The sequence below is a fragment of the Diabrotica undecimpunctata genome, chromosome 5 (genome assembly GCF_040954645.1).
Source record: "Diabrotica undecimpunctata isolate CICGRU chromosome 5, icDiaUnde3, whole genome shotgun sequence".
Taxonomy (NCBI): Eukaryota; Metazoa; Arthropoda; class Insecta; order Coleoptera; family Chrysomelidae; genus Diabrotica; species Diabrotica undecimpunctata.
Window position 1 is genome coordinate 157,093,266 of NC_092807.1, and position 72,089 is coordinate 157,165,354.

Here is a 72,089-nt window from a genome sequence, read left to right on the forward strand (position 1 = left end):
TCATTTCACAATATTTTTAAGGTGCATTCGCAGAACATTTGTGTTTATGCATATCTTAACTGATGAGGTAATATGCTGCAACCTATTAGCGGCCTTTTTTAATGTTCTTCTTTATTTTCTAATAATAAATAAATAAACAAATTTATCGAATTCTTTATCAAAATATATAAACTTTGATATCGGTTAATTAAATTAAGAAAATAGTTTGTCTTGCAATTTAACCGCATATTAAGAACTTTAAGTCCAAGCCAAAATAAAAAAATTGTTTTATTAAAATAATGAAAAAAGTAGATATTGAAGAACCAAATATAATACATGAAAATGGCAGAACTTGGCCATGGATGTTCCACTTTTCATTGTTTACAGGTAACATAATTTTTTATTAATTTGTTCTATTCTTTAGAATACAAATTTATCATTATTGTTCTGAAGCTATTTTCTTGTGGCATTTTAAATTAATTTATATTTAAATGGGAATAAGCCACAATTAAAGGTTAAAATACGTTTATTGACGTTTCAATTTCCAATTTTGTTTTTTTTTTTTTAAACAAAAAATTTGTTTAATTTACTAATGTTTGTATTTTGAGAACGATTTCCGAAGTGGAAATTGAAACGTCAATAAACATATTTTAACCTTTAATTGTGGCTTATTCCCATTTAAATATAAACAAATTTATCATCTTTTGTGATCCATCGAAAAATTTAAAAAAGGTTATATTATTTCTTTAGGTTTATTTTTAGGCATTGTTTTATCAGGTGGTAGTCGATTGATTTAAAAAATGCAAACAAATGATCATGATTATAGGTCATGCTATTTAGGCTTTATTTGACTGCCCTGGTCTGTGTTGCCAGTTTCTTAAGTCCATTGCCATTCGTTTACAACTATCCGTGCAAACCTCTACAAGTTCTAGTCTAAACCAACTATTTTGCTCAAAATACCACTACTCTAATTTTATATTATCAGAGGTTGGCTATGATCTCAACTACTTAGCTATCCGTACCTTATTGGCGGCTACTCTGAAAAGATCTACTGAGCTGCAACTATAAAACTCTCTTAGGTTTCTTAGCCAGGAAATTCTTCGTCTTCCTATGGATCTTTTACTCTTGATTTTACCTGGCATTATGAGCCTTAATATATCATATTTTGAATCTCTGGTAATGTAGCCTAAATATTACAGCTTTCTTGTTTTGATGTGCTTGATGACCTCGCAGTCCTTTTGTAACCTTCTTAACACTAATGCATTCGTAACTCGTTAAGTCCATGGTATTTTCAAAATCCTTCTATAGCACCACATCTTAAACGATTCCAACTTCTTTATATTATCCACTTTTAGTGTCCAGCTTTCCATTGAATACAACAAACTCGAGAATACGTAGCATCTTAAGGCGCTTATCCTTAGCACCAGTGAAAGGTCTCGATTAACAAACATTGTTTTCATTTTTATAAATGTTTGTCTTGTAATGTCAATGCGTGTCCTTATTTCTCTATCTTGGTCATTGTTTTCATTTACCCAGGTTCCCAGATATTTGTATTTATTCACTCTTTCCACTTGTTTTTTCTCGATATCTAGCCTTCCTACTATATGTTGCTTAGAAATAATCATGCACTTGGTTTTCTTAACATTCAATTGTACTCCATATTTTATACTGACTTGATGTAATCTATTTAATAAGCGTTGTAGTGCTTCTAGACTGTCTGCAAAAACAGCGGTGTCGTCTGTGAATCTTATGTTGTTCAAGGTTTGCCGCTTATTGATATACCTTGTTGTTCCTCTGATATTGCTTCTTTAAAATTAGCTTTGCATTACAGATTAAATACAAATGGGGACAGCACGCAACCCTGTCTAACACCTCTTTTGATTTCTATAATTTCTGCATCGACATTTTCGACTCTAATCTTTACTTTTTGATTCCAGTAAAGATTGACATTAGCCCAAATATCTCGACTATCCACATTCTTTTCTTTTAACAGTTTTACGAGTTGCTAGGTCGTACTTTATCAAAGTCCTTTTAATAATCTATAAAGCAGACAGAGAGATCCTGGTTCATATCTAGTCGTCTTTGCGCGAGAACGTTAAAGCAAACATGGCCTCTCTCGTTCCTAGTCCTCCTCTGAATCCAAACTGGGTGTCATTTATAGCTTCTTCTTTTTTTGTATAGTCTTGCATGTATTATTTTGAGAAATATCTTAAGTGTGTGGCTTATTAAGGAAATTGTTCTGTACTGGGAGCATTCTGTCGCATGTATTGACTTTTGTAGTGTCACAAACGTGGACAGCAACCAATCTTCGGGTGTTACTCCTGTTGTACATACTTTGTTGAACAGATCCAAAAGTATATGCAGTGTTTTTTCGTCAATGCATTTAATTAGCTCTGGGCCTACTCATTTCGCGCTCCTTGCATTTTAAATTGCTTGTTGTAATTCGCACATATTATTTTCGGTTCTGTTTTATCCTGTGGTTCTTCTTGTATCATTCTATTATCGTCATTTTCGATAAGCAGCGGTAATAATGTTCATCTAAAAGGCTAGTTTTTATTAGTTTTATCTTCGGTCTGCACCCTGTTGTTCGTTTTAAGGAGTCGTCTTGTGAACTGATGGTAGAATATTCTGGTCCCTCTTTTCACGGTCAATTCACACAATAGTGTATAATACCATCTATTAAATTCTTGCATTTTAACCCTGTTCTGTCATTAAGATCGCTAAATAATAAGATAGCAGTACGCTTTTTCTGTTCTTATTAGTTTTTTAAAGTTAATCTTTGCTGTAAAATGCCATACTGCAATAGCATACAATATCACTCCTCTAACATAGGCCTAGTAAAATTGGATCTTCTTAAACTACGATAGAGGGCTGGTCCTCAATACATACAAGGTTTAACTTTAATTTTTGACACTGATGCCTTTATTTTGATTTAATGTATATTTCTTATAAATTAGGTAATTGACGACTTTCCTTTTCTTTCTTGGATTTTGTTCCTTTTTATCATGGCAGATTTTTCTTCTTTTTTTATTTTTTTTTTTAGTTGTTTAAACAGAATAAATTTAGTTCTTTTCTTGATCTTGAGATTCTATTTATCTGTGAATTCTACAAGTCCCTCTAGGTGATTTTCCATTCTCGCTACAAATCTCTTCGTTTCCTTATTTTCGCAGAAGATGTCTATTATAAACCGGTCATACTGAAGCCAATTAGATTATTGTAAATTTGTTCATTTACAATATCCAATATAGAATTCAAGGACTCTTTACCACTTGTACTGGTTTAGAGGAGGAGTACTATATATGGTTTGAGTCACTTGTTAGTTTCTCAAAAGTGTCTGCCAGCCTGCAATGTAATGCCTTGCAGTCAGTCAATATATGAATGACAGTTCTAGGTTCTCTGATTTAGAATTGGCAGCTTAGCTTAATATTTTTAATTAATTTTTGTTTGTATTTTGAGAACGCTTTCCGAAGAGAAAATTGAAGAATTTCAATAAACTTATTTTAACCTTTAATTATGGTTTATTGGCATATCTGATCTTGAAGCAGTGTATATCAAGTTTAACACTCTCAACAAACTATCCTTGAAACCCCAACGTTTAGGAAGGATTTTTTGCGCTCAGAACTTTCATAAATTTCAAAATGTGTGCTTGACTTCTGGGTGGCACTTTCCCTCTGTGGACGTGGACTATAATATCATTGATTTTTTAGATCGGCTTGTCTGTATTTTCAATAAGGCATTTCCTTTAATTACAATTAAGTCAAAAGATCACAAACTTTGGACTACTAAAGGTATCCGCATATCAGTTAAGAATGTGAGTTCACTACTGTACATCAAGAAATTTACTACCAACGTCTTTGTCACTGAATATATCTCCAAGTACAGAGGAACATATCTAAAACTTATCAAAACAGCTAAAAAAATATTGTTCTGAAGCTATTTTATTGTGGCATTTTAAATTAGTTACTATTTAAATGGGAATAAGCCACAATTAAAGCTTAACGTACGTTTATTGACGTTTCAATTTCCACTTCTAAAAAATGTACTCTCAAAATCATCTGGGAAGCTCCAGAAATGTTGCAAGATTCAATTGGTCCATAATAAACAATCTTTAAAATAAAACTAACACAGCTCAAACATTTTCTCTTTAAAAACCTTGAAAATCTAAATTATTACTTCGTTAATGTGTGTAAAAATATAACGTGAACTATTTAACCACAACAAAATCCTATGTCCTATCACACCGATTCAAAAAGGGTCTCAAATTCATTCTTTATAAGATCAATTGATAAATCTGAACTGTTCCAAAAAATTGGTAATATCAAAAGCAAATCTTCCTTTAGTACGGATGGATTACCCATAAAAAATTTTCTTAAATTTCCAAAAAATGTGTTGAAAGTACTAGTCTCACTAATTAAAGATTCCTTTGAAAAAGGTTTATTTCACGAGTGCCTAAAGATAGCCATTATTATTCCTTTTCATAAGGGTGGTGAAAAATCGAATGTCTGCAACTATAGACCTTATGCCTTACTACCGGTCCTATCCAAAATTATTGAAATTCTTATAAAATTTCCCGACTTATCTACTTTCTCGTTGAAAACAACATTTCATCACAGCGTCAGTTCGGCTTTTTATCTAATAAATGTACCAGTGATGCTGTTTTCTGTACTACATGAGATATATCAAGCACTAAACAATAATCTTGATACTGCCACTATTTTTTGTGACTGTGCCAAAGCCTTTGGTTGTGTAAATCATGACATTTTATTAAAAAAAAACTAAATTTCTACTGAGATTAAGGTATTTCTTTGAATTGGTTCCAATCTAACTTAAGGAATAGGAAACAAGTAGTTAGAGCAAATGTTAAAAAAAAGTTAAATTACAAAAATCTTTATTAGTACTAGAACAAATCTTTTTTAATTCACAAATGTGCATATGTAATTATATTTAATACTTTTAGCTAACTTAATAGGCATCATATCAGGAAGCGCCCTGGCCTGGTATTCATTTGCTTTTCCAATATTGACTTCAACTGATGCTGAAGTGAATCCATTAGGAAGACCAATTACTCCTTTTGAAACGTCTCTAGTATTTACAGCAGCTGCGGTTTCTGGAGCTATTAGTAATATATTTATAGGAAGAGTTTTAGATAAATTTGGAAGAAGAAATGGTATACGATTGTTTGGCGTTTTGTTTTTTGGATCTTATATGTCTCTTGCGTTTACACAAAATATTTATATGTTAGGTATATCTTTTGCAATAAAAGGATTAACAATATCTAGTGGATTAGTAACCGTAACAATATATGGGTGTGAAATTGCGGAAGATAAAAATAGAGGTTGGGTGGGTTGTTTAAGTTCTCTCATGATTCCAGTTGGTAATATGCTAACATTTATTTGTGGAGCAGTTTTCAGTAATTTCTGCTTATTTAATATTATTTTTGCGACTCTTGCTTTACTTCTAATAATATTTTCCTTTTTTATGGTAGAAACTCCTGTATATTTGGCATTGCAGGATAGAAAGAAAGATTGTATAAGTACTTTAAGAAAACTTAGATATTACAAAAAAGATAGTGACCCTGAAAGAGATTTTTACTTATTACAAACAAGTTCTGAAGCCACACCTAGTGAAGAAAAATTTTCATCTCTCCTTCAAGATAAATCTACAAAGAAAGCATTACTTTTGTGTTTTACAATTTTAACCACTCAACAGTTTTCAGGTTTGTTTTTTATTATGGGATTTATTGTGCCGAGGTTTACTGAAGACAACTCTTCGGTGTCAGGTACCACAATCTGCCTTATAGTAGGGGCTGTTCAAATAACAATAATTATTGTGATTCTTTTTATTGTCGATAAAATAGGAAGGCGACCATTCATACTTTTGGCTTCTGCTGGATGTTCGGCGATGTTGTTTCTACTAGCCTTCTATTTTTATGTAGAACATATGAACTTGCCTCTTTTAAACAGTATTAAATTATTACCTGTTATTTGTATAACTCTTTGGATTATATCATACACTTTGGGATTGTCACATCTCCCAATTACTCTTATAGGAGAACTATTTAATAATGAGGTAAGAGCTACGGCAATAGGTACAATTTTTACGGTGGAACGTATTATAGGAATTGTTTTGAGTTTTGAATACCCATTAATAACTGAAAAGTTTGGTGCTCATGTTAACATACTACTATGCAGTATTATAACACTCGGCGGTTTTATATTATTATTAATGTTTTTACCAGAAACTCGAGGTAAGAGTTTTAAGAAAATTCAAAGTATTCTTAGTAAGTAAGAATTTAAATAAGGTTACCAAATAATTTCGTTATATTATTTATAGTTAAATTATTATGCAACTGAATGGCAGTCCCGAATAAAGTTGTATTCCATGTTTTCACCCCAGTCACCAAATGTTTATAGACACTTTTTGTGTAGAATGAACCGTTCTCTGACAAACAACGATTGAAACGATTGTCGATTTTGAATGTCAGTTATGCGCGCGCGCAAAATCAATGATCAATAAAATTTGCATCAGCTCGACGGTAAAAATTTGATATCTTTTGATTTATTTGTCCTATCGACAAATATCAAAATGCATTTTAAAGGTAAAAAGTTCAGATTTCGTATGCAATCTTTGTATTTTGCCGCAAATAAACACCTTTTTAAATAAATTTATAAAGGTGTTAAATAAATGAAAGTGGCGGGATTTTTCCATTTTTTTAGAATTCTTATAGGACCAATACAATCAACCCCTTTCATTGACTGGCCACTAACACTTTCACAACTTTCACTTAACAAACGATCTTCTGTTTCTTCTTATAATGGTGCTACAACCCTTTGTGAGTTATGGCCTGCTTAACAATGTTTTTCCGTTCTGCCCTGTCGAATACCTTCCTTCGCCACTGCCTGATCTTCATGGTTTTAAGATCCCTCTCTACGTCGTCTATCCATCTTTTACGGGGCCTTCCTCTTGTTTTGTTTCCTTGGGGCTTTCATCTATGGACTACTTTTACAGCTCGATTATCTGGCATTCTTTCTAGGTGACCAAGCCAGTTTAGTCTTTGTGACTTTATAAATCTTACAATATCTGCTCTCTGCATTAGTTCATCCAGCTCGTGGTTCATTTTAATTCTCCACGAACCATTGCTGCATTGGGTTGGTCCAAATATTTCCATTAGTATTTTGCGCTCAAATATTCTTCAGTTGGTTTTCTTCAGTGGTTGAGAGGGTCCACATTTCACATCCATATGTGACCACTGGTCTAATTACTGTTTTGTAGATTCTAAGCTTAGACTAACGATTCAGTAACTTACTTTTCATTTGTATGCATAAAAGTACTTATTACCGCTAAGAATCCGTGCTTGTATTTTTTGACTGATGTTGTTGTCATTTATTATTGAGCCTAGGTAGGGCAAAGTGGAGACATATTTGAAGGTATGATTGTCTACCTTCAAATTCTGATATTGATTCGATTTTGTGCACTCCATATATTTTGTTTTGCTTTTTATATATAGACCAAACGTAGCAGCTTCTCGTTTTAGTTCTATAACTTTTTCGCTTAATACCCTTTTGTTGCGGCTTATTATGGCAACATAATCCGCATATGCGCATATTTGCATTGATCTTGTATTAATACAGCCGTTTATATCCAGTTTTCTAACAACAGCTTCTAAAGTTAGATTAAAAAGTGTTGTTGATAAGTTTATTCAACTTATTAGGTATCCCTAACATAGATAGTTGCTTTAACATCTTTTGTCGATCTACTCCATTAAACGCCTCTTTGAAATCGATATTCAAGTTGTAAATAGGTATGTTATATTCAACACATTTTTCAAGTTTACCTCTTAACATATGTATTTGGTCTATAGTTGACCTCTTTGGTCTGAAGCCACATTGGTATTCACCAATCATCTCGTCCGAAAACGATTCCAGGCGGCTGTATATAATTTCTGATAATATCTTGTAGACGACATTTAAAACTGTTATGCCCCTATAATTTTTGTAGAGTCATTGGTCTCCCCCTTTATACATAGGAAGTATGATTCCTACTTTCCAATCTTCTGGGATGACTTCTAGTGTCCATATGCGGTCGATTGGTTTATGGATACGCCTCCATGGCGCATATCCATTCTTTATCAGTTCTGAAGTTATTCCATCTGTGCCAGGTGCTTTGTTATTTTTAAGATGTTTTATGACGTTTATCGTTTCTTCCAATGTTGGTTGCTCAACTAGTTGTTCTGCTGTGTGGTGAATTATTTCTTCATCTTCGTTTTGTTTTTTTTTTCTGGGTTTAACAGCTCCTGAAAATGCTCCTTCCACCTTTTCATTATTTCGTCTTTCTTGCTGATAATGGTCCCGTTTTTGTTCTTGTACAATCTTGTATAATCTGTAATTTGTTGTATTTTTCTATTCAACATTTCTCTTTTTTTCCTTTTACATATTTTCTTTGCATCTTTTCTGAGTTCTTCATATGCCCTTCTATTTAATCGGGAATCCCTTTGCAAACATTTCTGTCTAGCTATATTTTTGCCATTTATTACTTCTTGGTAATTTTGGTCAAACCATTCCTCGTTTCTTTTGCTTGAGGTTTCACCTAAAGTTTCTTTTGCCATATTTGTAATTGTTGTTTGGATGACATTTTATTCTTCTTTTATGTTGTTTTGTTGTCCTCTTTCATTTATTATTACTTTTATTTTTTGCTGGACCTCATTCTTCTTTTTAGGATTTTAAAACATATATTATGTGTTCCGTTTTCTTTGTTTGGCCTCTTTCTCTTTTCTTACCATTGATATTCTTTGTTTTATCTTTGATTTAACCAAGAAATGGTCCGAATCGCAATTTGCACCTCTACAAGTTCTAACATCCGTTACGGAGGTTGCTCATCGCTTAGATAATAGTATGTGATTAATTTGATTAAATTTATTAGTACCAGGTATCATCCAGGTTCCTTTACGAATATTTTTATAAGGAAAACATGTACCAAAAACTCTTAGTTTGTTTGCCATTGCCAACTGTGTCACTCTTATAAAGTTGTTGCTGGTAATATCATGTAAACTATGCTTATCAAATGATTCTGCATATATTGGCTTTTTTCCCAACTTCGCGTTTATATTACCCAGGACTATAACTGCATCTCTCTTCTGTGCGTTTTCAGATTCTACTTGTAGTTGGTCATAGAATTGATGGGTTACTAGTTCATCTGCTGCTTCTGTTGGGGCATGGATATTAATAACTGTAATATTATGAAATTTTCCTCATAGACGTATTTTGCATATTCTTTCATTAACTGGAGTAAAACCCAATACTGACCTGCAGTATTTATGGTTTACCATAAAACTTACTCCAAAGTCTCCTTGTCTTTTGCTCCACAGTAGTACATACTGTTTTTTTTTTATTTATGCAACGATGACTTTTAAATCTGATTTCTTGGATTGATGCTATGTCTACTTCGTACTTCAATAGTTCCTGTGCAATACTTTGCATTTTGCCTGCCTGCAGCATGGTTTGGACATTTTAGGTTCCCAGTCGCAAATCAATCATTAAGTTCTTATTACGTAGCTTTGGTCGTTGTCCGTTGGTCCGTCCGGTTAGTTCATAGTTCGTAGCATTCGTGATAGTTGAATTTAAGGTGAACAGGTTATCGGACTATTGCTCCCGAGTCCAGTACCACGGCTGCTGGCTATAGCATCTGAATAAGCAATGCTTTCTCCCTTCCGAGTTCGCCCTGACAGTACCTTCCATTTGGATTGGTTACCCAATCTCCAATAGGGTTGCTCAGGTTTACCGAGATTCACCCGTGTAATCAAGATCACACTTCTTGAAGGTGAGAATAGGAATTGAGTATTAGAGGCTAGAGGTGTTATATGTTCTCTTACAGCTGGTTGTACTGCATAGGAGGTTACATGTGGTCTATTTTTATGTTTTTCTCTTTGAACAGACAGTGTTTCATTAAACTTAATTTTTTCTTATAATTTTTGGAAACGTTTGGGCAGGAGTCCGAACGGATGTGTAGTTTGCTTTTAAAAAATTTTAAACAAAGAGATGCCATTCTATTAGTATAATCTTTTTTGTAATATATAAATATAGCACATGCTGTATGTTTTTATTTTTAATGTTTATATGTGTTGTATATCACATGAAATGTAATGCTATATGTTAAAAAATATATTTTTATACTAAATGGAATTCCAGTATTTTATTTTATTACATGAGTATATCAACTACCTACAAAATTTACGTCAACGCTTCGAAAGGACAGTGGTTCCTCTTCTTCGCGTGCCATATCAGAATTATCCGACGTTGTCAGAAAAATCAGAAACCAAAGATCACAATTAATACCAGAAATAACTCCATACGAAATCAAAACGACCCTCTTAGAAATGAAAAATAACAAACCTGGCGATGACTAAGTAGTCATAGAGGCGATCGAACTAGGTGGAAATAAAATAATCCAGGTTTTGGTCAAACTTTTCACCGAATGCATCTACCAAGCAAAACCCCTTCCTAATGGAACAATGCAGGCATTGTTGTATTACACAAGTAAGGAAACATGACAGATCTTAAAAACTACCATCCTATCAGTTTGCTTTAACACATATATAAATTTTTCACAAAAATTATCAAAAAAAACACTGGACGCTAAATTTAACTTTTATCAGCCGAGAGAACCAACTGGATTTAGATCGGGATACAGCACTAACGACATCTTACAAGTAATAAAGAACCTGATAGATAAGTCTGCAGAATAGAACAAACCATTGTTGCTGATACTTGTCGACTACGAGAAAGCATTGACAGAATACCGAATAGCCTGGTGTCAACATAAATGGAGTTAAGCTCAGTTATTTGAGATTAGCAGATGACATCATCCATAATTTTCTTTATGCTTAAAATATTCTAAAACACTGAAATCAACTTGTTGATTTTCTCCAGAAATAATATTTCATTTATAATTGACCTCACTCTTACAGATTAACAGAATGAACGACAATATTAGACAAAAAGCAATATTGCTGCCTAATTTTAATAAATCCTTTAAAAACGACCAGTACATGAAGGCTATTAAGAATGTGACTTAAACGGAGACGTGTGAATGTACTGGCTATTTTCTATTTTTTGGTGAAACTATTTGCAGTTGCGTAAGTGCTAAATTAAAATCATATGTAACAATAAACCACTGAAAACATTGATTTCAAAATTTCCACAAAATTTATTATTATATCACTACAGCGGTTTCGGTAGAGTGTCTTTCTCAAGTGATCTCTTAGTATATTAAAGACTACCTTTATAGTCTTTAACTAAATAGATTGACGAATAGAAAACTGTCTCAAATTGGTCATTGAGAATTATTTCTGTTTTCTAATTTCTTAATATGCATAGACTCTAACAAAGATAGCTTAACGCCTTTATTTTGGATATGAAGAATTTGAAATTTGTCATTAAAAGGATGATTATGATCTAGATGGTGAAGTGAGTATGTAGAATCTGTTTTTCTATTATCGAAAACCCCTTTTATGTTTTGCTATACGCTTGTTAAAGTTTCTACCAGTTTGACCGATGTGTACACCACTGTGAAAGTGCTTTTTATTTTGGCTCTTGTTTTTTTTTAATATATTGGCCTAAGTTCTTGTTTGTTCTAAAAGCTGGTATTATTCCTTTCTATTTTATGTGTTTAATCATTTTTGTTGATATCTTGCCTGTATATGTAATCGAGCAGAAGGTACTAGGTTTTGCTCTGGTGGTGGAAATACTAATTTCATATGACGGCATTTAAAATTTTAACTTGCCTGTCTCTGAAAAATATAGATGTAAATCAAATATAAAAGATAATTTTATTTTGAACTCACCCTTTTGTTAAAATAAGTATATGTTTAGACGAGACTGATCTCAAGTTGACATATATTCAGTGCAAATGAAGCACTATTCTTATTTTAAATTCATTTTTATATAATACTTATTTAAGATTAAATAATCCAGTCGGGTTGGACGAAAAAAGGTTTAACCTTGCATAATTAGGGGGTCAATAGTAGTGTAAATTTTAAATCGCGACTGAATCCCGTCGCCGCCTTAGCCGCCATCTTCAATTTAAAGCAGAACCATTTTGGCTCAGTATCTACAACATTTTCAACTTATTTAACAAATCGCAATTGCTACATTTTAAGCTCATAACGGTTTGTCAAAAACGTAAAAATGGTCGAGATTTGGACAGAAAGATTTCCCAAAAACCAATCCCTGCAAGGTTTGGTACATACGTACTGACTTAAGCATAGATTTATAAAAAAAAATAAAAGATCAAAATTGTTTAAAACATAATTCTCTTAGAGACAAAAATGGACATATAGTCAATACCGCTGACGCAGTACAAAGCAGATGGGTTGAGCACTTTAAAGAACTACTTGATACCGAAGTGAAAAATGATGCGTCACCCCAAAAACCAAGAAATAACACTCACGTAGAACCTCCTTCAATATTTGAAGTGAAAGACGCAATCACACGACTCAAAAATAGCAAGTCCCCAGGAGTGGATTGTATCCCCGCAGAGCTCATCAAACATGGAGGTAACAGCATTATGCACCAAATTCACAACATAATAGTCAAAGTCTGGGAAGAAGAACAAATGCCAGAGGAATGGTGCACTGGAATCATATGTCCACTGCACAAAAAGGGAGATTTGTTGGAATGTAAAAATTATAGGGGTATAACTCTTCTGAATACAATGTACAAAATATTCTCCAACACCCTGTACAGCCGTTTAAGTACGTACGTGGAAGAAATCCTTGGTGAGTATCAAAGCGGTTTTAGGCCAGGTAGGTCAACAATTGACCAGATTTTTGTGCTACGTCAAATCTTAGAAAAAACCAATAAATATAATATTGACACGTTCCATCTCTTTGTGGACTTTAAGTCAGCGTATGATAGCGTCCTAAGAGGTAAATTATACGAAGCCATGAATGAACTTAACATTCCCCATAAATTAATAAGGCTCGTAAAAACAACTATGAGTAAAGTGATCTGCAGAGTGCAAATTCAAGGCGATATGTCACAAGCGTTTGAAACATATGCAGGGTTACGGCAGGGAGACGCGCTGGCGTGCCTTCTCTTTAATATAGCGTTAGAAAAGACTATAAGAGATGCCAAGTTACACAATAGGGGAACAATCTTTAATAAATCAACGCAGATTATGGCTTACGCTGACGATCTGGATTTGATCGCACGTACTACACGAGGACTTAAAGAGATGACTTCCACCTTCTTGACAGCCGCACAAAATATGGGCCTTAAAATAAACGAGGAAAAAACCAAAATGTTAGCATCTATTCCAAATAACAGAGATAGAGCTAGAAACGCCGAAGAAAACTTCAGTATAGACCAATATAATTTTGAGGTAGTAAATAAGTTTACATATTTGGGTTCTCTCATAACAAACGATAATGACACATCTGAAGACGTAAAACGGAGGGTACTGCTAGCAAACAAATGTTATTTTGGACTAAGCAAGCAGCTAAAAAACAGAAATTTAAGCCAGAAAACCAAACTAATAATATATAGAACACTTATCCTACCAGTGCTGACATATGAGTCAGAAACATGGACCATCTCCAAAACAGACGCAAATCTTCTGCTCGTCTTCGAAAGGAAGATACTAAGAAGAATAATGGGCGCATTCTGTGAGAATGGTATTTGGAGAAGGTGATATAATTTCGAATTGTACGAGAAGTATAAAAAAATAGTAAATGGTAGAGATGTAATATCCTTCATAAAAATAGGTAGGCTTAGATGGGCTGGACATGTGTCAAGAGCAAATGAAAATTACCCACCCAGACGAACTCTATTATCGGTCCCAGTGGGAAATAGGAGTAGAGGCAGACCACGACTGAGATGGAGGGACGGTGTGGACGAGGACGCAAGGAAAATCGGCGCGACAAATTGGCAACGGTTGGCGATGAACAGAAACGACTGGCGAAATAGACTGGGGAAGGTCAAGGCTCAACTAGAGCTGTAGCACCACTGATGATGATGATAATTCTCTTAATTTTTGTTTATGTACATTCATGTTCATTTATGTAAAGTTAATAATAAACGAGATACTTAATTCAATAATTGTGCTTGTTCAATAATTTCGTTTATAATATGATAAGAAAGAAAATTTTGTCGGCAATATTTTCGACTAGTATGAAAGTTTGTTGCCTGGCAATTTTCGCGAATTAAATTTTGACAGTTAAGTCAGTCGGGTGATCTTGTTAAAATTTCATAAGCGAAAATTGCCAAAAGGCAACAAACTTGAATAAAACCAAAAGAAAATTTTTCAACTTCTGGTGGTGACTGAAGTCCAGCTGCAGATATGGTTTTAAAGAGCTTGCATTTTAGTGACCCGTTAATTTAATCACCTACTGTTCAAAAAAACTTTGCTTAAACAAGGCTGACATAGCTGAAGATCGATGAGAATGGTTTGGTTTTTTATGTTTCTTTGTGTCTATTCCAATTTTTTAAGCTGACATTTTTGTCCACTAAGATACAGTGTTGATTCCAAGTGGACAGTTTTTGAACCAAGATCCATCCTTCCAGTTGGGGTGAACGGTAAGAAAGAGTCTGTCTGATGAAATTTTTGGTCTTCTTTTTTCCATTAATTTTAAAAATAATCTAACTGGGTAAATTTTCGTTTGATGAATTTCTTACCAGCCACTTGCTGCTTGCCAAACTTTTCGAATTGCCTTGTTTTGTTTTGGAAAAAATGCTGTCGTCTTTAATTCGGCCCGTAAATTCTTCCTTAACATCAAATCCCTTCTGAAAAAAGTAAATCTTGCAGTTTATTGCCTCTCCAAGCAAGTTCAATGAGCAAAGGTGAAAAAACTTGTTTTGTGCTCCATCGGAAGTTTTCTTGTCGTAGTTTTGGATTATTTTTAATAGTTCTTCGGTATATAATGCTTTTGAACTGAGTTTTATTTTTTATTGACTCTTTAAAGCCTCCGCTTGGTATCTCTGGCCAATCTTGCACATTTGAAATATATATCTGTGAAAGGGTCGATTTTTATGTCGTACTCCGTAAAATATTTTTCTTGTACCATTTTTGCTGTAGTATTTCACATTGACTTTACAGACAACTCTTTAAAGTCTTTGCAATTGCCTTTTTTTATGTTAAAGGCATAATCCTCAACAATTTTTCCCTTATGGTAGTATGTACATCTTTCAAGCTTAAAATTTCTCACCCGTGGGAACTCAAAAATTTCTGTCTAAATAGAGCTTCTGGACCTCTGTGTGTTCTCTGTGTGCCATGACTGGCATCCAAATCTTGATTTTTCGTCTGGATTCATTATATCTGCCCAAAATTGATTGCGCCTCAATGACGTTTGTCAAACTGACAACAATAGAATTACCAGACAGCTTCGGGACGGATCTGTCATAATTTTGGCGCTGATAAATCGCGGGCAGGAAAGAGTTTTGTTTGTAGGAAACGTGGCGTTGATATGACGTTTTATCAGCTAAAAATAGCCTAGTGAAATAGTCGCCATTAACTCGGAAAATATCGGCCGCACAAAAAAATTCCAGTAAAAAATTGTGGGATATCGCATTTGGAATAATTTCTGTTCTCACCATTTTTGTCGAAAAGTTAAAAATAGCAGAGATGTTGAGCACAAACGGTCAAACTTTTAACTCAAGATGGCGGATAACGCGGCGGCGGAATTTAGTCACGATCACGAAATTTACGCTACTATTGAGTCCCTCTGCAAAGTTTATAATAATAAAATAACATCCCGAATGGACAAAAATGATAGTTTGCATAAAAAATTTTTGCATAACTACTTCATTTCTACGTTCTTTAAGATTAAGGGCCGATATTTAGTTACAATCAAATACGTCACAGCAGCTGTCAAAATTATTAAAAATGCTTATTATTATTATTATTGATTTGTAAATAAAAACATGAAATTAACATCAGAAACAGTTTAATTATGGCTTATTTTAAATTAAAACGCAATATAATAAAATTGAATAAAATAAATCAGTCAACATAACCTTAAAATGGGACGTATTTTAGTTTAATTAAATATTTGATTACAATCAAGTTTTGATTAGCGTCCGAACAATCGGCCCTAAATCAATATAGTCATTACCGTTCTATAAAATAAGATATACACTGAACGGCAAAAAAGTGGCCACCCTACCAATTTTCGAAAATAAAAATTCATTGGAAGTTTTATGCACTGTTTAAATATTTCTTGCGATCATGTATGCTTGTTTTTGACAGTTTTACCGTTTATGTTGCTGTTTCCTGTAGTCGCTGTTTATCTTTCAGTAATTTAGCTTTTCAACCGTGGCTTTTTAAACGACTAAGTGAGTAACTAAAATGGTGTTATCTACGGATGTTGTTCGAATTATTGCATTTCTACAAGACGAAAGAAGTCAAGTTTATGCATCCGAAACTTTTGGTATTCGGATAACTACAGTAGGGAGAGCTTTCCATCGCTTTATATAGACTGGTACATACTTAAGTCGACCTGGTTCTGGTCGTAGAAGAGTTACCTCGCAAAGATATGATCGTTTTATGGTGATGGAACGTTTAAGAAAACGCCGTTCCACTGCAATTGCTGCAAGAAATCGTCTGCATGAGGTTCGAAATCTAAGTGAAAGAACGGTTCGAAGACGTCTTAGTGAAAGAGCACTAATGGCAAGAAGACCGCTATTGTTCCCGGATTACAATCCAGACACTGTAGAATTCGATTAATTTTTGGTCGACAACATTAACACTGGGATATACAGGATTAGAGCCGAATTCTCTTTACTGATGAATCGTGTTTCTGTTTGAAGTCTGACTATAACCAAGAGAAGGTTTTGAGATGGAGGCATAAAAGATATGCCCAAGTTTGTATGTCCCAGAAAAAAAAAGTTTGGCGGTGGTGGTGTCACGCTTTGGGCTGAAATCTCATTTGAAGCTCGAACTGAACTTATTTTCATCAATGACCCCCTGAATGCTCACCGATATATAGTGGATGTTTTAAAAGAAGCAGTAGTTCCATTTGGTCCATTTATTTAAGACAATTTCGTCGTTATACACGATAATTCATTGCCGCATACTGCAAGAATCGTAACAAATTACTTGAAGAAAGTAGGAGTTAATACTCTAGAATGGCCAGCCTGCAGCCCTGACCTGAATATCATCGAACATCTTTGGGATAAACTTTCTCGTAGGGTTAGAAGTTAACCAGGCCGGCTAAAAAATCTTACAGAACTTGCAAAACTTGCAGAAGTATGCTTCGTGAAAAATATGAACGTATTTCTCAAGTTTTTATTCAAAATTCGTTCCTTTCCCTTCCAGTTGGTACGCAAACAGTTATTATTGTTATAGGGCATAATACCCGATATTAGACAATGTTGTTTAAGTGCACTCGTAATTTTTATTTATTGTAATTTTTGATATTAGGATAAACTGGTCCATAGTGGAATGTTTTTTTTTAAACTGTATAGCACTTTGATTAAGCGTTTGTAGATTATAATAAGGGTGCCTATGCATGGGTATGGACGTAAGGAAGCAAACTAGTATTAATTTCAAGTAATCCTTTATTTATAATAAATGTTCAACAAGTCCCACTATGGACCACTCGTCCCACTATGAACCACTATATGGTCCATTGTCGGAATCATAGTGGTCCATAGTGGGATTTTTAGTCAAAAGAACTCTTTTAATCTATTTTAAATTGAAAAAAATTCACAGGGAACATAAACTGGCGAGCAGCCCTAGCTGTACTTCCACTAATGGCAGGAGGAGGCAGCTTTAGTAAAATATCTTCTGCTTCTACGGTATCTACATTGAGTTTGTCGGAGAAAACAAATTTGCGGGCCATAATTCTCTTTATGAAAGAGTTATTATATTCATCTCCACTTATCTTAATAACCTGACCGACATAATTTGTCATGTATTTTACTATAACATAGTCATGATTTAAATAGACAAATCTTGATTTTCTGATGTAAAGTTTTCTAAATCGCTAGAATCGTTGCAAATCTCCTCACTAACATCGCTGTTCGAACTAATATCGTCATTAAAAACTTGACGTTTAACTTTTTTAGCCTTCTGCTTTTTTTTTTCTGAAAGTATTTTTTTAGCCAGTCTTTCTTTATGCTGTTCCTTTATGGCATCTTTTATGGGGGTGGTCTGTTATTACTGCTGACTGTAGCTTCTTTCCACTTCTCCTAAAGTTTTTCCTAGGAGCAGCTTTGGCATGTGGCCTAATTTGCTGAGGTTCTAATGTCGTGGTTCTTTTACATCCTGAACATCTACATCCTGAACACCTTCGTTAGCCTTATATTCGTTACCATTTTCATTTTCTTCGGACCTATCAGTGACATAAGATGACATAAAATCACTCTCTGAAAAAATTTGGAAATTAATGGGTGCTATGCCTGTTTTTTAAAATCCGTTGAGAATGTTAACAGGAGTAAATGCTTTAGGGTAGGCGGTACCAACAACATTACAAACATCATAAATTCTCATAGGTATGGCAAAATGATTTAGCATCCAGTCATCAACTCCTTGGTTAAAATAGCTTTAAATGGAAAGAAGCAGCTCACGTCGAGCGGTTGTAATTTATGACTGAAATGGGGCGGCAATGTCAATAAAATAATCCCATTATCTTTACGCAGATTCAGCACACAAACATCGTAACGGCTCTCATGGTTGTAAGAATTAGGGGAACTGGGAATTCTTTACTGCATCGCACATGTTTGATAAAGTGCTCTATATACTTCAAAAAATTATCTTCCGTCATCCAACCAGAGGGAACGCTGCACCGGCTGATCCTAGAGGAGCCCCAGTAAGCATGAAAGGCTTAAATATTGTCCTCGGGAATACAAAGAATGGAGGCACAAAAGTCCCATTAGCGCACATTGCAGTGCATATTGTTATTAATGTGCCTCTTTCGGCGCTTGTCGCTTTTCCAATTTGTTTTTGTTTAATGCTAGCAAGTACCTTCCCGGGTTTATACACATTGGTGACACCAGTCTCATCACAATTGTATATCTAGTTCGACTGGATATTATGTTTCGTTATCACACTTCTCAAGTGTGTGAAAAATGTAGCCACATTATGCTTGTTGAAGCTGGTGACCGTGCCAAGACTAGTTACTTCTGGTTTTCGAAGCGATAACATAGGGTGTCGTTTCCTAAAATTATTCAACCATTCGATTCCAGCTCGTTTTTTCTCGTGCCAAGTTCGAGGCACCGTTTTGTTGTTAGTAGTGGCATACTTATAAGCCAATTCACGAGTATGTATTAATGTTAAGCCGTAGTACATTTCACAAGCCTTAATTATGTACTCGCACAATAGCTGTTCCTCTCTATTTGTAAATATTGTTTTGAAACCATGGGTTCGTCCATATTCAAAATCATTTGTGTTGTCTTCATTGGCTTCATTAACTAATTTGAACTTCTTCAGTTTGCGCTGTAGAGCCGACTTGCTTACACCATGCTTTTTGGACGCATTTCAGCATAGACAGCATTATGTTATCATATCCCAGTATGGACCGCTTTTTTATTCCCACTTAAGACCATGGCTTCAAAATACAAATGACCAAAAATTTTATCAAACTGGTAGAGCTGGGTTTAAACAAAATAAGATGATATTGAGGTTATGTATGCTTCAGATATCCATACCAAATTCAAGTTAAATAGGATAGATTTCGGCGAATTATTCGAAAAATTCTGAACAAGGAAATAAAAATTTTCAGTTGATCACTCATCTGAATTTCCAAAATATCGAAACGCATAGTACTAATTGCACTTTTATGATAGCATACTGAGATATAGCTCTACCGCGATGATAAAATAGCCAGGAGAGTTAAAATTCCACTATGAACCGCGTCCCACTATGGACCAGTTTACCCTACACTATTTTATTTTGTAGCCTTCTAATTAAATAAAATATGCTAAGGAATCAAACAGTAATAGCCATTTTTTGTTTTAAAAATTAAATATGTTGAATATACGTCTAGCCGGGATCTGTTTTGGATTGGACATTTTTCATAGGAAGCAATTTTTTTGCTGGAATTCCTTCAGGATGTGCCCAAATCACGATGTGCGCCAGTCGCAAACCCTGTGCTAAATTTTTTATTTAACAAAATCTGAAAACAATTGAAAATTTCTCATTTTTTTGCTCCTATTTTCGTTCATTATTCGGAAAATATTGATCCTAGAGAAAAAATTATAAGAAGTTAAAAGTTTCGTTATTCAATTTTACACAATATTTCGTTAGCTATAAATTGAAAATTTAATGGTTGTTGTTAAGAAATAGCAATAATTGGAAAAAAAAGTACAAAAAAATGAAGTTAATGCTTTAAATGCTTTCGACTTTCTAAACTTGACTTACAAGCTCCATATTCCGCCTAGAAAAACCTTTTAGTATGTTTAAAACGTGTGCTAAATTTTGTTAAGATCGGTCGGATAGGTTTTGCATAATAATTTTGCAACCCAGCCTACTGGAAAAAAATCGCTAATTTTTAAATTTATAGTAGGCCTTAAATAAGGCCCACAGATAGTTGCAAATTTTTTTACACATAAAAGAAAGCTCAAACTTTCAAACGCTTTTTGTAAAACTCAAATCGGTTTACTAGTAGAGCCTAGAAAATTTTTTAAAGTTTTAAACATTTTTTAGGCTTATAAACAAATTGAATAACTTAACTAGCTTTAAACATATCAATTTCAAAATTTTTACACTTAAAGAACATTAAAAGACGCTTCTTAAAAAAGAGATACATTCGGCTTACTGGTTGCCGAGATATTGAAGGTCAAAGTTGGCATACATTTGCCGTGTAACCATAAGTGATAGAGGTCTCGTTTTTAAACAAATACCCTCGTCTTGTCAAGTACTTTTTATATGAAAAGTTTTACGTAATGCGCTTTATGGCAACGTGCATAAAAAAGACAAATAAAAAACCGTCTTCGCGTAAAATGTCGCTCGGAATGCATGAGAGGTGGTGGTGGGGGACATTCACTCGAAATGTAAATCGGCGAGTTCAAAATCATAGCGCGCGCTAAAAATTGCATTATCTCGGCTTCTTGTTAATCAATTCTGCTCTTTTTTTTTAATCGATGTTGAAAGGATTTCAAATATCATATTTTCAAATACCATTTTTAATTGCAAAATTGGGAAATTTGCAATAAACAATTGTATGTTAAACAAGTAATACATTGAAGAAAATTGTTAGTTTTAGTAAACAAATATGTATTTATAAATTGTTAATAAATAATTTAAATTGTTAAAGCAAAGGCGAACGAAAAAAAATTTTTTTTTCATAAATAAACTTTATTTTGACTCAATCTTCAATAATTTTTTAAAGTCTTTTTCTTTTTTTGAAAGGACAAGAATCTTCAGGTCTGACCTTGACTTTCAATATCTCGGCAACCAGTACGCCGAATGTATCGTTTTTTTTTAAAGAAGCGTCTTTTAATGTTCTTTAAGTATATAAATCTTGAAATTGATATGTTTAAAGCTCGTAAAGTTATTCAATTTGTTTATAAGCCTAAAAAATGTTTAAAACTTTAAAAAAATGTCTTAGCGCTCCTAGTGAACCGATTTGAATTTTACAAAAAGCGTTTTGAAAGTTTGAGTCTTCCTTTATATGTAAAAATATTTGCAACTATCTGAGAGCCTTATTTAGGGCCTACTATAAATTTGAAAATGTGCGATTTTTTTCCAGTAGGCTGGATTGCAAAATTATTATGCAAAACCTATCTGACCGATCTTAACAAAATTGAGCACACGTTTTAAACATATTAATAAGTTTTTCTAGGCGGAATATGGAGCTTGTAAGTCAAGTTTAGAATGTCGAAAACATTTAAAGGATTAACTTCATTTTTTTGTACTTTTTTTTTTTAAATTATTGCTATTTTTTCAACAATAAACATTAAATTTTCAATTTCTAGCTAACGAAATATTGTGTAAAATTGAATAACGAAACTTTTAACTTCCTATAATTTTTTCTCTAGGATCTATATTTTCCGGATTATAAACTAAAATGGGAGCAAAAAAATGAGAAATTTTTAATTGTTTTCAGATTTTGTTAAATAAAAAATTTAGCACAGGGTTTGCGACTGGCGCATATCGTGATTACCGATATTGGGCACATCCTGAAGGGATTCCAGCAAAAAAATAGCTTCCTATGGAAAATATCCATTATGGTCTGAATTTCTACAGATCCCGCCTAGTCTAAATAATGAAACAGCGCATAAACCTTCCAACGAATTTTTATTTTCGGAAATTTATAGGCTGGCCACTTTTTTGCCGATCAGTGTAGCTGCCACAATTCAATATTTTCACCCCGACAGTGATTAAATAAAAATTCATAAAATAAATGTAGATTTAAGACCCTTATGGTACGGTTATGACTTTAAATCAATTTGCTTTTCATTATCAATATAATTGATCCTTAACCTTAAACGATTTAGTGCTTTCTTTTCGGTGCTGAGTTAATGAATTGTAGTAACAATTATTAGTACTAATTTGACAAATTGATTTTAATAACTTAAAAATAATTTTCCGGAAATGACAGTGGAGAAGGTTGAAATAACTGAAATGGAGAATAAGGCTGGAGGAAATAAACGATTTCCATGGACATTGTGGTTTTGTGTCATTACAGGTAATTAAAAATATTTATTTATATATTTTTACTTTGTATTTATTTTTAAATATTTTAATCTAGTATTTTTTTTGTGAATAATTCGCGATAATCAATAAAGTTTTAATTTTATTCAACGCTGATATTTTACAAACAGATTCCAGAAATTGTTATTTTGACTTGAAAACTTGGAAACTTTAACTTGTGATTCGAAAAAAATGTTTTATTTATATTCTATTTTTAAGCAATATAGGCTGTGACTGCCACAATTCTTACAGATTACTTTGTTCAAATTAAACGTTTTGTTGATGGAAATTATTGACAAAAACGTCTATCGTCGCATTGCTTATATTCCTATGTAAAATCGACTTGCTTAGTTACGTATTTTCCGAATTTGTTATTTTATGTTATACTAGCTTTTTCTTCTGCTTTTTAGTTCTTAACTTTCTGTGTTGGTGCCTATTCTCGTTTTCCATGTTTTTTTGTGTCTTAGTATCATTTTTATTTGTATACAGTTCATCCCTCTAGGTCATTCTGCTATTATGATTTCATTTGTCCAACTTTTTTGTTGTCCTCTCTTTTACTTCTATACTTCCTTTAGTTTCTAATATTTCTTGCCATCTTTCATCTGCCGTCCTCTTTACGTGCCCAAACGATTTAAATAAAATTATTTTCCCGTTATTTTACTTATAATGAATTCTTGTTCTACTCGGTTTCTTATTTAATTATTTCTGAATCTGTCTTTTCTGGTGTTGTTTATTATTTTCCTTACTACTTTTATTTTAATAGCATTATTGTCATCTGTATTCTGTAACTATTGATATGCTTATTGTCTTTTATACTAGTAATTTAGTTTTCTATTCTTCTTTCGATACATTGCTTTATTAAGCATATAGCAGATTTTGTTGGCTTCTTTTTATTAGCCATCTGCAAATCGATTTTGTTATCATTTACACTTCCTCAGTATTGAGACTTTCTCTAGTTTTTGTCTTTTTGTATGTTACTGTCTTTGGATTTTTGCGGTTAAAACTCATTTAAAAATGTTAGTTGTTAACTACTCCATATATTAGCGGAAAAGTTTCGTTTTCTACTTAAAAAACAGTATCAGTGAATATCTGCAAGAGTAACACTCTTTAAATTAACCAATTCGCTGCCAAACTTTATTTTTTAAATTTTGTAGCGCCTAGAGGTCAATTTTATGTGCTCAACTTATACAAAAATATTCAAAGAATTTGTATTCAAGAATTTGACACAGTAGCCCTGTTTGAGCCAAGTTTTTGTTCCAATTTTGGAACATGGCCATAATTATGTAATAAAAAATCAACAACGTCAATTTTATCTTAAACATAATATATTGACAAAAAATTGTTAAAATTTTGAGAGAATCTATATATTTTTTTCATAAAAATATTTGAAACAATTAATAGTATGTACATTAATTTTACAAATACCGCATGCAAAAGTTGTATTCGTTTTACAAAATTTGCATTTGTTTTGTTTTAAGAAAATTGGGTAATGCAGAACTGACATATTTTGTGTACCAGATCCTGGAATTTTTCGAAATAATGTTTTTAACTTTTTCTTATCAGGTTTTGGTTGTCGAGCGTTGAGTAGTAGATATAGTGTCACAATATTTCTTGTAATTTCTAATAAATCCAATGGCCGCATACTTTAAACAAATTCATCAGCGTTAGATTGAATTTTATTGTGGTGTTGAATTTTATATAAAATCCATGCGTTATAGATTAAAACGAACAAAATGTGAACAAAAATTTGCCACTACCATTTACTGTTAACCAATAACGACGTATCAATTTTGTAGGTTGAACGACATAACAATGTGAAGCCACGTGAGCGATGGCATTATCCTTCCACTGGATAATTATTATATCTTTATCAGAACTTGTGTATGAATCGGCGGATCCTCTAACTGATTTTTTCATTGCGTTTTTATTTATTTTACGTGTTTTTCATTTAGTCATTTTAATATTTATTAATGGTGCCCGTTCAACCATTTCCCAATCCACTCATGGTCCTTATCAGTGGAAGTCCAGTAAAAAAGTTGTCAATAAAAAAGTAAAATTGATTTGCAAAATTATGCTTCATCCTGGTCCTGGTGACATCCCTGCAGAATTAGTGAAAGCCGGTACAGACAAACTCCAGGAACAGTTAAGAAAACTGTTTCAAGACTGCTTGAATGAAGCCGAATTACCAAAAGAGTGGAAATTATCTATCATGTCAACTATCCACAAAAAGGGCAACAAGGATCAGTGTGAAAATTACAGAGGAATTGCGGTAAACAGCACAATAAGTAGGATGCATGGGAAACTTATTAAGAACAAAATAGAAAATGACTATAGAGATTACGAAGCAGAGGAACAAGCTGGTTTTAGAGCTGGGCGATCCACAGTAGACCACCTGTACTCTATTACGCAAGTTATTGAAAAAAAAACAGCCGTCAATAAAGAAGTTCACCTGATTTACGTAGACTTACAAAAAGCATATGACAGTGTACCCCTAAGTAAACTATGGTCAACCCTACAGCAAACCAACATTAAGCATGGTCTTATCAAAGCAGTCCAAAGTCTGTATAATGGAACGACTGCAAAAATTAAAACTGGATCAAGGATATCTGAAGGATTTAAGATCACGAAAGGACTAAAGCAAGGTTGCTGTATTTCGCCTACCCTTTTCAAAATTTATCTGGCACAAGCACTCAAGCTGTGGAAAAGAAAATGTAATGGCATGGGAATTCCTCTCAATGACGAGACTACACTGTACACCTTATGTTTCGCTGATGACCAAATACTGATTGCTCAGGATCATGACGACTTGAGTTACATGACTCGGAAGCTAATAGAAGAATATAGCAAATGGGGTCTCGAAGTCAACATTAAGAAAACTGAAGCCATGTGTATTGGAGGGACAAAACAGTCCATTATATTAGATGATGGGGTAGAAATTAGAAACTGTGATGAATACAAGTACCTGGGTATGAAGATAACTCAAGATGGAACACTCGATGCTGCTATAAAAGACAGAAACATACAGGGTAGAAAAGCCATATCCATGATGAACGGAATTCTGTGGGACCAAACAATATCTAAAGCGAACAAACAACTCATATACAACACCATACTTAAAAGTGTAATCACATATGGCAGCGAAGTTTGGCAAATGAAACAAAGTACAGAGAAACTGTTACTAGGAACAGAAATGGACTTCTGGAGAAGAGCAGCAGGAAAATCAAGAAGAGATCGGATACCAAATGAGAGAATACGTGAAATGATGGGAGTCAAGCATACAATAGTTGATGACATAAAAACAAAACAGTTAATATGGTACGGCCATGTACAGAGAATGCCAGATGACAGGATTCCAAAACAGATTTTGACGTGGACACCACAAGGGAGAAAGGAAAAGAGGAAGGCCGAGAAAAAGCTGGAGAGAGGGAATTGAAAAAGAACTAGAGGAAAGAGAAATCCCTCCAGGCCTATGGCTGAATATAGAAGAATGGCGGTTAGGAGTCGGAAGGCGTCGGAGAACGCTGTAAACCGATAGTAGTAGTAGTGCTTCATCCTCTTGGCAAAAGTTGTAACTACAGATCCACCTAGCCCCAAGCTACTCTCTAATAGTAAGGTTTCTTTTCCTTAGTAAGGTTCGGTACCTACAAGATAACCATTTAATAGATTCTCAGACAAAATTTAAACCCATATTTATTAGGTTGCCCTTAATGCGCTGTTTACAGCTATGATGGCTGTAGTAAGGTACCATGGATTCATCAACAGATAGTGATATGGTTTCACCAACAGATACATATGTTATAAATGTATTGTTAAAATTTTTTATGAGTGGTGTTATTTTAGTAAACTTATCATTTGTCATTTACATCATTTACATCTCATATAAATTTTGCAAAATTTCTCTTAACCTATCTCTCGATATTGCTTTGGCGATTGCTTCGTTTCTGAGATCCAAATCTAAACTCCAGTACATATCTTTTCTGTGCTTTTGAGTATAACCAGAAATCAGTAAGATTGCAAAGAATACTTGCTATGTCTGCATTTTTATGTCGCGCATACTTTATAGTCTCGTCCTTTATGTATCTAAAGACATACATCACACCAAAAAAATGTAAGGAAATCGATTGCACTTTCACACTGAACATTATTTCGATTTAGAAATAAGATATTTTCTTAATGTTTATCTTAGAACAAGTCACGTCTTTTCGAGTCGTTTTGTCTATTTGATTTATTTGCTCTGTAATTGGAAGAGTCACATTTATTAAAAGTTCATCATCGCTCGTCGAGAACATATATTCCGCCTCTTGTGTCTCACATTGTGTAAGTAACGGTTACCTTAGCTAGGGCATTCAGTATCTTTGATAAAAACTTATCAGAATAATTATTGAAATTCACATCATCCGATGATTTAGAATGTTCATCAGAATCTTGCGCTAGAGGATAAATATATATGTCTGAGGAATCAAACAGCTTCTTATTTAGGTCATCGATTAGATTATTCAGAGCATCAGCTAAATAACTCGTTTTCTTTTCATAAATTTTTTTCACATCCATAATTCCAAAATATTGTCTAGGCATATAATATTGCTTAAACTTACCCCGATCGCAATATTTCACAACAAAAGATTGTTATAATCAAGCTAGAAGTTATACAAATGCACTCCAAAGTCCAATAAGTCCAATATACACCGGAGTGTGTGAGAGCATTATACACTTGGGAATGCACACCCCAATATACGCACACAAATAGGATTAAGGAAAAAAGGAAAGAATTGTTGCCAGCCAAGGAAGTCCACAAAAAAAAATCGATGTGTTTTCTGATTAAATAACGTAAATTCATATTGATATATTCATACTTTTCATTAAACCGTTTAACGTAAATTTACCTTATATAGCAAATATAGAAGGGGCCCGTCAGGCCTTCTATATACCGCTCCGGGGACTAGGCCCTTAAGGCAGATCGAATGAAAGATCTACTCGCGAAATCCGAGCACTGAGGTCATATGCGGCATACATGGGCTTGGTGGCCGGACCCCTCTCGGATGCTCAGCCGGCGAGGAGAACAAAATTTATTTTGCCAAATCGGCGGCTGAGTGACCGAGCACACACTCTTTTCCGGACATAGAGTCATCAGCTCAGGCTAATGGCTCTATGGTCGGAACACACGCTCTTTTTTCTTTTTTTTAGGGACTTAAGTCCCGACGTAAAGTAGAGTAAAATCAATAGAGTCAGTAAAGAAAATAGGGAGAAAAGCCTAGATGTGGCTACCCCTACAGTTAGGTGGCATAACCACATTCACTAAAAATCGAGAATGTCCTATTACCCAGGGCATCTTAAGTAAATTTCAGATCATAAGCCTCCTCACGTAAGTCACACGATGAGGAGGGGTGGTGGAAAAGCCTGGGGGTCAGATAGGTACCACTTCAACTAGCGAAGTGTGACCGGTTTGATCTTCGGACATGTGGATCCCATTCTAACATTGGTATACACATGTTCCTAGGGGCAGGGTTGATCACTGCGTGTGTGTGTGTGCACCTTCCTTGAAATTTTGATATGAATTACACAACAAAAGCCACTTATACAAAACCAATGGGGAAATTCAGTATGCGCGTGTTGTTTTGACACTACCGAACACAAATAGTTTATTAGATTTAAGACTAACAGTGACATCTTGTAACCAACAGCGAAACTAACAATTGTTCCAGATTTGGAACATGGCAGAAAATGGGTGAATTAAAAGGCCAAACAGTAGTTATAATTGCTATTATACTTAATTCTGCAGCCTCAAACTCCTTTACTAGTTTTAGTTTAGAGTTTAATTTAGAAAGAGGCTAAGCCTCCACTCCGTAAATCACATCCGAAGATACATAAAACTGGAACAGGGTACATTTATTTTTCCAGAGTTTCAGCTATAACACGATTACTACACAAAATAAATTGTAACGATAAGACTACCACAGAGAACTGAAGTACTATTGTGAAAATAATACCTCAATCAACCATGGGGTTGATCGTCTATACCTTGCCTAGCTCAGTATCTCAAGGGTGAGTTCGTCTTGTCTTAAACTAGGAATTGAACCTGAGTTCTCAGTTGATAGCAAATAAGACAAATTTTAACCAAACATATTTATTTAAATGAATAAAAAAACAATAATTAACCCTGCCAAAGCTTAACGGTTAATAAGTGTTACTTATTGCTTCGATGGGCGGCTTGTGTGTTCTAGCTGTTAGGTCCTCCAATTAGAATTTGTGGCTTCTGGAGAGCTGCAATCACACGTGGCTGTATGTCCCAATTGTTAAAATCCAAATAAGGTGGTTGATGTAAAGCCAATAAATCCAATAAACCAATAAAATGTCCAATAAACCAATAAACTGTCCAGTAAACCAATAAACTAAAAGGATAAGGAACAACTTGCATTAGAAACACATCAAAAAAAAAGGTTTAAATTCCCTGCCATCTTACAAAATTACACTGAAACAAATAGCGTATGGCAAGGATAAAATGAAATATGAATGTTACTACTTAGTTAAATTCTGTTAGAGTCCTAATGCATATATCAGAAAAAAAATGTGCTTTCGAAAGAAAGTAAGGTTACATTGGAAATGCGGTCAGAATTATAGAATAAATATCTTAATGAAAGTACTTACCCCAAGAGAATTTGTAGACCATAAAAATGAGTCTTATAATAATTTTTGCCTTCTTTTATAAATTTCAAAAAGAGGCAAAAAATAATCCCACTACAAAAAAGTTGTTTTGACAGAAAGTGGGAGACTGAATGCAGTTAGCACAGATGTCATAGGATATTGCTATAGATATCATGAAACTAGCTTGACTATCAACACGGAACAGAATAGTCTGCCGAACATAAAGAGAGATGGCGAATATTTATTTTACGGGACAGAAAGAGAGAGAAAATAAAGACAGAGAAAGAAAAGAAAAAACATAGGGCGCCAACTATTTTTATAAATAAAAAATAGTAAAAATTAAACTGAAGATAAAGAAATTAATAAATTAATAAACAAATTAAAATGAAATAATTATTTAAATATAAATTAATAGAGATGTGACGTATATAACGTTACAAAATAAATACAACATAAATAAACAAAATTGAAAGTTAGATGCAATCAAAAACAACAAGTACATGTTCTACAAGTACCTATCCTTTTTATCGATATGTCTCGTAAAATCATCTCCCAAACTGTCTTTCCCATTTAACCTATACTTCCTCATTTTGGTATCAGCTAAATCGGCCATTTATTTTATTTCCAAGTTCAGTTAGCTCATTTTTTCGTAATTACTATATTGGGTAAATAAAATTACCTTTAACAGTGTTCATCTATTCAAATATTCTAAAAATGTCAATAAACCATTAAATTTGTGTCAATATGTACAATATTTTTATATAATTATCTGTTAAACGATTCTTGAATGTCTACAAATGTGAATAGACTATGCAATTAAAATTTAATTTATCCATTGTCACTTCTACTCATGTTTACAAAAAAATCAGTAAGTATTCTAATTTACGTTATTCCTTGTATTTATTTACAAATTAAATTATTTGGTTATTTATTTAAGGGATATCCTTATTAACCATAAACAGTAAACAAACAATAAAATTAAATATACAGGGTGATTGACTCAGTAGACTTGCTATAATAATACACAGCAGTAAAACTTATCAGCAAATAACAAAAATGTTGAGCTTTACATTACAGAATTAGTTAGAATGTTACAAGATGTTCAATAACATAGTGGCAGCTAATAAAACCGTAACAATTTTAACTTCCTGCACAAATAAAAAGAAACAGAATAACAACGATCTACTACTGCTATATTTTTTTATTACTTATCGAAATTTTCAAAAATGGTTGATATTACATTATTTTATACAGGGTGAGTCATAACTATTGGGACATAGACTAAGGACAGGTTATTTGGACCAACTTTTAGTTCGAGTAGATGAAAATCCTGAAATAAGTTCACGACATCTATCAGCAGCAACAGGAGTAAGTCAGTCGTCTATTGTTAGAATTCTGAAAAAAGAGAACCTCCATCCTTATCACTTCACTCCTGTTCAAAATTTACTTCCAACAGATCTTCCACGACGGTTACAGTTTTGCCAACGTATTCTGAATAAACATCGCAATGACAGACACTTTATTAAGAATATTATGTTCACCGACGAAGTAACATTTACCAGACGAGGGGTTTTTAATTGGCGAAATAGTCATTATTGGGAAGAAGAAAACCCGCATGGTATTAAAGCTAGACATTTTCAGCATGAGTTTAAATTGAATATTTGGTGTGGCATTATAGGCGACCAACTACTAGGGCCTTATGTTCTTCCTCCGAATTTAAATGGAGATTCTTATTTATTCTTTTTGGAAAATACTCTTAGTGATATTTTAGATGATCTGTCACTGGATGTAAGAAGAAAAATGTGGTTTATGCAGGATGGAGCGCCACCTCATTTTTCATTAGCTGTTAGAAATCTTAATGACGTATTTCCTCAACGATGGATTGGCAGAGGCAGTGATTTTCAGTAGCCACCAAGAAGTCCTGAGTACAACCCGCTAGATTTTTATTTTTGGGGACATATGAAGTCCTTAGTTTATGCCAATGAAATTAATACACGAGACGAACTTTGGAGATACATTCAAAATACAGCTAATCATATAAGGGTACATGAATAATATTTTTTTAACATCCAAAAATTCTTTATGAAAAGAATTATAAAAGGCATAGAAATCGGAGGAGACCATGTAGAACATTTGGTTTGAGTTTTTGTGAGTTCTTTTAAGTTAAAGTGTGTTTAGTTTTGATTTATCGTCAAAACGGAAACCTTACGTTAGTTGCAACTTTGTTTATTAATTTGGTATTTGATAGTGGAATTGTAAATGAAATACTATTTCTTGTTTAAGATAATTTCTCTGTGCCAATTTTGATAGCAATTTATAAATATACAGGGAAACTATTAGCAAAAAACGAAAAACAAAAATTAACTTTAACACCCTGTATCTTTTTTCGCAGCAACATTTTATTAAGGCATATTTGGCCCAATAGCCATATTTTGGTCCAAATAACCTGTCCTTGGTCTATGTCTCAATAGTTATTTAAATCGCATTTCTTCATTAGTAAAATGATTGTGACGAGGCATTTCAATCAAAAAAAGTAATGATTACTTTTAAAAAATGCAACATTACACTACACTGTCACATCAAAAATAATTTACTCTGAACAAATGACAGTTACCAACAACAATTATCTGACAGTCCAAAGCATACTTTTGATAAATGAAATAATATTTGAAATCCTTTTTTAAGACTCTAAGCAGTTCGACTGCGTTTTTATCGAAAACGGTTGGAATTATCATGTTTAAACAAGAGTACTAATTTTACGTAAAAATGATGTTTACTTCATATTTTTTAATAAAAATTACTAAAAAGTTTCATCACAAAAAGTTTAGACTCAATTTGATCATTAGGAATGATCCACGTGGCGCCCTCTATGACAAAATGTAAAATTGTAAATAAAATACTATTTCTTGTCTAAGATTATGCCTGTTTGCCAATTTTGATAGCAATTTATAAATATACAGGGAAACTATTAGCAAAAAACGAAAAACAAAAATTAACTTTAACACCCTGTATCTTTTTTCTCAGCAACATTTTATTAAGGCATATTTGGCCCTATAGCCATATTTTGGTCCAAATAACCTGTCCTTAGTTTATGTCCCAATAGTTATGACTCACCCTGTATATTGTGTATTATAAGTATATTATTTTCTCTGTAATTTAAAATAGAATACCCTATATTTTATTTTTTATTTAAAATCATCTTTACTTTCCTATCACAATAAGTTAAAGTTTTATTGTATTATACAGAGTATTTACAAAGTTAAAACCAATTTTCTATGAAAATCGTAACTAATAAAGTACAACTCCTTCTATAATTAAAAACAAGCACAATAATACTGATTTATTGCTGTCACATTTCTTGATTAAATGTCAAAATTTTCGATAGTGAGTGATGTTGATAATACTGCTTATATGCTTTTCCTATGTCTAACTTTTTTAATTTTTGAGATTTTTTCTTTAAAGCAAATTATTAATAAGGTGTCTAAATTATAACATATTAAGTAAGGCATGACTGAATTGTTCACCATTAACTGACAGTTCACCATTCCTGATTATTAACCCGGTTAACAATGGCATTAATACTCATCACATATTTATAGATAGACTACAAAGCAGCCTACGACTCTGTGAATAGAAGAGAAATCTTCAAAGCAATGAAAGAGCTAGTAATACCAAATCTTATAATATTTTTTAATTAACCAAATAAAATAAATTAGGGTAAGACACAAAAAAACAATCAGGTATGACTCACCTTAAAGTTGCCTAAATCACAAAGAGCCAAGTATAACTGAAGCGAAGTAAAAAAATATGAAAGTTTTAGGCAAATCTTTAAATCTGAATTACTCAATTATATTAGTCTTTTGTATTTTAAAATAATAATCTCAATAAATCACTGTATGATTCAGAACTGTCAATTTTGAAATACGTTTGTGTCATGTCCTCGGTAGTATAGTAGTCAGTATCCCCGCCTGTCACGCGGGAGACCGGGGTTCGATTCCCAGTCAGGGAAGACTTTTTTATTAATATTATTACATGGTAAATGTATAATGGTAAAACATATATGCGTCAGTAGAAAAGTTATGTATATTATTGTCATTTTTAAATACTTATGAATATTGAATTTTAATTTGTATTGTTTTATTATATTAATAACAAAATAAACAATGAATTTTACTGCAGAATATGTGTAAAAAAATGTTTGCATTCAACTCCTTTCATACATATATGAAAATAAAAATATACATTTTCATCAAAATATTCATTCAATCCATCATTTACTTATTACAGGTCAAAAGTTGTTTATTAATTGTTAGTAAGTTGTTATTAATTCTGTTTCTCTTTCTGCTATGTCTTACCTATAGCATTACATATGTAATGATTGTGCAGATTGACTCCCAAATAAATTTGTAACGGCGAATGCGTGTATAGAAGTGTAACTTCCACCGGCAGTCCCACTGGACTGCCACACCCGTTTTTTTCCTTTTCTTTCCTATCCATGTTCTTATATCTGTTGAACCAAAATACTTAACAACATTCCAGTAGAGTATACAATTAAAACCTTAAAATTTATTTTTTTTAATAACTTACTTTATGAGATCATTACTTATTATAGCCATTATCAAACATACCAAGTATAATATCTTTAAATGAGAACAGTGAAATGTAAGTACATGATACTTAAAATGAAAATATTTGTACACGGGTATGTCTCCAAAAACATGTCACACAGAGACTGTTCTACTTATGGCTATAAATAGGAAAAATATTTTGATCAAACAAGAAGGGTGGTATTACAATCATTTCTCATGTAGCTCATACATTTTTAATTACAAAAACCATTTAGTAGTAACAATAATATACCTAATTATAAAAATGAAACCTCTAAAATGTTTTAGATAATTTTACTGTCACAATGTCATAATTTAGTGGAGTAAACTTGCCTGCAGTTGGACCAATTACAAACGAGCATTACGGTGCGATAAATTTGAATTAATCCTCTTGGTTAAAAATAATAAACCATAGGTTATCAAACATCCTGTAACATTCTAACTAATTTTGTCATGTGAACCTCAAAATTGCCTATAATTTTCGTTATTAAGTTTTATTGCTAATATTATATCTTTATCTAGTAGGATCTGACAAAAATCAATTTAATGCTCTGACAAAAATATTTTTATTTTTTTTGCACTGCAAATATACAACGGCCAAAAGTACGGGAAATTGTAAACGTTTAAAATAAAATGTTGTTAAGGGAGTTCGGCCCTGATAGCGATCAAATCTACCACGTTATCAGCCGTCCCGAAATGTAGCCATTTTTAATGGTAAAAACAAACCATAATTTAATATTTTATACCTCTACTACAAATTTAAGTGCATTAGTTAGTGCTGACAATATTATCTCAAGTGAGTAGTACTTCTTTTCGTATTATTTGTGTAACAATAACAAAATAACTTTTAAATAATACCTACGTAAAGAGATAACAAAAATTTCAGTTGGGTCTTGACCAGTTTTTTGGACCGGCCACAGGATCGCTTCAACTTCTGATCAAGAAAATTAATAAAATGACTTCATACAACAATAATACTACTCACAACTTCACTAAACACAGTTACTCAGATGTCATAAACTATTTTAAACATCCAACAAAACAACAAGCAATAATCATTTCCAGCATTCAAGATACAAAAATCCATGATTACGTCGTAGCTGTTGGATCACTAGTGGGTCCAATTAATGTACTTTTTGCCTCCAGAATTGCTAACAAGAGGATACATTCTTATAAATATATCGAAATAAATGGATGTGAAGTCAAAGTAAAAAGATTAATTTCTCCAGCCCAGAGACTTCTAATATCTAATGCATGTCCTACAATCCCGAACGAAATAACTGAACAAGAATTACAAAAACTTGGTATGCACACTGTATCCAAAATGACTTTTCTTCGAGTAGGTATGTCAGAAAGTGAGTACATCCATGTTCTGAGCTTTAGAAGGCAATCATTTATTACACCCCTGGAAAATATGTCTATTCCTGACTCTTTTACCATAACTCATGATAATACTTCCTACCGGGTATTTCTCTTCATAGACGAATTCAGTTGCTCCAAATGTAAAATCATTGGTCATCAAGAATCAGAATGCGCTCACATTCCAAACCAAACTAATTCAACTACCCTCTTAGATTCAACCCAAACCACATCATCATTATCTAAACCTCATGAACCTAATAATACCCCTTCAACTCCCCTCTCAGATTCCACTTAAACTACATCGACGTTATCTAAGCCTAATGAACCTTTTGATAAAATATATCAATCTACGGAAACCTACCTCATCCAAAACATATCTAAAGATAATCCAAACACTTCGTGTTCTTCTTCCAAAATATCACCAGCTGTAAATAACACTGAAAATACTACATAAATCGACCTCATCCAAAACACGTCTAAAGATAATCCAAACACTTCGTCTTTTTCTTTCAAATAACAGCACCAGCTGTAAATAACACTGAAAATACTACGACACCAGAAACACAAATAACCTTAACTAATGCAGTCAATTCTAACCAGATAAAAAGACATAACATATCGTCTCCTGAAATTAACGAAGACAACCCAAAAACCGACTATATAAACCAAAAAAAAAAAACCCAAAACCTCTTCCAAAACCCCCCGCGAAGATGTCATTCACTCCCTATGTCAATTCACCTCCATTTATACTAAGTTTTAATGAAATATGTGATTTTATGGAAAATGTTTTAAGAGGAACTAATTAAGATCCTTAATTTTATTTATTGTTACACACAAAATTCTAGGTTGAGAAATAATATCACCCGACTAGAGAAAAAATAAATCCTAACCCTTCTTCAGCTGACGAAACTGACGAATCATCACTAATTGGGGAATAATCAAGGGATGATTCTCATTAAACACTTGTACTCCGAAGTGATATCTCATTATCCTAATTATCTCCAAATTTTCAGTGATGCCTCTAAAGCTCATGACGGACACGCTGCTTCATACTACTGTAAATACACTACTCATACTATATCCATACCTACAAACTGCTGCATCCTCACAGGCGAGACCACAGCCATTTTGGAAGCCTTAATTTTCTTCAAAACGCGTAGTGAGAATAAATGTATATAAACAAATATACCCTACAAATCCAATATTTCAGGCTATAAAAAATGAGATAAATATAATTCAATCAACTCGAAAAGAAGTAGCATTTATCTGGGTACGGTCGCATGTAGGAATAGCTGGAAATGGACAACCTAGCAAACACAAGTCAAATAAACTCACAATACACCAAATCAAGAAATTACCCATACTCCGATCTCCAAAGCCTAATTAAAGACCCCTGTATGATAATATGGTAACACTACTGCAAAGATTCAGGAACCAGACTATATAAGATTTATCCCCTTGTGAAGACCATCTCAAATAATCTATCCAATAGAATGGACCAAGTAATAACTAACCGACTAAGAATTGGACACACTGCACTGACCCATCAATTTTTAATCAACAAAGAATCTTCTCCAACCTGCAGAAATTGTTCTCTCCCATTGACGGTGAATCATATTCTGATTGACTGAACTCTGAAAATGAACTGAACTGAAAATGAACTCTTGTGTACGTTACTCCACTAATAACCCTGCGTGGTTGATGTGGATTATATGTTTTTTCTAAATAAAAAAAAATGTTGATCGTTGAAGCAATGGCATTACTTATTATCTTTTTTACAGTCAGTCCCATTTCATTGCGCAGTCCAGGTTGATTAATATTGTATAGCCTAATGACAACTAATCGTAATTTTAATTGTAAATTGTATGGTAGTAGTCCAGGTAATTCCAATAAATTTAAAAACTGTGGAGGATAGTTGACTGGGGTTATAAATCAGGAGAAGTCATCATAATTTATGACTGTGTACATATCCACTTGCGGCTCTGATTCCATACTAGAAACAGAAACGTCACAACCTAAAATTCATTGAATACCTATTATGTATTATAATCTGCCTAACATTAATATCTTTCTGTTACAGAAATAAAAAAAAAACACATGACATGGCAATTTTAAAAGTTGTTAGCTTATGAGATATTTAATTTGTAATAATATTATCAGTGTTTGTTTTTATTTAAACTGCTAGTTAATGAATCGTAAAATAAATATATTTTAAATGTTTTAATAAGCATAGAGATAATTTGTTGATATCTTAAAATAAAAATCATCGTGAAAGACTTATATTTCAAATGTTTTTTATAAATAAACCTCACTCTATCTCCATAACCAATCATGAATAAAATCTCGATTCGTTCTGTTTTTTTTTTTTAGTTTCATTTTTGTAAATGCTATTATTAATGTAGGCATTAATAACAATTCGTAGACATAGACGTAGACGTAGAGTAACAATAATGTAGAGTCATTAATAACAATAGTGATTTAAATATTTTTGAAAAATAACTTGGAATACTTAGTACAATAATTCATTTCAGATTATTATGTAGCACGGTTTGTTATCAATGTATTTTTAGTTCTTTAGTGTATTTTAGTTCAGTGAATGAATATTTATTATAATTCCATGTTACTTAACAAAGTTCATAATTCTGGTAAACCCTGTAGAAATAAATATTTAAGTGATTACATCTTTGCAAAGACGATAAGGAGACCTTTCAAATGAGCTGTCACGTGACCTCGGTTTGTATTTAAAAAAATCGTCTATTACGTCATTACGCCGACACTGATGACGTAATATCCAACACATATATATCAGTTAATGGTCATTCAAAAATTAAAATTGACGTGTTTTAAGATTTGGTAATTATTTAGTAAACCGGAACGCCTCAAAAATGCCAAAATTTTTGTGGACTTAGCCGAAAAAGTGAAAAAAACCTCAAATTTTAATGTTTTCCTTGCTTTAAACTAGTAAAAGTGCCCAAATAATCTAAAATACAGAAAAAATATCAAAAAAAGTACTATAAATCAAAAAAAATTTACATAAAAAGCAAGGAAAAGTATATAATACATGTCTTAATAAAAAAACGTAATTAAAACATATTAAATATCACTGTTTTTTACTGTTTAATTATGAAAAAATGGGTAAAATTGTTTATAACAATCAAGATTTTTAATATTTCAAAACAATATGGCGGCCATGCGCAAGAAGTTAAATTTTATGTACTTTTGACATTGTTGCCAGTTTTAACCTTTAAAAGATCTAAAAATTTCATGAAAATTACCTTAATTAAAACAGATGGATGCAATCTTAATAACCACGTGCAAAACGAGTACTCGTTAACCATCGTCTATTTTTATTATTAAAAATGTAAACCAATAAACCAAATGTAACCTAACACTGGTAAAAAAGAGCAGTAATAAGAATAAAATGTTATACTTAAAAATCAAAATTTTTGTATTTCATAAGAAAACATGAAATTAAAACTAAACCAACGTAACCAAATCTAACCTAACGCTGGTAAAAAAGCAGTAATAAGAATAAAATTTTGTATAATTAAAAATAAATATTTTTCATAAAACGTGATAATAAACGTAAAGTGACGTAACCAAATCTAACCTGACCCTTGTAAAAAAGTTATAATTTTCAATTAAAAGTACGTAATATAAACGTTTTAGGTAAATTTTTATTTTTCATTAGAAAACATAATTTTGAATAACTATGGCAACACTGGTTAAAATTACCCTTCTTGACCATAAGAAACAGTTGTCGTTCCTGTCATTTCTTGTTGTTTCATGGTAAATAATGGCGGTGGCTTTTAAAAATCGGGCATATTTTAAATGGAAATTACATAAAAAAGAACGTTTTGCACCGAATAAAAATTATTGCACAATCATTAGTAAGTGAAGCAGAATTCATTGATATAATTTTCATCTCCATAGACACGGTTCCGGCTTATTACACTAGTACCTAAGATTTTTTTGTCGTCTGTTTCTGAAATAATGAATTTATTCCATACATTTGCATCATACTGTATATCTTATTGGATAGTGCTTTTATTAAGTCCTACCCTGCCATAATAAAACAGTATAACCGAAACATGGAAGCTGTGGATAAAGCTAATTTTCTTTTATTATTATACTGCAGTCCTAGTAGGGCTAGACGATGGTACTATGGTATTTTTATACAGTGTGGCGCACCGAAAACGAAACAGAGGCATTTACTGGCAGATGATTCCTTTTTTGAAAAAACGCTCGAGCCCGTCGATTTTGTTTTCGAGGGGGACACAAAATTGGCATAAAATCACTTTAACATTTGCAGCCCCTTAAGCGGGGGTGGCATCATCCCTAAAATCTTAAATGAAAATAGGGGTCGAATGATCCATTATTTGAAAGGTCTTTCAACTCCCTTTATAATGATGTAAAATTTCAGTATTAAATCCCAGTAGTTTTGGAGATTTATTGATTTAAAGTTTAAAGTAGACTTTAATAGGTACATCAAATTAGTTTGTACTTCTTTCAGAAGAAATTTGAGTAAAAGCATTTTCTTGATAAGTAAATGCTTTTATTTACTACTTTTATGGTTTATTAATAATAAAAATAGCAATTGAAGTGTCCTTTGTGACAAAAAAAGTTGTTTCTTGAAGAAAGATAAGTAGAGAATGCCACGTACTTATTTTAAATAGGAAATAGTACATTAGTTTGCGATTGATTTGATCAATATTTGTTGTTAAAATATCATTTATTGCTTTATACATAAACTAACCATGGTATATTCCACGGCAGAAAGGGTTGAAATTATTGAAATATTTTTCGGAAATAATCAGTGCGCTAATAGAACAGCACAAATTTTTAATGAGCGACATGAGAACAATAAAGTGCACCGAAAATATGTTCTAGAACTTGTAGCTAAATTTCGGGAAACTGTATCAGTCGCCAATAAAAAACGTAATATTAAAAATCCTATAATGAACGAAGCAACAGAAGTGGGGGTTTCACGGCAAGTTATTGAAGATCCTACATTAAGTACCCGCAAATTGCAAACTTCGTGTGGTGTTAGTCGACGTACTATCCAACGGATTCTAAAGGCCCATAATTTTAACTTAATTAACTTAATGAAGACGATTTTGATAAGCGATTAATATTTTGTGAAGTTATGAGTGAACAAATTACAAACGATGAACAATTTTTATTTAACATTTGCTTTTCCGACGAATGTTCCTTTTTTTTTAAATGGCGAAGTAAATCGTCATAATTGTCGATATTAGTCGGACTCTAATCCCAGAATTTACCATGAGGTACACACACAGCAGCCACAAAAATTAAATGTTTGTGCTGGCATTTTTGGCGATCATTTGGTTGGTCCTTTTTTCTTACCTGGAAATTTGACTGGTGAAATGTATTTGGAATTACTGCAAAATGCCATAGATCCTGCGCTAACAGATATAATTGAAAATCAGAATGATGGTCGATACGTTGAGAATATGTTGATGTTCCAACAGGATGGTGCCCCACCACATTACGCATTAAGAGTTCGGCATTATTTAGATCAGACCTTTCCAGGTCAATGGATTGGTAGAAGAGGTGCCGTTGAATGGCCCCCAAGATCGCCAGATTTATCACCTTTGGATTTCTTTTTGTGGGGTTACTTAAAAAGCAAAATCTATGCTACTCAGCCAACATCCTTAGAAGATTTACGACAAAGAATTGTGAATGAGTGCCATCAAATTACTCCTCAAATATTGCAAAATGTCCGGCAGCGTTTTCAGCAAAATCTTTATTATTGCATGGAAAGTAATGGTGGTCATTTTCAACATTTACTCGGCTGACAGGTCAGTTCATTCTTTATTTTTTAACAACTTTGCTGCTATGTATTGATCTCCTCTTACGATGATGTATTTAAACTTTAAATCAATAAATCTCCAAAACTACTGAATTGAAGTACATGAATTTTACATCATTGTAAAGGGAGTTGAAAGACCTTTTAAATGATGGATCATTCGACCCCCCTTTCCATTTAAGATTTTAGGGATGGTGCTACCCCCGCTTAGGGGGCTGCAAATGTTAATGTGATTTTATGACAATTTTGTTTCCCCCTCGATAACAAAATCGACGGGTCCAAGCGTTTTTTTTTTAACAGGACTCATCTGCCAGTAAATGCATCTGTTTTGTTTTCGGTGCGCCACCCTGTATATTTATTACATATGTGTGTCGGCTAGTAAATAAAAATCATTGTGCGGAGCTAAAAGTAAAACCAATTCCTTTAAAAATGGACCAAACAGGTAAATGCCCTGCATTGAATGAGACGGTTAAAAAAATTGTAACTCCTATGAAAAGTCGACCACCTGATATCACTAGGAAAGACAACGTTGGCTTTGGCCTATCTTTGGACCAAAGGAAAGATGCCAATTTTGCAAAATTGTCGTGGATCCACGACAATTTTGTGTCAAAAATGTAACATGAGACTAGTTTACACCAGTCAAGAATTGTTTTTTAACTTTTATCTCTCCATAAATTTCTATCTTTTTTTTTTCGTGTAACTGTGTAAGTATTAAAGTTTACGTTTGCTTATTTCTGTAGTTTTTCTTACACATTGTAAGCCCCAAAAAGTTACTTTTGTTAGTGGCGTTTCTGTTGGTTTGGTTTACATTTTTATACAAAAAGTGCATATTCCAACCCAACTTATACGTTCATAGTTGCTGAAACAACACATCCACGAATTTTTAGAATTTTTTTCAATGAGTTTAAGGTGTGACGGTTACAGGGTTAAGAAGCGACAATTCACTTGGTGCCTCGGTCTCGAATATCTGTCACCTGTCTTGGTCTCCTGCATGGACGTATACACATAGATGGACACAGCAATAAGATACCTTAAACACACACTGTTTTGAAGCTTAGATATTCCTCTACAAGAGGGTAAAGGGGAGTAAAACGGGTATCGATAGACTGTGATACTTCCTCAATGAACATAAGCGTGCTTGAATTTTTACTCGCGGGGATAATTATTCAGACGTTAATAATTGGAAGTAGTAATAACGTATAAAAACACGTTTTTATAGAAAAAATAAAATACAATTTTATTTGCTTTAAAATTATTACAATAAAATATAGTTAAGCTCAAGTTAATTTTTTAATAGGTATCAAATAATCCTACGATAAAAAAAAAACTTAAAATTAAAAAATATACATTTGTCAAATTTAAGTACATACCTATATTTATTGATAATTGTAAAAACATATTTTTTAAAATTGTGACAAATTTGTTTTAATAAAATATGAATAGATTCCTCGTAGTAAGGGTTTCTGCTACAAAAATATTTATTGATCATTTCAAAGCTGGCATTTGACATAAAATTATTTGCAAATATACCTACTTATTAAAAAGTAGGCGTGAAAATGTATAAATTATTGGAAAGCTATTTAGCGAACAGAAATATTAAAGTAAATATGGTAAATAGACATAATAGAAGACGTTGGTACAGAAATAAATTTTTATTGATTGCGAAATAAAACAGTCTTAGTAAGAACGCTTCTTATGCGCACGGTGTTAGCATCTAAAGTAGTCCTCGTTTCATGATGAATTCCAATTTTAAAATATTTCTCAAGAACCAATTTTAAAAGTTGCATAGAGTGACTATCGGATGCATCTTCATCATACATATGGTCACCAAAATGCTCATAAATTGATTTTGGGACATTTTGTATGGTTTTATTAATCAAAATATTCATAAGGTTTTTAACTCGTCTGTTGTAGATATTTATAGTTTTATTAAAAAATCTGAAATATTTTTCAGCTTCCTTACAAGTTTTAATAACCAAAAATGATGCTTTTGAAAGGTTTTTATACTGTTTTCTCTGTTGAAGTTTGAAGTAAGTTTCATCATTAATCAATATTATTTGGAAACCTACATAGAAAAATAAATGAGTTTTATTCATTCCACTAATTTATTTGAATTGATGAGAAATATTAAATTAAAAGGCTACTAAACAGATCTTTTTAATCAGATGATGTCTACTTACAATTTAAAAATGTCTATACTAATTTCATGAACTAATATCTTGTTCAATACATTAATGAAATGAATAAACCCAATGGTACGCCTATGAAAGATATATTTTAAAATGTAAACAAACAGGCTTCCTCAGTTCCTCATCTTAATAATGTAAACAAACAGTACTTACAAATTAAATGAGACATTGGGATGTAAATATTTCGTTTTTTTGCAAATGCAATACTGTAGCACCATTATTATAATATGTTTATTTCACTATTTACAAATATCACTTAAAATACAGCCAAAATATCGAAAAACAACTTTTCCTCATCTTGGGTAAAAAGTAAACAAACATGGACATGACATGGAACAGCATTTGAAGTTTGACGTAGAGCCATAAGACAGAGAAATGTAAACACCGTTGCCATTAATAAATAGTTTTCAGTGCTTCTACATATAAAATAATTGGTTGATATCTGTTTTATACGCTATTATTAAATGATATGCACACTATGTGCACACTTGATGTTTTAATTACAATTAAATATATTATTATAAGTAATAAATTATTATTTTGGTTTGATAGTACCTGTAGAGTATAAAATAAATATAGTAAGATATTTTAATAAAAAAACGTGACAACATTTGAAGGTGCTGAGAATGTAACCTAGTCAAATAATTTTAGCTTCACATTTTTATGTAAATAACTGAGTCCATCTGTGTTTATACGTCCATGGTCTCCTGTCTCGGTTTACTATGGCGGAATGTTACCTTAACTGTGATTACTAAGGCGCTTTTTAAACGAATAAAACAAATTAACTAATAAACACTGTATATTGTAATTTTGTATTATGATAACATCTTAATTAATTAATATTTTTATTTTTAGCTGATCTACTTAACGTTACCACCGGCCTCTCAATGGTCTGGCCATCAGCAGTTCTCGAAAAATTACATTCCACTGACCCAGAAGTAAACCCTTTACCAGAACCACTTAAGCCTTTGGAACTTTCAATAATGATGGCATCTTCAGGAGTTGCTTCTTTAATAAGTTTCTTCGTGATGGCAAAAATTTCAGATCGTGTAGGAAGAAGACTAAGCATGAGATATCTGGGAATTGTATACGCCGGAACATTTGTCGCAATGGGATATGGAAGACATGTTTATGTTTATGTTATAGCGTTTTTTATAAATGGACTTGCAGCAGCCGGAATATTTATAAACGTGTCCATTTATACCGGTGAAATTTCTGATGATCGAAATAGGGCTTTGATAGGTTGCTTATTTGGTCTGATGACTCCCGTTGGAAATTTTTTTGGATATTCGTTTGCTGCAATTGTAAATAGTGTAAAAGTATTTAGTCTTATTTGCACAATACCCGCAATATTACACGTTGTGTTAACATTTTTTATTGTTGAATCGCCGACGTTTTTAGTAGGAAAGAATAAAAAGGACGAAGCTATATTAGTTATAAAAAAGCTTAGACATTATGCTAATATCAGCGATGCTGAAAAGGAATATGAAAACATTGTAAACTTTAATTCTAGTTGTAATACAGAACAAAAAACTATATCAGATCTTGTTCGTAATCCCATTTCGCGAAAAGCGTTATTGTTGGGATTTACACTGTTAAGTGCACAACAATTTACTGGTACTAACACAATTATATCTTATGTAGTCCCAATCTTTAATGAAGCAGGAGCTTCCTTATCGGGTACCGTAATAAGTATTCTGCTTGGTTTGGCTCAAATGGTAGTTACAATTGTAGCCACGTCAACTGTACACAAATTTGGTCGAAGACCATTACTCTTATTATCTTCTTGTATGTGCACAGTTTTGCTCTTTTGTTTAACATTTTACTTTTACATAAAAGACACCAATTTATCAATTGTGAGCAGTATCCGTTGGCTACCAATTGTCTGTGTTATATTGTTCTTTGTAGGTTATGGCATAGGATTAGCTCCAATACCAGTAGTTCTCGTAGGAGAATTATTCCGCAATGAAATAAGAGCTGTTGCTTTAGCGGTAGTTGTTATTGCGCAATGCACATTAACAATTGTTATAAGTTTCGGTTTTCCGATAGTCTCAGAGTCCTTAGGAATTTCTATTTGCTTTTTGGCATTTAGCATTGGAACTCTAGTTTGTTTGATTTTGATATATCGATACGTACCCGAAACTAGAGGTAAAAGTTTTCAAGAGATTCAAGATATTCTTAGTGGACTCATTAAGTCGTGAATGTAAGGAGTATGGTTGGAATTTTTCTACCAATGGTTGGACATTTTGTAAATTTAAATAACTGTAGTCGATATTTATATTTACTCTTATATACATAGATTTAAAAGTTTTATAAATCACCCAAGAGAAAATAATATTTAAACGTAAAGTACTATGGTGAGTTTGACAGACCGAACACCATTTTTTGTTTTAATGAATGCGACTGGTCTTACTACATATTTACTCCGAAATATTAATCTTACTTCGGTGCATAGCGAGTCAGAGCATAAAAAATCAATTTATCCATTTTAGTTTAATATTTGATTTGGTATGGGATTTGATATTAAAATAACTTAATATTTTTATTTGATCTCAAAATAATTATTATACAAACGAAAATTAAACGAAGCGCAAGATTTTGTTGTTTTATTTTTACAATCCCGTGTGCGTCTAGTTTTTTAAAATCAAAATAGTATTTTTGGCATTATTAATAACAGGAAATCGAAATAGTATTTTTCTTCAGTAAGTAGTAAGTTCTTCAAATCCTGTCCATGCTAGTCTTGCTCTTTTAGTAATTTTCGCACTTTGGTTCTCTTTGTCAAGTCTCAGGATTTGGCCTAGGTAGATATATTCCTGGATTTGTTCTATCTCACTGCCATTTATAGTTATACATCTGGGGTCATCTGTGTTTGTCATTATTTTTGTTTTTTTCATATTCATTTTTAGGCCGACGTATTGGGAGCTGGCTGCTAGTTCCCCCATCATAATTTGCAGTTCCTCGAATGTGCTCGCTATAATCACTATGTCGTCAGCGAATCCAAGGTGATTTAACTTGTTGCCATTAACGTTAATGCCATAGGTTGATCAATCTGTAGTTTTGAAGACGTCTTCTGAGGCTAGGTTAAAAAGTTTTGGCGATATTACGTCTCCCTGTTTCACTCCTCTCTTAATGGAGATGGGATTTGTATTTTCGTCTAGTTGTACTATCTACAATCTAGTTGTACTATCTATTCTACAATTATTAATAGGTTGTTCTATGGCCCACATCTTGATACTATCAAACGCCTTTTCATAGTCGACGAAGGCAAGAAATACGGGTAGTTGGTATTAATTTGCCTTCTCTATCAATGTTCTCATTGTCAGCAGATGGTCTGATGTACTATATCCTTTGCGGAAGCCAGCCTGTTCAACCGGTTGGTAATTTTCCACTTTAAGCCTCTGTTGTTTTCAATGACTCGCTCTATTAAGTTCTCGTTCCATTTTTGTATGTCGCGTTTTAGTTCTTTTCTAATTGTTTTATTAAGTTATCTGTATTCTTAATTATGGCGTTTGTTTTGCGCTAGCAGTTCTTCTTTCCGTCATTAGCTGTTTAGTTTCATTGCTTATTTTGTCTTCTTTAGTCCTTGTTTTCTTTGCGACCTGTAGTCCTGCTGCGAAAAGGTTTTTATTTTTGTTTTTATTAATCTCGTCAATTTGATCTTATGTGAAGGATCAGATTCGAACTTATCCGCTAAGACCTCTCAGAATTGCTCTTCATTTGTTCTTAGTTTAAAGGCATCTATTCTCGTTGTTTTTTTTTAATCCTTTTTCTCTCTTCTTTCATGTTAATATTTATTTTTGCTCTAACTATACGATGGTCACTACCCGTTGTTACGTTGTTTATTGTTTATTCTGTTGACTAACACTTCCAAATATTTGAATGTTTTAACCTCTTCGTAACCTATTTCTTGATTGAAACAGATATATAGATTTATTTCTGTAGTATTTATTAATTACGCATTTTTACAAAGTGTATCGTGGTACTAATCAACTTATTATTTTTATTTCTGGTGGTTATCAACGAACTAATTACTTAGAAAATTATATATTCGAACAAATGTTTATCATGTTGAAAACAATAATTAAATAAATAAATTCAAGTCAATTTAACTTTTTATTTAGATATTGTTCTGAAGCTATTTTCTTATGGCATGGTAATACCTATTCCATATTATGTCTAATAAGAATTTATTTTGACCTTTTGATTTCCAAAGTACATATTAAGCATAGATAAAAACTTTAATTATTGTACATTCCCTTGAAACCAGAAGTCACTGTATTAATTTGATAATAAAGTTCTTAATAATAATGTTGGCTCTCCTGATCTGCTTTCAGCAATTGGAATGTTTGATATGTAATGTAGCACCAGAACAACCAGGGATTGGGATACCTAAGTGTTGAGTTTGGCTAAATGTCGAGTAACAAAATTTGGTTTAGAGTTTGTGGGCATCTCGTACTTAAATTTTTATATAAATTAAATAAGAGCTATGTTGGTCAACCACAATTATTGTCATTATCTAAACTGTTGTACTTTTGTAATCTGTTTATTCGTATAAACTAGAGATAACCCTGTTTAATAGTATCCGCTTCCGCGGTATATTTTACTAAAATTGGAACGATACATAGAAGATTAGTATGGACCCTGCGGTAGAATGACACGCAAACTCGTAAAGCGTTCCACATCTTTAACAAGATACGGATCCAGCCATTAACATCACCGTTTCTCCTGTTACAAGGGAAGTATAACTTTTTAATATTAATTCTAGTAATTACGACTTTTAAAATTGTTGTGTATATGTTGAAAAGACCAATGATCAGAATATAAACCGATTGTACCCAATGGTTGTGGGAGATATTTTAGATCAAAAATTAAAGATTAACAATATTAAGGAAATAAAAAATATAGAAAGAAACCGTATTAAAGTAATCCACAAATCTGTTTTGGATGCAAATAATTTAGGTAAATAATAGTCATTTAAAGGATGGCAATTTAGAGGCGTTCATTCCCAATCACCTCTTTAAAATCAAATGGCTGATACGTGATGTCGGTACCAGTTGGACTGTAATCATTGGATTTTTATTTTTTATTATTATTATTAATAAAATCCAAAATTATATATATATTTTTGTTATTATTATATACGTTTTTTTTTATAATCAAAGACTGACATTTTTATATCTTTGGAATTTGTTAAATGTGTTGTTTCTCTTAAGCGTAAGCATTTTAACTAGTATAATAAATGTAAAAGATAAGTCAACATTATGATAAAATACCTTATGTATACCCGTAAAATATATTATACAATGCACTAAGAATGTTGTCACTAAATTATGTTATTTTTACAACAGTTTTATTTACAGGGTACCTTGTTAAGCCAGAAGCATACTTAAGAGAATTTTTTATATATATATATATATATATATATATATATATATATATATATATATATATATATATATATATATCGTCATCATGGATGTGAAGAGAGCTAACCCACATTTTCTTAAAAATGAGCTAACTGCAGCATCGCAATCAGAATGAAAGATTCCATATTGTAATGAAGATATCTAAGTGAATATGTTGTTTTAAATGGTTTATATTCTAAAGTGTGAAAGGATGCTAAGTGAACTCACAATCCTTATTTTTTGAAGTGAAGTGATCTATGCCACCACCGGGTACTGAACATATTGTCAGTGACCAGAGCTATCAGACGCTTGAGCTTAGTATGCAAATAACAACAGATAGATAAATTATTATGAAACAGTCAATTAGTCACCTTATCGTTAGCTGCGGTTTGCTGTCAAAGCAAAATCTCACGGTACTCGATTGTAACAAGTATTAAATTTATTTTATACGTAAACGCAAAAGGCTTCCATCAACTTGGAAACGCAATCAACAAAGGAGCCTCAGACTTTCTTTAAAGGAACATCTTTCGCAAAAAGGTAATATTGTTAGAGGAAAATCTGTTAAACCCGGTAATTGTAAATGTCACTATAGGTGCACAGAAAAAATTAGCCAGGAAAAGAGGCAAAAATTATTTGATGATTTTCACTCCACTCAAGATAAAAGAGGAAGATGGAGCTTTATTAGTAGTAGAATTACGCAAGAAATACCTAATCGGCGATATAAAACAAATAATGAAGATGCCGCCTCTAGACGCAAATACACTATGGTGTACAATTTAAGGTTGGACGACGAGAACATCCAAGTATGTAAAAAGTTTTTTCGGTAGTAGGTAATCACAATCACTACCGGTGATTGATTCTCACTATTGTCGAAAAGGAAACACGTGCCTTCTGGTTTGTCTGAAAAACGACTTTACCAGGATTATTTAAAATACTGCGAAGAGTATCAGGAAGATTCAGTCTCATTTTATTATTATAAACATATATTCAGCACCAAATTTAACTATGGTTTCCATAAACCAAAAACAGATCTATGTAGCTTTTGAACACAATTCACAAATAAACTCGAAGACGAAAAAGAAAAACATCAAGATTAGTGCAGACGATATGCCAGAGAGCATAAGAAAATTCACAAAGATCATGCTCAAAATTTATAATACTTTCAATACCTTCACTATGGATATGGAAAAGCTTTTACTGACTTCTCAATTAGAAGTGGGGCAATTATATTATAAACGGTAAAAACCTACAATTTTACGGTGTATAATCTTAAAACTACTGTTGCTATTAACTACATGTGGCATGAATTAAAAAAAAATTTCGTTGAATCTTCTTTTAAGCTTTCTAGGTTATATTTAGGGGATGTTACTTCTTGTCCCTTTTCTATATTCTGTACCTGAGTGTTATTGTTTTTGTTATATTTAACTATCACATTAGCCATAAGTAAACGATGGTCTGATCCACATTATTATCCACGGTATACCCTTAAGTCAGTTGTTTTCAGCTGGGAAGTTCGACGTTGGATTACATAGTCGATTATTGAGCGCAGATTCCTAGTAGGTTGTATCCATGTAAATTTGTGGTTGTCTCTATGTTGAAAAAAGTCATTTATAATTTTAATACACATTGTTTCACAAAAATCTCTAAGACGCATTCTGTGCACAAGACGCATTTTGAGACACATTCTGTTGTCATTGGATATTTGTTCCCCATATCTTCCTACGACTCTGTTGTTTTCTTCTCTCCCTACTCTGCCGTTTAAATCTCCTGGTATAAAGATTTCACAGTTTTCTTTTAGCGAAATGTTGCGATCCCACCATAAGAAGTTCAGATATCCTACAATTTTACGTCCCTGATTAATTCGGAGTTTAATTTCGGTTTCTCCCAAGCTGTTCTTATCAATGAATGCACCTAAATATTAAAATTTTTCCACTTATTTGATTTCCACGTCCTCGTCTATTAACACTTCAAACCTTGCATTTGAATTCATAACTAAATATTCTGTTTTCTTCATGTTGACTTGTAACCCCCATTTTACATATTTTCTGTATAGACTCTTTATCATATAGATCATAAGAATCTTGAGCTAGGACGACTTGCTTATCGTAAAGTTCAGGGAGAACAGTACGTCATTTTCTATGGGGACTCCCATTCCCTGGCGGTGGTTTTCCACTTTTGGAGGGCTGCCTCAATAAATAAATTAAACAGTAAGGGTGACATATTGCATCCTTGTTTTAGTCCTTTAGATACTTTTATTGGCTCTGATAGTCTATTGCCTAATCGTCTATAGTTTTTAGGTAAGTAGTGTTATATCTGTATACTTCTGTGATTATTCCTAAAAGGTATGGAGTAATGTCGAGTTGTTGTAAAGTTTGGCACAATTTAATTCTTTATACTGTATCATATGCCTTTTCTAGGTCGATGAAGGATAGATGTACTTTTGTACCAACCGCTATTCTTTTTTCTATTAATTGTTGGAGTATAAACAAGTTATCAGTGCAAGATCAAAGATCAAAGATTCACACGTCAATAAACTTATTTTAACGTGCGCCACAGTAAACAATAAAGGTAAATAAAATATTAATTCAGAACTTTAATGGCGAGTATGTCTAGCGAAATTAAGAACTTTAATGGCGGATGATTCTAGCGAAATAGAAAGTTAACTAAAGAAAAAGCCATAAATGTGTATGGCTTTTTATATAAATGTGTATTTATAAAAAGCCATGTTTATAAATACTAATATTTGGTTTTTTTTTATTGAAAGCACACTTTCTTGTCTATGTCATAAGACTTATTTTCCAAGTCGCCTTACCCTGTATATATAAATATTGATAATGAACATTCATACTAATTAATATTAGATAAAAGAGCACAGCGCAGTAACAGCATAATTGTTTTTTTTAAATATGCAAAAAGATATAAACTTTTTATTACGTTATAAAAACTAAAACTATAAAAATTGTACCAAACTCTAAGTACTGTTAAGCTTTTTTAAAAAACTTGGTACAGAACAGCATTTTTTATAGTTGGCAGTTAGTATTGTAAATTGTGAAAGGGTTATAATGATGGAGAAATCTCACGAAACAGGAACTAACCAGTTATTGGTTGAAGCCACAGCCAAAGGCAAAGTTGACTTCAAAAGAAGTGAAGCAATCCCATGGCTAATGTATTTTTGTGTGTTTTCAGGTTAGTATATTACTCAGAGTGCTAAATACGCGTAGAGAAAAATATGTCTTGGTTAATGCACACGATATATATATATATATATATATATATATATATATATATATATATATATATATATATATATATATATATATATATATTGTTATGATGTGTTTTTTGTTTGAATGATGAGCAATGAGTATTTTTAATAATATAGGGTTTTTATCGCGGTTCTCAAAGAATTAGCTTGTAAGTACTTTTTTAAATTATCTTTATTATAACTATTATGAAACACACATATATATCTAACCTAGCCAATGTAAATTTAAAATAAACTATCTTCAAATTGATACTCTTATAAAACTAATTAAATTCTATAGACAATCTAAAATTTAAACAAAACTATCTTCAAAATTGAAATTGTTATGACACTAACTAAATTATATTAACAAAATTTTGTACCTTTCTTTCACTGAATGCCTAAATGAACTGTTTTCCACTATATATATATTCTAATCACCACTGAAAGTCTTTGTACTTCGGTTATCCTTGTTTTTGTGAAATTTCTTTTTTTAATTATCAGCTTCTACCAATTTAAGATATATTTTTCTTCACCAGCATTTATATACCACCAACCAAACCAGCAAACACCATTTATATTTATTCTTCTTTTCAATATACCAATATCCAATTATTATAAGTTGATTTATACTAATCTCCAACCATAATATAATTTAATTTCTTCCAATATACCTTTTTTTATCTTCAATAAATATTTGTGTATAATTATAAATGTGCATTAAATTATATGCATAATTTTTAATCTTCATTTAACTCACTATATTAAACTATTGGACTATTTGTACTTGATTCACTGACTCTAACTAACTTTCATAATAAACTGCTTGACTTCTGACTAAAAACTTCTAAAAACTCTTCTGACTGCACTATCTAAAACTTTTCTGACTAAAAACTTTCAAAAACTGCCATCTTGAATCCAAATCACGGGTATTTATATCTTTTGGACATTCTAGAACCATCTCGTAAGATATCATGTTCTATTTTGTTCTATTAACTACTTGTCTGAATTTTCTGGAACAAACCATTTCGCAAACATGGCCATCTCCGGAGATCCAGAGAATTCCATTCTTTTCTATTAATAATTTTGTTTACATTTAGGCTTTTCAGATCAGAATATATAATTAAATTAGTAACTTAACATTCTAATTTAATAAAATACACATTTCAGACAATATATTATTATAACCCACTTATATTCGTAAATATTCTTAAACGTCACTTCAGAGTATAAATATCTGTCAATCTCCGAGAGTATTTTTGGTTGCCTAAGCACATGGCTCACTTATATATATTTACAATATTAAAATAACTAAATACAACAATAATTATTATATGCTAATTTATTAAAAATGCCCTCACATAAATATATTTTTATTAAATTCTCTAGTATATAACTTATTTAAAACAACCAAATATCTAATATTATGTAGTATATAACTTATAAATTATTTTCTATAAACCCTAATTGTCACAATACCCCAAAAATAATATTTAAAATAAATAATTTACTTATTATTTTTTTAAATATTAATTTTCTCATACCTTATTAAATTTAATAAATCAAAATTTTTTTTTTTTTAATGTGTTAAATACATCCCTGTTCGCTGTCTATGTCAAAACAGAGAACAACGGATCACAGTTCGGCTATTCTATGGTCAAACTGTCATGTCAAATGGAGAGAATAAAATATAACCTTAATTACAATATAATCGATATGGTGTTCTGTTTGTTTATAGACAAAATCTAGGAATTATTTCTATTCAAAATAACTTCATCAATATAAATTGGTAAGTTTTTTTTTTTTTTTTACTTTATTATATTAGAAAGACATTTTTATAGCAATTATAGTATCAATTTTGTGTCTAACCCCAAATTATGATTTTTAGGGTACAAATTAATTTCCATATATACAAAATTCAACAAGTATGATGTCAAATTGATTCAAAATAATGAAATCTACCATCTACCATCTACCATTTAACAAATCAAGTCTATTGAATAAAATGGATATATCAGTAAGTTATTAGTGTTATTATATTTGTGTTAAAGGTATAGAAATCATTATTCAATCTCTTCATGATATTGAAAAATGTCGTTGATATGAAATATGCCTCTTAGTCTGTTCTCTGCATCTATTAACACATAACTATTTAGTCCATTCTGATTTTCAATTGTATATGGACCTTCAAACATTGGTTGTAATTTCTTACAACGGTTTTCTTTAACATTACTTTTTCTAAGTGAACGAATTAACACTAGGTCTCCTTTTTGAAATGTGATTGGTTTTTTTATATTTCGATTTTGTCGTCTGATATATTTTTCAGCTTTCCTCCTAATCCGGTTATTCACTTTCTGCATTACTTGTTCTAACATATCCTGATTATATTCACTAATCCACTTTCTGTTTCCTATATGGCCAAACATTAAATATTCTGGTACTTCCTCTGTATTCAAATTATGTGTATTATTTAAAAAATATTCTACTTGTGGTATATGTTGCTGCCAAGTTTCGTGTTGATTTTGGCACAGTATCCTTAAATATTTTATAACTTCTTTAATATATCTTTCTGCAGGATTTGCCTGAGGATGTCTGATACTTGTAAAATGAATGTTGATTCCCTTTTTCTCACAAAATGTCCGAAATTTTTGGTTGTTAAAATATGTAGCATTATCTATTATGCAATTTCTAAATGGTCCTATTTCTTCGAAAAATTGATTAATATATAATTTTAATGTTTTAACATTTGTTCTAGAGCAGGGATATAGTCTAATAAATTTTGTATATAAATCAACTATCACTAGTATATGCTTTTTTCCTGTTGGACTGAGAACTAAATTTGAAATAAAATCCATGGAAACTGTATTTAGTTTTTCATATACAACATTAGATTTATATGTGTTCTGGTTTTTGAAATTCTTTTCTTTGTTTAGTTGACATATTGGGCATTGGTTAGTAATTTCCTTTGCTATACTTATGTCATTCTTTGCAAAATAATTGTCCCTAAATAACATCCATAGCTTTCTTGAACCAATATGCATATAATTGTTATGTAAATTTTTCAATATTTTCTTTGCTAAAGTTCTAGTTATTACATATACTTCTATGCCATTTATTATTTTATAATATACCCCATCTTTCCTAAGGACTTTTTGTTTTTCACTCAAATTGATCTGATCTCTTATAATTTCTTCTTTAGAATATAATCCAGTACTTTCTACTAATTGATTTAATCCAATTTTTATTGTTCGCTGCCCTTTTTGTGATGTATTTTCTAACCTTGATAAAGCATCTGCCACTATATTGGATTTTCCAGAAATGTATTTGATTTCAAAGCAGTATTCACTAAGTATTAGACTCCACCGATGTATTCTACTGTTTCCATATTTGTTATTTAATATAGACGTTAAAGCTTGGTGATCTGTTTCTATTGTAAATTCATTACCCAACAAATAAAATCTTAATTTTGTGACACAGTGTATTATACTTGCTAGTTCTAATTCTGAAACTGAGTAACCCTTTTCATGTGGCTTTGTAATTCTTGAAATGAATTGTATTGGGTATTCGACCCCATCATGTATTTGTAATAATACCCCTGATAATCTCTCTATGGATGCATCTGTTCTTAATATGAATGGCTGTGTGTAGTCAGGATAGTATATTTTCAAATTTGACAGAAAAATGTTTTTAATTTCTTGGAATGCTAGTTCTCTTCTCTGATCCCATCTCCATTTTACACCTTTTCTCAGTAGTTCAAGTAATGGAATTTCTTTTATACTTAGATCTGGTATCATCCTTTTATAATAATTAATTATTCCAATGAATCCTCTTAAAGTTCTTAAATTGTGTGGTGTTTTATATTCCTGAATGACTTGTGTCCGTTCTGGATCCATTTCGATTCCCTTAGTGTTAAGTTTATAACCTAGATATATGACTTCTTTTTGAAAAAATGTACATTTTTCTTGATTTATTTTTAGTCCAACTTTGTCTAATCTATTTATTATAATTTTTAGGTGTTTCTCATGATCTTCAGCCGTTTTAGAAAAAATTAATATATCATCAATGTAGTGAATTACAAAATGTTCATATTGATCTAAAATATCATGAAGACATCTACATAGAGCACTGCAAGATGATTGAAGTCCAAATGGTACTACTTTGAATTGATATACTACTCCATCTATCTGAAATCCTGTATACTGTCTACTTTTTCTTTCTAGAGGTATTAACCAGAAACTATGCTGTAAATCAATTTTAGTGAAAAATGCCATTCCTGTAATTCTTCCTAATATTCCATCTATACTCATTGGTGCTTCAAATTGCTTTTCAGTAATCTTGTTAATATTCCTTGCATCCAAACATAACCTGATTTCACCTGATCTTTTTCGTACTACTACTATGGGGTTAATAAAACGTGTGTCTGCCTTCTCAATGATCCCATCTTCTAACATATTATTAATTGTTTTGTTTACTTCTTCTCTGTATTTATATGGTATTGGGTATGATTTTGTTTTAAAATCTTTTTCTTCTTTAACTTTTATACTATGGATATAATTTTGTGCAATTCTATTTTCTTTATTGACAAGTCCCTTGTGTTGCTGCAATATGGAAATGACTATTGATTTATATTCTTCAGGGCAATTTAAAACTTTCATCATATCTTCTTCTTTACAAATCACATTATTCTTCAATATGTACTCATTATTCCTTGCTTCCAATTTTACGCACTCCGCCTCGTAGGCATCCATCTGCTTAAAATTTCTATTCCTTAAATATTCACTACCATTATTCTTTACATTCTTTTGGGACATTTCCCTATCATCAAAATACATTTCTTCTTCATAAACATCATTATTTTCTTTGAATAATATCCTATCAACTCTTATTCCTTCTTCCACCTCATCTTTCTGCATAAATTTAATTATTTGCCCTTCCAAAGTTACCATTTTTTTTTCAAAATCTATCTTTACTTTCTTCTTTTCCAATTCATCATTTCCCATTAATATATCAACACATAAATCCTTGACAATAAATCCTTGCATATTAATTTCTTTATTAAGAATATTAATTTTAAAATTGGCTAGTTTATCAATTTCACCCAACTTCTTATTATTTGCACCAATAATTTTAATTTTTGGAATCTTTATTACATCTGATAGTTTTAATGTATTAAAAATAAAATTCTCCGAGACTAATGTACTTTCTGAACCAGTATCTATCATAATTTTAATCATTTTATTTTTGGCCAAAGCATTTATATAAATTAAATTAATAGATTCAATAATTTTCTCTTCATCTAAAGAAATAAATTCAGAAGGTTTTTCATAATAGCAATGGCCTAACTTGTAATTCAGAAAGTTTACTGCACAAAATTTTGATTATTAGAATTGTCAGATTGTATCTGACCACTTGGATTTGATGTCCTATGTCTTTCCCTACTATGACTTCTACTCACATTTTCCTGCCTTGTACTATTTTGTTCCCTGTCTTCGCAGCTTCTATTCCTTCGAACACAATTTACCTGTCTGTTATAGTTAGGTCGCTCTGTATTTCTTCTATTATTAAAATCTTGTCTATTATTATTAGTACTGTCATTAAAATGTTGTCTATTATAATTAGTATTATTATTAAAATTTTGTCTATTATAACTAGTATTATTATTAAAGTTCTGTCTATTTGGATTACTGTTATTATTATTAAAATTTTGTAAATTATTACCATACCTAGTATTAATGTTATATGATTGTCTATCATTTTTATTATATTGAAAGTTATTATTGTTTTTTCTGTTGTTATTATTACTTGTCATATTGCCTCTTTGTATTCTTTGAATAAAATTAATAAAACTATCTATTGTTTGAATATTTTGTACAGTTACTGTTTGGACAACATCAACATCAAAATGTCTAGATACATTTAAGACTGTTTCATCCTCTCTAAGTGGTGGTTCTAAATATTTTGCAACTGTTATCAATTTCAATGCATAATCTACCATATTTGATTTTAAATTTTGATTATACTTTCCAAAATATAGAATTTCTCTAAACTTGGCTTGCTCTAATTCACCCCAATAATAATTTAAAAATTTATTTTCAAATGTTTGAAAATTATCTAAATCATTCTCAATACTAGCAAACCAAGTTGCTGCATTGTCATTTAATGTCATTCTAATATAATCTTTAATATCATTAATATTATTCACAAATCTTAATTTATGTTTTAAACTATTTATGTATACTCTAGGATGCAAATTTTTTATATTACCAGAGAATTTAATCCCAGTCTCATTTGTTAAATTTAAGTAAGGTCTCCCTATGTCTCTCATTTGTGAAATATCATCTATTCTCTGTTCCACATTTCTTATTTGATTACAATTTATTTGAATATTTTGTTGTATATCGTCTAATTTTTCTTCTGTGTTTCTCCTGTCTTCATTAATTTTTACTTCTAAGTTACATTTCTGTAACTCTATTTTCTGTTCTATATCTATCTTATTATCTTGAATAATCCTCTTTACTTCTGTCCTCTCATTGTCTATCCTTTTCTTGTAGTCATTCCGTATACTTTTTATTTCATTTGCTACTTTTTTCTCTGCAGCTTCAAGTTTTTTATCCATTTGTTTTACAATTTTATTATTATTATCTTCTATTTTCTTTTCTAATTTTCTATAATTCTCTTCCAATTTCTGTTCCATTTTTTTCATGTCTTCTTTGACTTCTTTTGAATTCTCTTCCAATTTTTTTATGTCTTCTTTGATTTCTTTTGAATTCTCTTCCATTTTTTTCGTATTCTCTTCCATTTTCTGTTCCATTTTTTTCATGTCTTCTTTGATTTCTTTTGAATTCTCTTCCATTGTCTTGTTCATCTGCATCATTAATGACATCAAAGCTGCCATATTGACATTTTCCTCTCTTTCTGGATTCATTTCTGCAGTATCTTGTGGAACTTGAATTAAACTCTCCTCTTGTATACGTTGTGTTTCTACTTCCACATCTTCTTCATTCTTTTTGCTTCTTGTACCTTTCTTTCCTTGAGACATTTTGAGACTTTACTTGTTCAAATATAATTAAAATTAAAATCTATACTTTTTCTTTCTACTGATAATTAATTTAATTATATGAGAGCACTTATCTTCCCAAACTAATTCTTTTAAATAGAGAGCCACCGCGTTGGGTGCCAAATTGTTATGATGTGTTTTTTGTTTGAATGATGAGCAATGAGTATTTTTAATAATATAGGGTTTTTATCGCGGTTCTCAAAGAATTAGCTTGTAAGTACTTTTTTAAATTATCTTTATTATAACTATTATGAAACACACATATATATCTAACCTAGCCAATGTAAATTTAAAATAAACTATCTTCAAATTGATACTCTTATAAAACTAATTAAATTCTATAGACAATCTAAAATTTAAACAAAACTATCTTCAAAATTGAAATTGTTATGACACTAACTAAATTATATTAACAAAATTTTGTACCTTTCTTTCACTGAATGCCTAAATGAACTGTTTTCCACTATATATATTCTAATCACCACTGAAAGTCTTTGTACTTCGGTTATCCTTGTTTTTGTGAAATTTCTTTTTTTAATTATCAGCTTCTACCAATTTAAGATATATTTTTCTTCACCAGCATTTATATACCACCAACCAAACCAGCAAACACCATTTATATTTATTCTTCTTTTCAATATACCAATATCCAATTATTATAAGTTGATTTATACTAATCTCCAACCATAATATAATTTAATTTCTTCCAATATACCTTTTTTTATCTTCAATAATTATTTGTGTATAATTATAAATGTGCATTAAATTATATGCATAATTTTTAATCTTCATTTAACTCACTATATTAAACTATTGGACTATTTGTACTTGATTCACTGACTCTAACTAACTTTCATAATAAACTGCTTGACTTCTGACTAAAAACTTCTAAAAACTCTTCTGACTGCACTATCTAAAACTTTTCTGACTAAAAACTTTCAAAAACTGCCATCTTGAATCCAAATCACGGGTATTTATATCTTTTGGACATTCTAGAACCATCTCGTAAGATATCATGTTCTATTTTGTTCTATTAACTACTTGTCTGAATTTTCTGGAACAAACCATTTCGCAAACATGGCCATCTCCGGAGATCCAGAGAATTCCATTCTTTTCTATTAATAATTTTGTTTACATTTAGGCTTTTCAGATCAGAATATATAATTAAATTAGTAACTTAACATTCTAATTTAATAAAATACACATTTCAAACAATATATTATTATAACCCACTTATATTCGTAAATATTCTTAAACGTCACTTCAGAGTATAAATATCTGTCAATCTCCGAGAGTATTTTTGGTTGCCTAAGCACATGGCTCACTTATATATATTTACAATATTAAAATAACTAAATACAACAATTATTATATGCTAATTTATTAAAAATGCCCTCACATAAATATATTTTTATTAAATTCTCTAGTATATAACTTATTTAAAACAACCAAATATCTAATATTATGTAGTATATAACTTATAAATTATTTTCTATAAACCCTAATTGTCACAATATATATATATATATATATATATATATATATATATATATATATATATATATATATATATATATATATATATATAGTGCATAGAAATCGGCCCACTGTAAACTTTTGACTTTAACTATATTTTTTTCAAGAAATATTCATCAGATCACAAAAACAAATATACTGTTTGAAAGACAATTTAATATGCTTTAATGTGAGTATAAATTTATGAAAACTTATTTCGGCTTTCTATGTTTAACATGGTGAAATTAATTCATTAAGCAAATTAAGCTTTTTTATTATTAACATAAATAGGGTTATTGACAATTTAAAACTTAACACTTAATTTTTTGATAATGGGTATGACCTCATCTTGCCCTAATAACATCTCTCATACGATTAGGCATAGATCTAATCAAGTTTGCTATTGTTGCTTGTGGGATGTTAAGCCACTCTTCTTCTGCTGCAAGAATAAGCTCTGGGATCGAGTCTGGGGTATGAAGTCTAGCTCGAATTCTTCGTTTTAGCTCATCCCATAAATGTTCGATCGGATTTAGGTCAGGACTGTTTGCTGGCCAGTCTATAACCTGAAAACCGACTTCTGCAATGTAATCTTGCACGATTCTTGCGGTGTGTGCCCTTGCATTGTCATGCATAAAGATAAATTCGTCTCCAATGTAGTCGACGTAAGGTACCACATGAATTGCTAAAATCTCCTCGATAAATCTGGCAGCCGTTAAACCTCTTCTTCCGTGAACACGGTCGTCCCTACGAATGAACTCAAGATCGGTTCGTGCTCCTATAGAAATTGCACCCCAGATCATGCAGGAACCACCCCCATAAGCACTCCGCTCTTCAAATCAGCATTCTGCAAATCTCTCTCCTGGTCTCTGGTACACTTTCTTTTAGTTACGTCCGTATATAGTTAATTTAATAACTATTGTCTAGGACGCGAGAGATTTTTGTTTTGGTTCAGAGCAGTGGCTATACCGTTCTGAGGAGACCTAAAGAGGTCGAAATACGTATAAGCGGCTGTCGCTGTCCTGTATCAAAACTAAAATCTAATACCGTTATTATGTTTTATTGCTTACTTCGTTTGGAGTACCAGAAACTGAATTCACTACGAATTTTGACCAGGATGAACGGCATGTGGAATGCAATTTTAGATTCCCTTGCCGAGTAATTTATCCAGCTGTTTGTTTCGCAAGTTTTAGGAAACACAGTGGTAAAAATTTTAATTAGGTTTCGCTAGGTAGAAATCGTTTGATTTCTCTTTTTGTTTATATATGGTATCATTTAAGGCATATATGTAAAATTGAAACACGTGTTATACACTTTTCGACTCATCTCAGCAAGGGAAAAAAAAATGGAGCACACAAATCGAATGATTAGATTAGAGTAGATAGGTTAGGAAAAATAAAAAGGAATAAATCACAAGATGAAAGGTTATAAATGAAAATAGTACGAATAGTACGAGGTAGAAGAATTTTATAAAATATTGTAGTAAAGTTCAATTAAAGCTTTTAAAATTCAACAAAAGCTTAACTTTTAATTAATATATTAATAAAAATGGAAATAAAATTAAGAAAATGTTTTTTATTTCAGCTGATTTGCCCTTAATCACTCTTGGAAGCTGTCTGGTTTGGGGATCATCCGCAATTCCAAAACTACACTCAAACGATACGAACATTAACCCGTTAGAAAAACCTATCACTGCATTTCAAACTTCGATAATAGTATCAGCTCCAGCATTTACATCGACTTTTTCATTAATCTTACTGGCAAAAGTGTCTAATTTATTAGGACGTAAAAAATGTTTAATACTACATTCGTTCTTGTTTGTTATGTGTTTAAGCGCAATCGCACTTTCGAGGCATATATATGTATATTATACATTTTTTTTCGTAAATGGTCTAAATATGTCTGGTATATATATAAATAGTGTTATTTATAACAGTGAAGTAGCAGATGACAGGAATAGAGCATGGATTGGTTGCGTTGTTGGGCTCTGTACTCCCACAGGTATCTTGTTAGGTTTTATATTTGGATCATTTACAAGTATCAAAGTGTTTTCATTTATCTGTGCTATTCCCGCTTTCATTTTTCTATGCATGTCTTTATATATCGTAGAATCTCCAATGTACCTTGTATATAAAAACAAAGATAATACAGCTTTACAAATATTAGAAAAATTAAGAAACAATAAAAGTTTTGGCGAAATTCAAACGGAATATGACAAAATAAAAGATTTAACTTTAGAATATAGTTACAAAAACAATAAGTACTGTCAGATATTTACTACTGCTACCTCAAGAAGAGCACTGTTTATTAGCTTATTTTTATGCGTTTTTCAGCAAACAACTGGTGTATCCACCATGCTGGCTTTTGCGGGAACGATCTTTACTGAAGCCGGTGCATCTCTGTCGGCTGACTTAGTCGGCATACTAATGGGTGTTATGCAGATAGTATTAAATGTTACTGTAATTTTTTCAGTCAACAAAATAGGCAGAAGGCGATTCATTCTTTTATCTATAATAGGATGTTCGATATCAATGTTTATTTTGGGAATATATTTTTATTTAAAAAGTAATAACAATTCAGTACCTAACTATATTAAGTGGTTGCCAGTCATTTGTGCTCTAACGTTTATTAGTTCATATGCGTCAGGAATGGGCAATATTACTGCCTCGTATATTAGTGAGTTATTTTCTAGCGAATTCAGAACAACAGGTTTTGCAATAGCTGCAGTATCTGATGCTGCATTTGCATTTTCTATCAATTTTGCCTTTCCACTTTTACAGGAAAGATTGGGAATATTCAGTTGTTTGTTTATTTATAGCACAATTTCTTTTATTGCTTTTCTAATTTTGTTTGCAATTTTACCGGAAACTACAGGAAAAAGTTTTAATGAAATTCAAGATCTTTTAGGTAAAAGATTAAGACTTTGGAATACTCCCAAAATATATTAAATAAATGAATAAATATTGTTTAATTTTACTCCGTTAATTCAAAATGATTCAATGGAGTTTAGAGCCTCTAGCCTACAACAGTTTTCTTCTATTTCTCTTTGATTGCTAGGTTTTTTTAATCTTGCACCCATAATAATTTCAGTTCTTCTTTTACCGACTTAATTTATTTTTTTTTCTCGAGGGCATCTTCTTTTTCTTTTTATAACCATCTTAGACTTGTTTTATTATAAAAAAAATAATATTTTTACTAAAGTCTAATATCTCAGCCTTGGCCGAGAAAGTTTTTGGTGAAAGAAATATAAATAAAAATAAATCGTTCCCAAGAGGTCAAGAGGACAAGACGTCAACTGCGACGTAGATGTCTGGTTGATTACAAGAAAGCGTTTAATAGAGTACAGCACGCCAAGATGATGCAAATACTAAAAGAAACAATTAACAACCAAGAACTAACAACGAAGATTTAAAAATAATTAGAAATCTTTACTGGAATCAGACAACAAATCTCAGAGTTGAAGGTGAATACACTGACTATGTAAAAATCATGCGTGGAGTGAGGCAAGGCTGTATTTTGTCTCGTCTAATCTTCAATTTGTACTCTGAAAGAATATCTATCGAAGCTTTGCACCAAAGTTAAAAAGGTATTCTACTAAATGGTTACCGGCTAAACAACATCAGATATGCAGATGACACCATAGTATTTGCGGACAACTTAGAAGACCTACAAGTTCTTATGAACAAAATCACGTATTACAATCAACAATATGGACTCAATATAAAAGTTAAGAAGACAAATATTATGATAGTTAGCAAGAAACCGATAACCTTTTCATCTACCTACCTTATCATCATCATCATCTTGGTGCTACAGCCCTTAGAGTGCCTCGACCTTCTCAAGCTTTCTACGCCATTCTGTTCTGTCCCTTGCGTGCATTTTCCAGTTGCCGACTCTGATCTTTTCAGCATCTTGTGTTACTCCATCCATCCACCTCACCTTTGGTCTACCCCGTCTTCTCATTCCCACGGCTTGCGGTGTTAGAATCTTTTTTTATCATGTTCAAATTAGGGGCCCGGGTTACATGTCCTGCCCAATGCAGACGGTTTCGCTTAATTATAGTGGTAATATCTTTACCATCAAACGTATGCTTGTAGATATTCTGCAGTTCAACGTTATATCTACGCCACTACAACTACCTCGGCACCATAATAAATGAAGAATGGACCAACAACCAGGAGATTAGAACACGCATCGGAAAAGCTAGATCCACCTTCAATCGGATGGGAGCCTTCTTTAAGAGTCACAACTTCTCTCTTGATACAAAAGTAAGAATGCTGCGATGCTACGTCTTCTATGTCCTTCTTTTGTGGTGTTGAATCATGGACCTTGAACGAAGATATGTGCAGAAAACTGGAAGCATTTGAGATGTGGCTGTATTGGAGAATACTTATGGTCCCGTGGACTGACCGAGTCACAAATGAGGAGGTCCTTAGAAGAACGAATAAGAACCGAGAGGTACTGACCACCATCAAATCTTGAAACTTACAGTTCTTTGGACATATTATGCGAAATGAATCCAGATATGCTCCCCTTTAAGCCATCCTGCAAGGAAAAATATTTGGAAAACGAGGTCCAGGAAGAAGAAGAACATCTTGCATAATAAACCTCAGAATTTGGTTCAATGCAACATCTATGCAACTTTTCCGCGCTGCTGCAGATAAGATAAAGATTGCCATGATGATCGACAACATTTGTAACGGATAGGAACATCAAGAAGAGGAAGACCAATAATGCCAACACAGCCACAACGGAAAGGCTACTGGAAATGGCAGAAATGAGAGTAGTGAGAAGATTTACAAGCAAATACGCTGAGAGATCTAAATAGAAGTTAAGACATTAGAAGAAAATGTAACGTACAGTGTATAAATGAATGTACACAAAACAGAAAAAAAATGGAGTGACAACCTTCCATAGAGGTATTTATCAACCAATGAACAAGCAGAATTGCATGTAAAGAGAAAAAAGAAGAATAAAAAGAATACTTTTACTATGCATCTCACAGAAAAAATTAAATTGCTGCCAGGAAAGAATATGAAAAACATGCAGAATGGCAACTAAAATCATCAGATCTCATAGTTTCAGCAAACCTTCAGAAAATGATAATGCTTCCAAAATCAGATATGTTTAAAGAAATCATTTTTACTAGGCGCATAATTGCTTTTTACGAAAGTTGTTTTGCTGTCCGGAAATGTAGAAACGTCCGAATTTTAGGCATTCTGTGGCATGTAGGAATATCAGAAAGGATAAAAGAAGATTTGGCTGGATAACTGCTTGGGGCAGAACAAGAATTGGTATTTGTTCAGCTTTTTTGTCTATATAGTAAATGCTGCAGAAGTTAACTTGAAACAATTAACCATAAAATACTTTGAGAGCGAAACATTTACACCACCAGGTAGAAAAATCATTAAAGAGGGCCAAAATTGTTTGCGATTTAAATGCGTGTGTTCAATGTATTATAAATTGATGACCATTAGATCGATATTGTAGCATTAGAGATTAGAAATTTCTATAAGTGGACAGATTTAAGTTAAAATACAAATTACAAAAGTTAACACTAGGCTGCTATCCCAAAAATATTTCACTCGCAATTTTTACAAAAAAGTTTTATGACACAGAAGATAATACAGAACTAAACTTTTTAACTACAGGTGCATTTAAACTCTGTGTCACTGGTGTGACACTTCCACCTCCACCAACATCTGACCGAGGAAATAGCCAACGGAGAAAGAAAAATTTGCTGAATAACACTCAATGCAGCTGAAGAGAATGAAAATAAATAATTTTTATATGTAAAACAATGTCTCGTTATATGTGCAATAAAAGTTCGATATAAAAAAATCTTGTCCTATCTGAGATTTTTAATAAAATCGTAAGCTAAACCGTCCTATCTATAAAAACTCACGTAAGCTCTAAACTAATTACTTCCGTGGATTATCCCATAAATTGTTTATACACAAATTAAGATTATTCAAAATTACAGTGTGACACCATTAATTACGGATGTCGCAGCAAACAAAATTAAATTGCATTTTTTCTCAAAATAGCACAATTGGTAGATAGAACCTTTTAGCTTAGTAGGGGAGAGTTAGAGATCAAAGATCATTTTCAAAAATAAAATTAAGAAAAATGCAATTAAGAAACTTTATGTGAAATATTATGTTAATTATTGTTTGTGATTATGATAAAAATCACATTTTTAACTAAGTTACAGTCCATCTCATTTACTTACCGTTACACGTCATTATCATTGACAGAGATCGAAGTTGACATAGTTGCCAAAGCATAAAAAAATTCTGAATCCATTTTAAATCGAATAGGTCGCATAATTATTGCAAAAGTGGATTATACAACAAAACAAATGATTATTTAATGTACTTAAATAAATAGAAACAAAACAACAGTTAAAAAAAATCTTGTTAAAAACAATTTCAGCCGCTTGTATGCGTTTTATAAAGATGTAAAATGGAATACATAGATATTTATTTTATTTTATGTAAAATGTAAAATAAAAAGTGTCAACACCGCAACTGTCAAATAAGTGTTACCAATTTATGCTAAAATATCACCTTCGTTCGATTACAGTTACAGTGTGCTCCGAACAAATGTTCTTCATAAAAACGATTTATAATGCATTTATACAAATTAAATGAAACATATTATTGTGTATTTCTTTAAGTTAACATTAATAGAAATCTTTAAATATTATTTCTACGCGTATATAATAAAATATGTCTAGTGGCTGTAATGCCAGTGTACTCGGCAAAGTGATTCTAAAAAAGAACACACCTACCGCCTAAATATTTCGTATTGGTAACATGTGACCTCACGAGCTATGACGCGGATGACGTGCAAGGGTAAGTAAATTAGATGAAGTATATGTCATTTCAAATTTGACATGTCTTTGATGTTATTACCCAAGGAATATCAAATTTTGACTGCTTTTGTATCTTCTTCTTCTTCACATGCCATACACCAAAGTGCGTAGGCGACTATCTCATTACTAGAATTCTGTTCTTGGCGGCGTGACACAGCTCGCCTGTATTGTGTATTCCTGTCCATTCTTTAATATTTCTTAACCAGGATAATTGTTTGCGGCCGGCTCCTCTCCTACCTTCGATCTTCCCTTGTAGGATTAACTGAGGTATTTCATATTTTGCTCCTCTCAATATGTGCCCAAGGTAACCAATCTTTTTTGCTTTTGTATGTTTCGTGTTAAATGTTTGTGTAAAAATTATCATAATTATGGTTGTGTATCGTCAATTAAGCAATTGATATTTAGTCACTTTTTTCATACCATTTTGTGTAGGGTTCGGACGTCTAATTGTAATTTATACTTGTTGGACAGAAAAAACAAATATTTTAAAGTTGACTATTGAAAAACATGTAGCTGTTGCACTTGCTGTAGGATAATCTGTGAATACAACGGCGACGATGAAACGTTGGAGGATTCTGAAAAAAGGGAAAATGTTGAGAATATGTTCAATAATGCAACACTTTTGTAAACATTGTGTGAAATAAATTTAATAAAATGAATATCCTTTCTGTATCTCTATAATCCCTCTAAAATATTTTTTAATTTTCTTCTCCTTCATTAGTTTTACTTTACAAACTGATATAATATATTCAACTCGTGTCAATTTTCAATCTTATCTAACATTTTAAATTAAATTCTACTTATAATTGGTACAATAATAAAATAATAAATTCTATAAACAAAATTTTGGTCTAGCAATGGGCTCTAGTTTATCTCCATTACTAGCCGATATATTTATGGAAGATTTTGAAACAAATATTATTTCTAAACAAAATTAAAAACCCTCAGTATGGTGGAGATATGTAGATGATGTATTCTCAATATAGCCTCATGGATTAGAGTTGTTAGACGCATTCCTGAATGATATAAACGATAAAGAAGAGACAATAACATTTACCATGGAAAAGGAACATAATAACACACTACCTTTCCTGGATGTTTTAATCTCTAAGAACGATACTGGATATGAGGCTCAGGTGTATAGAAAACCAACACACACCAACAAATATTTAAATTTCAAATCAAATCACATCACAATTTTAATATTAAAAATAGAATTATTAAATCCTTATATGGTAGAGCCAAAGGTAGAGAAAATTCGTTCTTAAAGGAAAAATATTTGTTAACATCTGTTAATTTATAATCCACATCATAGGCACATCAAGAAGAAGATAGTTTTTGTGATCTCTGTAGTGTTGTTAAGCATTTCTTCTAAGAGTATGTTTCAAGTCCAGTGCCCCGGTTGGTGAATTGTTTGCAGTCCGTGAGGATGTGTTTACAGTAAGGTAAACATTCTAATGGTGGCAAGTTGAATGAGTTCCAGATGAAATCAAGAAACCATGGGTAACTTTTATGTGGTTAATTCAGATTCTTCTAATAATCAATGCTACTCTTCTAGTTAGAAAGTCCAGGTTGGAACGGTTGGAGTTCACAAAGAGTTGTGCTGTTAATTTTATTTAAGTGTATAAGTGGTAATAAGCTTGAAATTTAGTATTAAAATACAATACTGTGTAGTATTGCAAATTAAGTACTAAAATTACTGTATAATTCACCAATAACTCTAATAAAGAGCAAACAAATTTGTTAAACCTTACGGCTAACATCTAGGAATATAGATGTACAAAACTCATTCACTCTAAATTATCCATATAATGATTAAAGTATTAAATGGATAATTTATAACGTTGGTTTGAGTGTTTAGTAGTTTATTCTTAAATCCAAATTCATGTAGAGGTATTCCTTTGTTGTATAAACTTTACAAACAATTTGTGTATTATGTTCTCCAAGTGTTTTTTGTACGCATAAATCCCTTTCTAGATTGCTTATCATTACTTTTAGAAGTTATTTATTTGGTGAATACAAATGAACGCCTTTGTAGAATTTATTTGAAGTAAACATATATAATTATTGTATTATAGCTAACATTGTGCACGTGTTCTAAAATTCATATTCATAAGCTATTCGTCTTTTTACCTATACATTTGCAACAACAGTATGCTTGAAATTTGTTAAATAGTTATAACATAATCAGTAAACAGTATATATTTGTATGTTAACTATTTATTCATAAGGTTTTAGTGATGTCACGGGCGTTATTTTATACCGAATATAGACACTTTAATTTCTTAGGCTTTTATATGGTATGCTCAGTAACTTATCTTAGCACTTAATCAATAACAAAACTGCTGAGTTGGTAGAAACTTTAAACTATCAGTTTCTTAAATAAGTGGCGAAATTTCACCAATAGGTATTTTGAACCACGCAATCTTTCAGACACAAGCTAAATTGCACATTACTTGTGCTATCAATGACAAAATAGTCACAACATTTATCAAAGTAGAATATATTAAAATAGATTAGTATTTTAGTGAACTATGTTGGCCAGATTTAAGTGGTTATTCATATAATGATCCTTGGAATTAATATAAAGAAATTATATAAAAAGAAATATATATACATATATTATACAATCTCCATCTCATTCTATCGTTCCATAGATCGTCCTCCAGTTCTCTTTCTCTGACCTCTTTATCAACTCCTTCTCTCCAACTTCTTCTAGGCCTTCCTGGTCTTCGCCTGCCTCTTGGTTGCCATTCAAGAATTTGTCTTGGTATTCTATTCCCCAGCATTCTCCTTACATGTCCGTACCATCTGAGTTGTGTCGTTTTCATGTCATCAACAATATTATGTGTAACCCGCATGATTTCTCGGACTCTCTCGTTTGTTATTCTGTCGCGTCTGGGGATTCCCGCCGAGCGACGCCAGAAGTCCATTTCTGTTGCTCTAAGCATTTTCTCTGTTCTGTCTTTTAGGGGCCACACTTCGCATCCATATGTTGTGATACTTTTTATTATGGTGTTGTATATTTTTCTTTTATTTTCTTTAGAGATGTTTTTATCCCACAGTACGCTGTTCAGTAAGGCTATGCCTTTCCTTCCCTGTGTATTTCGTTCCTTAATTTCTGCATCTAATTTTCCATCCTGAGTAATCTTTACTCCTAGGTATTTGTAGTCATCACATAGTTTGATCTCTTGATTTTTTTGATTGAAGGTTATGTTGATCTCCTCCGATAACCATGTAGTTTTTTCCATATTCACTTTCAAGCCCTACTCTGCAAACTCTTCTTATAGTTTTCGCATCATGTAACTAAGGTCTTCAGAGTCCTGTGCGATGATGACCTGGTCATCCGCAAAGCACAGAGTGTACAAAGTTAAGTCTATTAGCGGTATGCCCATATTCGTACATTTTTTCTGCTTCGAGGTATATTTTGAATAATGTTGGGGATATACAGCATCCTTGTCTTAGTCCTTTAGTCACTTTGAATCCCGGTGTTATCAGATTTCCTGTTTTAATTCTTGTTGTTTCTTGGTAGTACAGCGTTTTTACTGCTTCATAGGAATAACACCAGAAGAAATAAAATAAAAAATAATACGTATTTACTAACGGTTTTGCTACAACATGAGCAATAAACTCTATCCATATCCATAGATAGCTATTTGTCAGGTTTTATCCAAGTTGAAACATTGCTTATTTTCAGCATTTTCAAAGCTCAATAATTATTTACAATTAGAAATACACGTTGTTTACGCCTCCAATTTTACAACAAGTGAAACCAAGTGAAACTGACCGTCAAAATAAAAATTTTTACCTAGAGACATAAACTGGCAAACACAAACCCTTAATTGCAGGACAAAACGAGAAAAAACTATAAGCTGCTGTCATTTATTACTTACTATACCAAGAATTTGAATACCAAGTGATTATAAAACAAAATTAAATATTGGCTTTTCATGCTATCTGTAATCTTGAATATAAAAATATATAGTTAACACCAAATTTACAAATTATATGCATTTTATGCTCACTTTTATAAAAATATGCAAAATTTAACATTTTTGCATTTTATTTTTTATGCATTATATGCAAGATATGCAATTGGCATATTTGCCTAAGTCTATGCATCACATTATCTAGCTACGGAAAGCTCGAAACTGAAGTGGGAGATTAAGTGAATAGAGCAAACCGAGCTGCAGGCTGCCTAAATGAAACAATATGGAGAAATAAAAATAACGAAAAAAAACGAAAGGCAGAAATTACACAAAACAGTCATTAGACGAGTAATGAAATACGCGGCAGAAACAAGACCTGACATAAAAAGGACAAAAAGGATGTTAGAAACAGAAGAGATGCAGATATACGACGTAGATGCAATGTGGGGAACATTAAAAACTGGGTTAGAAATAGAAGAGTAGAATGGAACGATCATATAAGCCGAATGACAACAAAAAGAGTAGCAAAGACGGCAAGAGACGGTTGCCCAATAGGAAGACGATCAGTAGGAAGAGCAGGAAAACGATGGAATGACAACTTACTGGAGGCAAATTTTTTTGTACGACGACGTACAGATTTTTAATAAATAGATTTTTTCAGTTTTCTCCTTATACAAAGAGAGGTTTTAGGGTGAAGTCGGGGGTGAAAGTGGAGTATTATACTTTGTCGGAACTATTTTGCACTTTATCACTAGTGTGACCCTATTTCTGATTTCGAGATACTCATCATACGATTCTAGTGTCACCTCGGGGGAACAAATACGGGTCTA

The 72,089-nt window shown here is 31.9% G+C and overlaps 3 protein-coding genes and 1 non-coding gene across 4 annotated transcripts; all 4 read left to right on the forward strand.

Moving 5' to 3' along the window:
* The first annotated feature begins 210 nt into the window (after nucleotides 1–210).
* LOC140440855 (facilitated trehalose transporter Tret1-like) lies at nucleotides 211–10,151 on the forward strand. Its single transcript, XM_072531215.1, has 2 exons — nucleotides 211–366; nucleotides 4,937–10,151. The coding sequence occupies exons 1-2, from the start codon at nucleotides 279–281 to the stop codon at nucleotides 6,265–6,267; spliced, it is 1,419 nt and encodes a 472-aa protein (XP_072387316.1). The 5' UTR covers nucleotides 211–278; the 3' UTR covers nucleotides 6,268–10,151.
* Nucleotides 10,152–22,402: 12,251 nt separating this feature from the next.
* On the forward strand, nucleotides 22,403–45,934 carry LOC140442028 (glucose transporter GlcP-like). The gene is made up of 2 exons (XM_072533065.1): nucleotides 22,403–22,600; nucleotides 44,091–45,934. Exons 1-2 carry the CDS (start codon nucleotides 22,507–22,509, stop codon nucleotides 45,434–45,436), a joined length of 1,440 nt encoding a protein of 479 aa, XP_072389166.1. The 5' UTR covers nucleotides 22,403–22,506; the 3' UTR covers nucleotides 45,437–45,934.
* A 1,880-nt stretch (nucleotides 45,935–47,814) lies between these two features.
* Nucleotides 47,815–47,921, forward strand: LOC140442545 (U6 spliceosomal RNA). The gene has a single exon (XR_011951071.1). It is a non-coding gene; the product is annotated as a U6 spliceosomal RNA (small nuclear RNA).
* Nucleotides 47,922–51,528: 3,607 nt separating this feature from the next.
* Nucleotides 51,529–67,938, forward strand: LOC140442029 (probable metabolite transport protein CsbC). Its single transcript, XM_072533066.1, has 2 exons — nucleotides 51,529–51,826; nucleotides 62,038–67,938. Exons 1-2 carry the CDS (start codon nucleotides 51,703–51,705, stop codon nucleotides 63,399–63,401), a joined length of 1,488 nt encoding a protein of 495 aa, XP_072389167.1. The 5' UTR covers nucleotides 51,529–51,702; the 3' UTR covers nucleotides 63,402–67,938.
* Nucleotides 67,939–72,089: the final 4,151 nt, after the last annotated feature.

Coding starts and splice junctions, on each gene's coding strand:
- LOC140440855 (XM_072531215.1), top strand. CDS start 279: ATGAAAAAAGTAGATATTGAAGAACCAAATATAATACATGAAAATGGC. Junction 367..4,936: donor CCACTTTTCATTGTTTACAG/GTAACATAATTT, acceptor TAATACTTTTAG/CTAACTTAATAGGCATCATA.
- LOC140442029 (XM_072533066.1), top strand. CDS start 51,703: ATGATGGAGAAATCTCACGAAACAGGAACTAACCAGTTATTGGTTGAA. Junction 51,827..62,037: donor GTATTTTTGTGTGTTTTCAG/GTTAGTATATTA, acceptor TTTTTATTTCAG/CTGATTTGCCCTTAATCACT.
- LOC140442028 (XM_072533065.1), top strand. CDS start 22,507: ATGACAGTGGAGAAGGTTGAAATAACTGAAATGGAGAATAAGGCTGGA. Junction 22,601..44,090: donor GTGGTTTTGTGTCATTACAG/GTAATTAAAAAT, acceptor TTTTATTTTTAG/CTGATCTACTTAACGTTACC.